Source organism: Zootoca vivipara, chromosome 7 (assembly GCF_965207765.1).
Source record: "Zootoca vivipara chromosome 7, rZooViv2.hap1.1, whole genome shotgun sequence".
Taxonomy (NCBI): domain Eukaryota; kingdom Metazoa; phylum Chordata; class Lepidosauria; order Squamata; family Lacertidae; genus Zootoca; species Zootoca vivipara.
This window is the reverse complement of record NC_142590.1, coordinates 45,658,671-45,721,715: the sequence shown is the minus strand read 5'-3', so window position 1 is coordinate 45,721,715 and position 63,045 is coordinate 45,658,671. Positions and strand designations below refer to the sequence as shown.

The 63,045-nt window shown below is 45.2% G+C and overlaps 1 protein-coding gene and 1 pseudogene across 2 annotated transcripts; both read left to right on the top strand.

The window, feature by feature from the left end:
* The first annotated feature begins 28,130 nt into the window (after positions 1 to 28,130).
* DMAP1 (DNA methyltransferase 1 associated protein 1) lies at positions 28,131 to 62,356 on the top strand. Of its 2 annotated transcripts, none has more exons than XM_035121852.3 (11): positions 28,131 to 28,267; positions 32,485 to 32,594; positions 33,574 to 33,665; positions 35,069 to 35,264; positions 36,868 to 37,026; positions 38,938 to 39,105; positions 40,508 to 40,693; positions 44,531 to 44,602; positions 56,245 to 56,317; positions 57,326 to 57,609; positions 62,011 to 62,356. In XM_035121852.3, exons 2-11 carry the CDS (start codon positions 32,493 to 32,495, stop codon positions 62,068 to 62,070), a joined length of 1,392 nt encoding a protein of 463 aa, XP_034977743.1. In that variant the 5' UTR covers positions 28,131 to 28,267; positions 32,485 to 32,492; the 3' UTR covers positions 62,071 to 62,356. The 2 variants fall into 2 exon arrangements, with proteins under 2 accessions (XP_034977743.1, XP_034977744.1); XM_035121853.3 differs by having other exon boundaries at positions 28,133 to 28,236.
* On the top strand, positions 45,250 to 46,421 carry LOC148685056 (uncharacterized; annotated as a pseudogene).
* Positions 62,357 to 63,045: the final 689 nt, after the last annotated feature.

Here is a 63,045-nt window from a genome sequence, read left to right as displayed (position 1 = left end):
ATGTTCATCCATTCCCCATCTATCCATGAAATCCACTTTTCATTTCTGTCTAATTGAAATCCTTTTCCTACCTCCCATCCCACTGAGCTTTGAAGGGAGTCATTAAGGAGGAGCTGGTTGATTAGTATGGTGTGTACAGGGAGCATATTCAGCTCACAAGAAACTGGGCTTTTATAACTAGTAATAACAGGCTGCTGGAGGGTGTTATTTTGGTCATCCCACCCATTTCCCTCTGTTTTCCAGAAAGGTGGCACATTCTGCTTCTCATTGGGCAACAGCCTTATTGCAGCCTTATTGCAGCTTCTGTACCTTCTGTAGTTTCTTTTGCATGCCATGCAGAGGGCAACAAGGAACAATGTAAGGTACATGCTCCAGAGGGAAGTAAGAGGCAGAAGGAGTCGTCAGCCTGGGAAGGTAGCCCATCTAGGAGAAGGAAGACGCCTTCTGCCTTGCGGAATATCTTTGGGAGAAGAAAAGGCTACGGAGTAAGCCTTTCACAAACCCGGAGTGGAGTCCCTAAGATGGTTCCAGCAACTCCTGCAGCCAGGTTGGTGGCAAACATATTGCTCTGCTTTCCTTTGGACCACACCAGTGAGGCCAAAGGGGGTGGGTCTTGTCATCTGGGCAGCGCAGCACCTCCATGCACTGCCCAGACTTGCGCCCCAGAGAGATAATTTTGGTGCTGCTATTGCAATGGTTTGACTTCACCCCCGGAAGCACACTCCATGGTCTCTCAAGACAGACAGATGCCAACTACTAATATAGTAAGTTAATTTAGTCATGACTGCGTTGTCCCATATTTTATTATACAGTACATTAACCGCTGGGGCTGCATCCATGCTCATGTATAAAATTCTAGAAGCTGCTAGCAGATAGGAAACAATTGTTTGTTTTGTTTTGTTAGCGCAGACTTGGTACTAACAGGCACTGACAGGAACTACACATGTACCTGAGTATTAGGCAAGGCTTTTGCCAACTGGATTATAAAGAAACTGTATTTGTTGCTGTAACCTGAGAATACTTCTCACAAACAAAGGTGACTACATCACTGCAGAGCACAAGTAGGAGCTTATGGTATATCACTGCTTCTCCATACCAAGAAAAGCAAGCAAAACCCCAAACCTCTGCACATAGAGAGATAGATGTCAGAGAGAAGTATTCCAGTCCAGCCTTGTCCCTGACATACCAGTTTTCTATAGGAATTTCTGTAGAAGAGCATTCCATCATGTCAGCCTCCCCCTGTGGTGATACAGCCAAGAAACTGCTGCTTATGACAACCATTTCCTTCTGTGATCCAACCCAGGAAGTGTGTGTTTCTTCCTCCTCAAACCTTCAGTTTATAGCATTCTTGGCCAGAGGTGGGAAGCCTGTGGCCTTTCAGATGTTGTTGAACTCCCAGCTCCCATCAGTTCTGTCTAGTATGGGTTGGGGATGATAGGAACTGTAGTCCAGCAACATCTGGCATGACAGAGAGCCAGTGTGGTGTAGTGGTTAAGAGCAGTCGACTCGTAATCAGGGGAAGCGGGTTTGTGTCTCCGCTCCTCCACATGCAGCTGCTGGGTGACCTTAGGCTAGTCACACTTCTTTGAAGTCTCTCAGCCCCACTCACCTCACAGAGTGTTTGTTGTTGGGGAGGAAGGGAAAGGTGAATGTTAGCCACTTTTGAGACTCCTTTGGGTAGTGATAAAGCAGGTTATCAAATCCAAGCTCTTCTTCCTCTTCTTCTTCCCCATCCCTGGATCTAGGCTTTGTATGACTAGGTCAAGAAAATGAAAATGTTGGAGTCAATTAATATATACCATGAACTTGGATGAATGGCAGATAAATTATAGGCACAAACACATCTCACTTATTAATTTATTTATAGTCAACTCCCGCCAGCACGCACAGTGCCTCGGAACACAACCCCCGTGCAAATAAGGAGTTGCCTGTATACCATTTATATCCTGTACTTCAACGTAACTTTGAAACAATAGTAACAAAAGAAATAAAAAGTACAATTTAGTACTAATAATAAAGCATGGGAAATAGTACAGCAAATTTAAATAACAAAATAAAGCAGCAAAAGCCTGTTCAAAACAGACAATAAAATTAAAGTGATCTAAAATACAATCTCTGTGGACAGATCGATTGACAGGGAAAAGTTGATCCCTCCAGTAGATTTTGGGGGCAAATTTCTGTCATGAAAATGGATTAATGGCTCACCTTTCTTTCGGTGGCAGGATGACCTGACAAGACCCCCATTAAATTTAGAGACACACCCACACTGCAAAGTCACATGTGGCAATATAACAGAACGCACTGGATTAGAGCAATGACTGAACCACTAAAAAGTGGCTTATAAACAGACAGAGAGAAAGCTGAGGTAGAGGGGTTAATGAGCCAGGAAAAAGTAGCCACAGGGCGAGACACTCAGTGGCATGTCCTGAAGGTCAGAGCAGAGGAGGAGGAAGAGAATATCTCTTTGCCCCACACCTCCCACCAAGTGAGTCACACATAGCTGTACGCATTAGGGCTTTGCTGATTATTTTGGCTTTTTTGGCCCAGAGCAAGAAGCTCTCGATTCAGATCAAGTATATCCAGCCGTCAAGCCCCACCATGGGACACCAAATTTTAAACATACTTCTCCTGCTATGGTTTGCCAAGGTGCCACATTGCAAGATTTGGCACTATGACCTATAGCTTACAAAGTGACAGTCCCCCACTCAGAGCAATGCAGGACAGGTGCAGAAGGGATCGAGAGAAGAATAATTGGCCTAGGTAGTTAAGCTAGTTTGAAAAAGGCAAGATGGCAACCCAGGTGGTAGGTTCTTTTGGCAAAGCCGCTAAACAGACAGGTGGGTGCAGTGGTAGATTGCTTTTGATCTTCTGGGGATAATTTGCTTTCCCCCAAAAGATCAATCTTCTGCCCTAATTACAATGTCTTATACTCATCCCTCCCCCAATGCACACACATAGTGCTCTGATCAAATTTTGAGTCCCTTGCAGATGCATTAAAGCAATAAGTCAGTGCTGGATTTAGGGTGGTGCTGGCAGTCCTGTCCCCCCCCCCCCGGGTGCCAAGCTGAGGGGGTGCATCATCACCATCACCCTATACTGTATTTATATGGGTACCTACTGAGGAGATCCATTAAAAAGCAACTGTACCAGAAAGGAATGATTGTGAAAATAAGAAATACTTAGGGAAGGGGTGCCAAATTTTGTCCTCACTTAGGGTGCCATATTACCAAAGTCCACAATGAACAGTTTCTTATCTCTACACTGTATTAAGATTCCATAAGAGCTGGAAATTCACAGGTCCTGAAAGGTAACAGAGCAAATTTAATTCACAAACTTATATGTGTGTCTCCTGCCTCTTACCTGCGGTATGTATAATCCACTCCATGTCTGAATGGCCGTTTTTCACATTCAACTGATTGGCATTTAAAGACTTAAGTTTACAATTAAGGTAAAGATTAAGGGACCCCTGACCATTAGGTCCAGTCACGGACGACTCTGGGGTTGCGGTGCTCATCTCGCTTTATTGGCTGAGGGAGCCGGCGTAGTACAGCTTCCGGGTCATGTGGCCAGCATGACTAAGCTGCTTCTGGCAAACTAGAGCAGCACACGGAAACGCTGTTTACCTTCCCGACGGAGTGGTACCTATTTATCTACTTGCACTTTGATGTGCTTTTGAACTGCTAGGTGGGCAGGAGCTGGGACTGAACAACGGGAATTCACCCCATTGCGGGGTTTTTTCTCATGTTTACAATTAGTATGTATTGATTAATATGAATATATTGATGGCTCTGCTTTTTTCTCCTGTACTGCTATCATATTTTTGGGTTATTAGGATTATTTTTATTAGTCTTTGATTGTCCTTTTTTCCCTTTTGGTTTTGTACTATACATTGTGAGCTGCCTTGAGGACTTCATATGGAATGGCAGGGTAGACCAGTTTTACAGCACCCAGTGCTCATTCACCAAGCAGTCTGAAATCCTCCAGCCCAGCCATCCAGCTGCTACCTAGGTGTAAAACGTACGACTTGTGCACCAGGCAGGCAGGCAGGGGCATCATAGGCTGAACAGGAACATGATGACAAGGAGAGGGGTGAGCTGGAGGGCAGCCTTCCTGTGCTTCTTCAGCCTCCAGCCAAAAATAAACCCCGCTTGCTCTCCCAGTCTCCCTGGGTGGTGTCTGTTTATTTTCTGTAAGTGATCCTACAAGGAACAGAACTGCTGCCAAGGCTTCGTGGTGGAAGAAGGGTAAGCTATACTGAGGTCATTGTCCGCACAATACGTTTTCCAACAATAGGAAAACGCTTTGTTCCAGAGAGAACAACGCCTGACCCAAGGTTAGGGCTGTCGAAACCATTGCAAAGCCAACATGATGTGGATATGTGCACATGCAATTTGCTGCTGTTGCTACAGAACGGCAGATTAACACCGTACATTTAAAGCACATCCAATGCACATTTAAAGTATGTGCCTTCCCCTAAATAACCCCGGGAACTCTAGTTTGTTAAGGGTGTTGAGAATAGGAGCTCTTTAAAGGGGAAGCTACAGTTCCCAGTATTCTTTAGGGGATGCCATGAGCTTTAAATGCATGGTGTGGATCTCTGTGTACAAACGTGATATTTATGCATGCATGCATGTATGTGAGCTCAGAAGACATTAGGTGGAGCATCTGGTAACTTCAGTTGGGCCCCATTACTTGACTGACCACTCAGCTAAATGCTTTTCTATGCAGTAGGGTAATAGCTATGGCTCAATTGTTTGTCTCAGTTGAGTTTGTCTCATTTTCCTACACAGTAGAGTAACAGCTTTGGCTCAATTCATTGGGAGTTTGTCAATGTGAAAAAATGTGCTTTTCTTTCTTTCAGCACCAAATCCCTTTAAAGTTCCTTGTAATACAGAAATTACAAGTAGAGGAATAAAAACCCAGTTAGTGGCAGGAAAATTTAAAAATACTGCTAGCTTTGCCAATATAAAAAGTAATAATGCATGTATTGCAGAAGATTTAAAGGGCTGAGCAGCTGGGCAAGGGAAGAGGCTGCCTCTGCCTGCTGTTGTATATGAAAATTGGCAAATTGAGGGATTCCAGAATAAGAAGCTAGTGTAACTCCATCCTGCTGTTGCTGGTCTAGTACTCCTCACCCCTCAGTTTGAGGCATGGAAGACTACAGAGTTGAATAAAGGTTTCCCCAGTCTCGGGATATATGGGTGAAAGACCAGTAAATGCTTTTTGGATAGGCTGTTTGTAAATATTGATTCTCACACGAAAACAGAAATAAGAACTAAAATAATTATTTTTTTTTGCATTTGCTCAGATAATAATTGTATATATTTTATTGTGCCGTGTTCAGTTACACACACACCCCTCGTCCTTTCCACCATCTCATCCTAGGACGCCACAGAAACTTGCTATAAAGGTGGAAAACAAGAGACGCACCTAGAATGGGGAATGCTGGGAAAGAGCACGGCAGCAGAGGATTGGTTCTTTTGTATTTTAATACCTACACTGTAATTGTGTTTAGATACTCTGGGTTTATAAAATAATTTCCATGGATTACCTACACAACAAGTAGGGTTATGTAAAGACGTTTTAAATGTGCCTGATATGATACCAAAACCAATGCTACAGTGAATTAATGTTTATGATGTAAATGTGTTAAGTGTACAGTATATGAGAAAAAACATCGCTGTCCCAAATCTGAAATGGAAAATATTAGAACAGGTAGCCTAAGGCAATAAGTGCTTCACCATAGTGACTAGAAAGGTATGGGTGACATCCATCTGTCTCAAGAGACAATGGAGTGGGCCTCTGGAGATGATGTCAAACCGCTGCATTAGCAGCACCCAAGTGGCCTCCTTTGGGCACAAGCCTGAGCAGTGTATATGGAGATCTTGGGCTGCTCAGATGACAAGACCACCCCCCCCCCCGGCCTTGCTGATGTGGATCAAAGGAAAGCAATACCTTTGGTACCAGCTTGGCTGTGGGAGTTGCTGGAAGGAGGCGTACAGGGCACCATTTAATCGCCTTAGGGACTCCATCCCTGATTTGTGTAGGGTTTACTCCTTAGCCTTTTATTCTCTGAAGATATCCTGCAAGGCAGCAGAGGTTTAGGATCAGAGTTTTCCTTCTCGTGGAATGGGCTACCTTCCTAGGTTGACGAGCCCCCTATTCCCCTTATTTCCATCTACAGCATGTGCAGAAATCACCACCTTGACCATTGGACCCATTATTGGCCTCGTCCATTCAATCCGCTGTAGCCTGCCTTTAAATGCAGGAGAAGTCCCTAACTCAATGAGGGTTTGAGACCCATCAGTTATCCTCACCTGCTTTAGCTGGCCAGTTGAAGCCATTTCTGGGGTGTGCCTGCTGTCACATACTGACAGCTTCCAGGAGCCACAGGTGAGAGCTGAGTGCAGGGTGGGAACCACAGGTGGACAAACTACCTCAGAAGGAGCATGACGTATCCCATACCAGATGTACTACCCATCCCTTAACACCCCATATTAAATTTAAGGAATGCAATTATGGGGGGAATGAAATAAATTTGTAGATAATTGTCAGGAAAGTGTTATATTTTATGTCTTACTCCAATAGAGGGGGAGAAGCTGGGGAAACTCAGGTGAGGAGGAAAAGCCAGGAGGGCTGCCAGTGAAGCCCTCATCCCACCTGTTGGGCTGCAATTGCCTCACTCTGCCTAATGATAGGGCTGGCCCTGCAGACAATTCAAAGACAGAACAAGCAACACATGCAGCATATTGGAGGGTTGATGTAGTTCCCCTTTATATTTATAGGGGCAGCCAGCAACATATGAATAATTCCATAATGGATATACTAGTTATATAAAACTATGTAATGACAATGCATTTCAGAAGGAAATAATCCCCATGCTGAATCAGACCAGTTTCACCAAACATTTTGCTTAGACCTATTGTGTAAAAATGCATAGGGTCTTTAAGACCCAGATACTTGTGACCGAGTATTATCCTGTAGAAATAACTTCCACAGGAAACTTGAAAGGGCATTTAGCAGCAAGTGGTGTATTTCAAAGTTAGGTATTTGTATTCTAAATGGATTTGGTAATTTATCTTAAAATCCCCTGTTACCAGTGAGCAAAAGTGTTCATAGGTCACTTCTTAAGATTTTCTTTAGCACATTTTCTGAAAAGGAAGAGCCTGCCTTCCTAGCCACCCCTCCCACTCCTCACCCCCATGTTGAAATGAAGCACTGTATTCTAGGCTCAGAAACAAAAAAAGTGAATAGGAACTACGTCAAGACTCAGTTGTTTTCAAAATTTTTGAGCCCATCCCATTTGTTGCAGATAATTTATAAAAAGGCTGTGCTAGCAGTAATAGGGTTTTTGTAACTTCAAGTGTCTGAAAGACCCAGCTGGTAAGGGTGGGGACTTGTGATATTTCCCAAAACATCAGCAATCCACCCCACTAAAAATTAAAAGCTATACAAGGCACAAAAAGTTGGAATCCATATGTAAGTTGTAGTTTGAAGGGAGCCTGTTTTGATGTAAAGATAACTGTCATGGTCTTTGTGGCCACATATGGACTTCATTTTAAACCATAGTTCAGCATTATGTGGTCTGGTTCACACATAATGCTAAGCCATAGTTTGTTTAAGCTGTAGTTTAACAAACAATAAATTTATTTTTTGAAGGTTAACTGCTTTTAAATCGTTTTAAATAGTACTGTTTTGTACTGACATGTTTTCTGTCCTGGGCACCTGTGGAAGAAGGGCAGGATATAAGTTTAATAAAATAATATAAATATAAATATATAATTAAAAAGTTAACAAACACAGACAATCAAACATACTATTGCTGTTACTTCAAAGTTCAGTTTGTTTTGTTTGCTCTTGCCTCATGTTTATTGTAGTTTGGTGAGCTTCTGGAGTGGGATGATCAAACAAACTATGGTTAAGATGGGGTGTTGGATTCATATGTAACATCAAGCCATAGTTAAAACAAACTTATATATGTAAGCCGTCAACCAGCCATAGCTTCAGATTGTGGTTTGTTGGCAGTTAACAAAACTACTTAAGCTGCTGGACAGGGTTCACACATAATGGTAAGTCACGGTTTAATAAGCCATGGTTTAATGTTTTGTGTGAACCAGAGTCTCCTCCCTTCTCCCTCAACACAGCTGCAAGGAGTTCTAAAACTTTTGCTTCCATTCTTGCTTAACCACAACTTGTCCTGTCATCTGAATTAACAAAGTGTGGTTAACCATAACTATGGTTTGTTTGAAAGAAGCTTCAAATCAAACATTGTTAACATTAATCAAAATGTGTTAATTCGGAGGACGGGACAAGCTGTGGTTATGTAAAAGTGGAAGTGGTGGCTTGCAAATTCTTCCTCATAGCCATGGCAGAGCAGGGCAGGGAGCATGTGAAATGGGGACTTCAGTACTGCAGCTCATTCTCATAATCCTAAAACTATGTTCATTTTTTTTTTTAAAAAATATATTTTTATTAATTTTCCAATTAAAACCAATTATATCACATTCATTATTTCAAATTATACACATATATATATCAATCAAACCGAATGTTATGCCAAATCATCTAGCGAATTTTTTATTTGGGTTCCCATGCTTCAAGAAATTGGGGATTCCTCGCAACCGTCCACTGCCGTCTTTTTTCTAAAGTTCAAATCGTCTCTCCAAGTTCATAATAATCCAGATCTTCCCCTTACAGTCACATAGATGTTTTCCACTTTCAACCGATTGTTTCCCAGCTGCTGAGATAAATATCAAACAAGGTTTCACAGATGTTCTTTCTCCTGTGTGGGTTAATCAGTCCAGCCTCCCCATAAATCTTCTTAGTCTGGAGCTCCCTGTTGCGTCGAAGCAGCGCCATCTTAAAAAGCTCAAATCACTTTCGTTTTCTCTCATAGCCATGTAGATTAACGATCTTTATAAAATTTACAGCTTTTCCAGGCAGAAGACCCAAACATCAAACCATAAACTCTTGGTAAATTAATGGATCTCCTTGCCCTATAGCTGAACTTAGCTTCAGGTCGCTGCTCCAATTCAAAGTGCGTCACAGCTCATAAATCCTCCAAACGCGTCCAGGACTCCTTCCGTCCGACTAGGGGGGGGGCTTTTCTCATCGGCAACTCTCATCTTTAAAAAATATGCTCAGTAACAACAGTTTATAAAGTTCAACTCACACAGTCTTTTGCTTCTCTTTCACTCCAAACAAGCCAGGACATCGCGTCTGGGAAGGTACGAAGTAATTCATATGAAGAAAAGAAAAAAAACTCACTTCCCTTATCGCTCCGTCCCCATCAATCCTTCTTCCAGATGAAATACAGCCTTTGACTCCTCTCCCTCAGCAGCATAAATTTCTCAGCAGTAAACAGCACTTCTTCCCCTCCTTCTGAAGTATGTCCATAGATTTAAGCCTAATTATCTTCTTTAACCATGGAAATCCCCGCCATGCAGATTAGCGTCCGGGAGTCCTGGCCCTCGTAAGTGCTTTTCAGCCCAAGCTCCCCCCACTCCATAAACAGTCGGAGTGGGTCTGGGGGCATCGCGGGCCAGCGGCCCCTCTCCGTAACCCCCGGAGAGGGTAGGGGGTTGCCATTTACTCCCCTAGCAACCGCCAAATTCCTTACGAAGGTCAGAGGGATGGAAAACAGGTCCGTCATTCCTGCCGGCGGAAACCGGAACCCCCCATAATCCTAAAACTATGTTCAAGGCACAGTGGCATAGCTAGTTGCTCAGGTGCCCGTGGTGTTGTGTGAGCCCTGCACCTGGGGTGGGCCACCCATGGTGGCAGGGCCAGGCGTCCACTGGGCAGGGCAAGCCGGGGCAGGGCACGCTATGCGGAGCCTCCAAGGAGTCTGTCCACCACCTCCCGTTCAGCTGTAGGGCAGCTGAGGGGGAGGCAGCGGGCAGACACAAGCCCTACCCTGGTGTTTTGGGCAGTGTGGAGCCTGCAGGCACCTGAGCCAGGAGAGACACATAGCTCGGGTGCGCTGCAGGCCCCGGTAAGTGATGCCACCCGCAGTGTGGTGCCCAGTGCGCCCTGCCCTCCCCCAGCTATGCCTCTGGTTCAGGGAAACCCAGAATGGGCACCCCAGAAGGTGGGAGACTCACATAACTCTCAATTGACTCACTTCCTCTTTACCTGGACTCAGCATCATAACTGCAACTCCACTGCAATAGTTTTCCCTCTTCCACACTCGTTCTTCACAAACATTCCTTCTCTCTCAAGCAAATATTATTTCTGGACAAATACAGTGTGAATCAGCCCCTTTTGTTTTGTAGGCCTAGCTTGTCAGGCTGCTGTTTAATGACCCTCGTGCTGTGTACTGTAGGCTGTTCATTAACCTCTAACCACAGATGGTGAGGAGCTGGCACTGAGCCACTGGGAACAGTTTGCCAGCGCTAACCAGGAGCGCTTTAGGTCATAGGGATGACTATGCCTACCACAGGGAATCAAGCAGATATGAGAATTCGGTGTGACCATTTAAGGAATGCCTACTCCTAATAGGGGCAGTGTCAGGGCCTAAGTGGACTTGTGCCTTTGCTTTTAAGGTGCAGGTTTTTAGAAATGCAAATAGCACCAGCTTAACAGAGTGGATAATTTTTTAATTGCAGCAGGCTTGAAGAGGCTATTTAACCCTGTTCCTCACTTGCTGCAGCCCTGAGAAAAATCCTCTCTCTGAAGCCAGTATTTGTACCAGGCCTCTCCATGCCTGCTGCAATCCCAGAAACTCCCCCAGGCTAATGCAATCTGTGTTCTAAAAATCTGCAATCCTGATAATCATCACACACACACACCCCACCATGATGCAATTTGCATTTTGTTGTTGTTGTTTAGTCGTTTAGTCGTGTCCGACTCTTCTTAAAATTTGCATTTTAAGAAACATTAAATGCCAATATGCTTTTAGTATTAACCACATCCAAACCATACCGGTACATTTAAAGCACATGACCTCCCTGCAAGAATTTTGGGAACTAGATTCCCTCTCATAGATCCACAGTTCCCATGATTCTTTGGAGAAAGTAATGTGCTTTAAATGTAAGCTGGATGCACTGGCGAACGGAGCTGCTTGGCCACCCGGGGCAGCAAACCCGAAGGCATCCCCCGGGGTGTCCATAGTGCGCATGTGTCGTGCGTCGTGATGCATGACACACAATGCATGTGTGCTACAGAGTGCTACGATGCAACGCCGTGGCAAACCCCACAAGCAAACCATGGAGTGAGGCAGCCTCGCTTCGCAGCTTGCTGGCAAACCGCCAAGCAGGTTTGCGAGCAAGCTGCGGAGCGAGGCTGCCTCGCTCTGCGGCTTGCTCGCGGGGTTTCTCGCACCGTCGCTTCGTAGCGCACATGTGCCGTGCGTCCCGTCGCACGACGCTCGGCACATGCACACTACGGAGCAACGCTGACTCCCCTCCCTGGCCCGCCCCTTGCTTCCACTCCAGCCAGAAAAAGGAAAGCGCGCGCCGAGCAGGTTTGCGAGCAAGCCGTCGGCGCGTGCTTTTTACCGGGCACCGGGGTTTGGCTTGGGCGTTGCGGGGGGTGCTGAGTGTCACCCTCCCCCAGAGTGGAACCCGGGGCGCCTCACCCCCTACGCCCCCCCTTGCTACGCCCCTGGCTGGCTGTGCTTTAAATGTATGGTGTAGATCTGCCAATCATACCTCGTTTGGCCCTTGGTGTCTTAATATTATGCGTGGGGATGGTAGAAGGAGATAGGATCTGCCCATGTGATGCCCACCTGGTGGAAACTCAAATGTAAAATGTATGATGATCTCCGCCAACAATTCCTAGACCAACTATCTATCCCAATATGGAAACCGGAGACAGAGGTTATACGCTTCCTATTACAGGGGAGAGATCAGGAGCTCACCAAGACAGTAGCTAAATTCCTCTATTTGATCTTTTGCCGCCAAAGTACATTACAGGACCCTGCCCTTGTTGGAGACCCACAGAGGTGAAATAGATTGCTGGCCCCTCTTCCCTTTGGCAAGTGACTGTACTGATGATATGGCGACGAGATCATACTGGCCTATTTACTTTGAATGTTTCTAAGTGATGTCAATAAAGGTTTTGATACTGATACATTCACATCACGTAAATGGATACCACACAAAACTGTTCCCTGCACATGCAGTGCTGGTGATGACAGGTGCAGCAGCCAAGGACCCAGGTGTGAAATGTTATTTCGATAGCCCTCTGAACTCTCCACCCAGGTAATGGAATCAAACAAATTGGTTATTAATTAGCAGAGGGGGTTAAATAATGACTGCTGCCATGAGTCACAAGAGAGTACACAGACACACAAGGAGTGTCGTTCAGTAAACACACTTGGGGAAACATAATGGTATACAGACACATATACTTGAGTCATAGCAGAATCCCAATCATTTCCCGGTGGTGCAATATATGTGGAACTGGGAAAGAGACAAGATACGTTCGTTCCTCACTACCACATGAGAGCATTATTTTGGTTTCTGAGCCTCTGGTGCTATTCATCTTAAAGCATTGTTTTGTTAATTACAAAAGCTGCCCCAACATTATAGGCATGTCCAACAAGTTTACCATTGTGCAGTACTTCCCAAATATTTGAATTTGGATCCTCCTATAGACATCATCTTCCCTCTGAGCCCTGCCCCCCACAACGTTTGGTAGGCAGCCATGTATTTAGTGTGTGATCACACAAAATCTTCACACACTAGTCACTGTTGCTGGGTGTAATAATCTGATGACTGGGGCGCTAAATCAGTATTTAGAAGACAGCTAAAACAGACTTCCTCTTTAAGCCAGGCTCTGAAGGAGACAGAAGCGGGGAGAAGGTGCTGTGGCCAAATATATTTGGCCTGACATTGTGCAACTTCCATGATAACAGCAATTTTATTGGCTGCAACCGTCAGGGCCATCTTAAGCATATCTGGCGCCCTGGTGCTGTGGTGCGAACTATCCCTCCGCCGTGCCCCCCCCCCGGTTTCCAAGCGTGCGCCCCTGGCGGCCCGGTGCCCTGGCGCATTGCGCCACCCAGCCTTGCCTTAGGGCCGGCCCTGGCAACCATAAAGCCCCACTGCTGAGAAAGGAGAGCTTTGCATGCTGCAGGATCTTCTGCCCCCCTTGAGCTTCAAACCCATCATTGAATGCATTCCTCGCAGTGTCCCATGCAACAGTCTGAGAATTATTTAAATGCTTTATATATGGGAGAGAAGCTTTATTTATTTATTTAAATTTATACACTGCTCGATTGTAAAAAAATAATAATCCACAAATTAGTTTACAAAAGATAAAATGGTAGAATTAAGAAAAATGTACACCCTTACTTTAAAACATACAAAAGTTAAAATACTAAACAGATTAAAATTATCTTAGACCAGGCATCCCGAGACTTCAGCCCTCCAAATGTTTTGGACTACAATTCTCATCATCCCTGACCACTGGTCCTGTTAGCTAGGGATCATGGGAGTTGTAGGCCAAAACATCTGGAGGGCCCCAGTTTGGGGATGTCTGCCTTAGACTTTAGTCTAATTCCAGACATAGGCAAGATCCCCTAAACCTAAAATGTCCCCTACAGATGCTTATGTAAGTTTAACTTATTAAGATGGTCCTATATAAGCATTCTTATTAAGAAGAAATCTTATTGAAGTTAAGGAGACTTAGTCCACAGTTTATACTCAGGACTGAGATGTAAAACTGCTATTATATGTTCCTACATTGCCTTGGAAAACACTTACTCTCCACTTTCCTCCACTGTGGGTTCTTATACAGTAGTGCTGTTGATACAGTACATCGCTTTTCTGCACACAGCTGGTGGAATTAAATGGGGTTCTATATGGCATCTAATAGAGTACTCTTTCCTTATAAAACCCAGCAATGTCTGCCCTAACGGGCAAGATCCTTCTAAACATGCACTTTGATATGTCCTACTACAGCAAAGTCTTACTTCTCCTTACTATTGCCTCTTTAATTAGTAGCTTCTCTGTTTTCTCTTTCTTTTAAAGTGGGTTCTGCCCCTTTAATTAGCTGTTTCCAGAGTAGAGTGGAGTAGCTTTAATCACTGGACATCTCTTTGCAGCCAAAGCAATTGCTTGCTTGCTTATTTATTTATTTATTTTATTAGGCACATTTTTGCAATTTCACTCTTAAAAATAAAGTGAATTAGAACAATTACGCATATTTGCAAACAGGAAACCAGTAATTAATACACACACTCCATGGAGCAGGAGCTAACTAATTACAGCCAATCCAGGGATTCCATGGGCACAGAAATGAAGGAACTACAGTACCACAATTACAGGGGCGCTAGCAGCTTTAAATGAAAGAGGCAAGGATGAAGCTAGCACAAATCATTTATGAAAAAAGGTGGGAAAACAAGAGAAAACATTAGAATGTGGTAGGCTGGCAGTGCTGTCTGGATTCTCTGTAAAAATGGTGAGTGAATGAATGCTGTATTATTATGGGAAACACAGCTAGTCTGGAAGCAATGGCTGCACACAGCTCGGTTCAAGACTGCTATTTCACTTTTCTGCAGAAAGCCCCCAAATTAGCAGGGCCCAAAGATACATCCCAAATACATTTTTAAGGTTAAATTGTGAAAAGGCAATGCATTTTATAAATATGTGTTGTGGTTATTGTCGGTATCATTTCGTATTGCCTAATAACAATAGGAATGCTATCAGAACGAAATAAACAGGCATTCATTTTAGAAGCAAATAAGCTTGTGCTTTTGACATGCATACCTAGTTCTTAGGATTGTTTAATTGTTCAGAACAATAGTCAAGCAGTTGTACAGAGGCAGAAAGTTGGCCAGAGATATGAGTGCTCCCGGGGCATAATCACTTGTGTGGTTGGGGGTGGGGGTTCCTCTCCTCCCTAAATGGTGCTCCTGTTTGGCTGGTTTGCTTGAGCGATTTGAAGCACATGTAGGCGAAGGATGCCGTTTCACTCACGGCAAGCCATTCCTAACTTATATTTGAGGTTGAAGAGGCTGGGTTTTGTTCATTCCAGCTGCAATGATTACCATATTATTCTTTGAACCTATCCCACTTACCTGGGAGGAAGTCTCAATGAACTCAATGAACTCAACGGGACTTGGTTACAGGTAGGTAGCCGTGTTGGTCTGGATCGAAGTAAAATAAAAAAATTCCTTCAGTAGCACCTTAAAGACCAACTAAGTTTTTATTTTGGTATGAGCTTTCGTGTGCATGCACACTTCTTCAGATACAGTGAAATGGAAGTTTCCAGGCACTTATGTAGAGAAGGGGCCCACATCCAAGAGGCCCACAGACAACTTTCCAATACTGCCTTTTACATGAAATTGGACTCAGACCCCACACAAGCATACAAAAAAGAACTGAACAAGATTATTAAGGAGCTACCCCTACACATCCAAGAACAGATCCTCACAAACACACCAGCGGAACCTCGGCCAGGAACTTTCTATCTTCTACCCAAAATACACAAACCAGGAAACCCAGGACGCCCCATCATCTCAGGTATTGGCACCATTACAGTGGGTGTTTCCGGCTATATGGACTCTGTTCTGAAACCATATGCTATCAGTGCTCCCAGCTACGTACGTGACACCACAGATTTTCTGAGGAAAATACAATATTTGAACAATCTTCCTAACAATACTATACTAGCCACTATGGATGTGGAATCTCTATATACCAACATCCCACACAATGATGGTTTACAAGCCATAAGGAACACCATTTCAGATAAAACCACAGCGGACTTTGCTACCAAACTCTGCCACTTTGTCCTTACCCACAACCACTTCAAATTTGGTGATGACCTGTTCCTCCAGATCAGCGGCACAGCCATGGGCACCCGCATGGCCCCACAGTATGCCAACATCTTCATGGCAGATTTAGAACAACGTTTCCTTAACTCCTACCCACTCAAACCTCTCCTGTACCTGCGATACATTGACGATATTTTTATTATCTGGACACATGGACAACAGACCCTGGAAACCTTCCACCAGACATTCAATGACTTTCACCCCACCATCAACCTAACAATGAACCAATCTATGCAAGAAATACATTTTTTGGACACTACTATAAAAATACAGGATGGACGTATAGACACCACCTTATACAGAAAACCAACTGACCGACAAACATATCTACATGCTTCTAGCTACCATCCCAAACATACCAAACAATCCATCGTATACAGCCAGGCCTTACGTTACAACCGCATCTGTTCCAACTCTACAGACAGAGAATCTCACCTAAGAGATCTACAGCAAACCTTTTTAGAACTAAAATATCCACCTGATGAAGTTAAACAACAGATCAACAGAGCCAGACAGATACCTAGAGAGAACCTGCTGCAAGACAGACCCAAAAAAGAAAATAACAGAACACCACTAGTCATCACATACAGCTCCCAAGCTAAAACAGTACAACGCATCATCAGAGATCTACAGCCTCTCCTGGACAATGACCGCTCCCTTTCTCAAGCTCTGGGAGGAAGACCTTTCATTGCCTACAGACAGCCACCCAATCTTAAACAACTCCTCACCCACAATAATACAACCACCAGACTTAACATGGACACTGGTACCAGAGCCTGCAATAAACCCAGATGCCAACTTTGCTGCCACATACACCCAGACAACACCATTACTGGCCCCAACAACATCCAACATACCATCTCAGGACTATTTAATTGCTCATCCTCTAACATTGTGTATGCCATCAAATGCCAACAGTGCCCTTCAGCTCTCTATATTGGACAAACAGGCCAAACCCTACGCCAAAGGATAAATGGACATAAATCTGACATCAGGAACCAGAAGACAGAAAAACCAGTAGGAGAACACTTCAATCTCCCAGGACATTCTATACAAGATCTCAAAGTAGCTGTCTTACTACAAAAGAATTTCAGAAATAGACTGGAAAGAGAAGTTGCTGAATTGCAACTTATCACCAAGCTCAAAACCATGGAGGGACCTGGTTTGAACAGAGATATCGGGTTCTTATCTCATTATACATGATAAGCGATCTTCAGCCATCTCAACCCTTGCTTTTTCATGCAAAACCATTTGCAGTCGTTTGCGGTCATCAACAGCTATCAGTCAGTCAATCACCCATTTCCACCACCCTTCTGAGTGATCCCCCCTCCCCATCCCCACCCCTCCCCACCCCTTCTCTACATAAGTGCCTGGAAACTTCCACTTCACTGTATCTGAAAAAGTGTGCATGCACACGAAAGCTCATACCAAAATAAAAACTTAGTTGGTCTTTAAGGTGCTACTGAAGGAATTTTTTTTTTCAACGGGACTTGATTCTGAGTAGGCATGTATAGGAAGTTCTTTTTAAAAACCCCAGCCCCAACACTTTCCCTTATTATTTTCCTCCTCAAGACACTCGTGTCCTTTTACCTTTTGCCATACATCACCCAGAGTCTGTGTGTGTTACTGTCTTCTGAATTGTCTTCAGTTAGTATGTCTTCTCTTTAAAGCAATTTCAAAACGCGCTGCAGGAGTAAAAAGTCAAATTTATACAACACATCCTCAACTCTCCCAGTGCATGTATTGCCCTATCCCAGCTGAAATGGCCTTAAGCCTTTCTATTTATGCTTGCTGAGAAAAAGCCCTGTTGGCAACAATTACACTGGAATAAGTTACACCAGTGTAAAGGACAAACAAACAAACAAACACCCAGGGTATGTCATGAGCAGAGAATTGGCATGTTGGGGCTGGAAGGGATAGTGGGGCAAGAAAGTGAGTGGGCAGAAGTCCCCCCCCCCAAGAGAAGTCCCCACCCCACCCCAAACACACACACTGAGGACACCTAGCCCAAGAGACCCCCAGAACTTGGAGCCAGCACTACAGCTGGCCATAATTTGAAATAAGCTGTTGAACTAGAATTTTATTCAGCAAGTCTGCGCTTGGGCTTTTATGATCGAGATGCAGCAGTAAGTCCCTGTTTGTCAGCGTTGCACTACTGATTCATATTTAGAGTATAATTAGTCTCTCTCTCATACACACCCCTACACGCACATAGTGTCTGGGACAGTTTTTGGCAAATGGACTCTGTTTTCCCTTCAAAAAGGCAAGTTCCCATTTAAAGAAGGAATGCTGAGTTCCTTTTTTCCTCTGATATTTAAGCAGGAATTAATGCTGAGAGGAGAGGCGGACCTGGAAAGGGTGATATTGTAGAGCAAATAGCTAGAATCAACATTTTGGCCCAATAAACAATAAGTCTAAGGCTGTGTACACACTATACCCAGTGCCGGATTTATGTATAGGCTAAGTAGGCTGAAGCCTAGGGCCTCTAAATCTAGGGGGCCTCGCCAGCTCTCCCGCTCCCCAGTGCTGCAGTCTCCCCTCTCCCAAAATTGTAAACCCAATACTTCATGCAAGGGCAGGGCAACTCAGGCCCAGCAACTATTAGACAGGGCTAGCCAGTGGAGCCCAATTTGAAGCAGTGGGGCGCAACTTGAATTTTTTTTTATTGGTAGGGCCCCTGAGACAATGAGCCCAGCCACCTTTTATTCACAGTCGCATAAGCACTACACTACAGCATGGCCATAAACTTATACGTTCAACCGCTGAAATATACACCCAATATGTAGCAATGGAGATTTATAATACAGTATGTGCTTTAAAAGAAAGTGCTTTTTTCTAAAATGTTTAGGGGTACTCTCATTTTCCTACTCATATTGAAATACCGCCCCTCAATGGGATTCACAAAATGTTTAGGGGTATGCGTACCCCTGCATACCCCCAGGAAGAAAAACAGTTTAAAGGTATAATGTGAACACAACCTAAAACACATTGAGAAGGTTTAGATCAGGCATCCCCAAACTTCGGCCCTCCAGATGTTTTGGACTACAATTCCCATCATCCCTGACCACTGGTCCTAGGGGTCATGGGAGTTGTAGGCCAAAACATCTGGAGGGCCACAGTTTGGGGGTGCCTGGTTTAGATGCTGAATTGGTATATGGAGCCCATGGGAGAAATGATGCTGGGTGACTTGAAGAAAGGGGCTAATCAAGAGGGGATAGCTGCCAACTTGTACTTCTATGGCTCAAAGTCACAGCCTCTCTGGAGGTCTATCTTAGCTGTGGGGGTTATTTGTAACATATCACTTTTATTGACCTAGGTAAAGGCAGCTCTGTTTCAAGAAGCAGGCAAGTGCACAGAGTGGACTTCACTTAGTGGTTGGCAGGAAGCTTCTAACTATCTTTGTTTATTGATGCACACAGTGTATTTATACTACAGACAGAGCCTGGGTTACTCCCAAATTGGAGAAGTTGTGTACAGGAGATGCACGGGGGGGGGCTTACCAAAGGGTATTGTGGAGGACAGAGAAAGGAGTTAAGGGTTGAAAACTAACAAAAACCACTGCGCAAAGGCAAAAAAGCTCCTGCATACACAGAAGTGACCCAGCTGGAGAGAGTGTCCCCTGGGAGCTTGCACTGAATTTGGATTGAAGATAAAAAGAGGCTTTCAAATAATCCAAAGTGTGACATTCTAAAATAGCTTCCCTAGCAAAGTTGTGAGAACAAAGGATCTAATTCATTTGAAAACTCAGCAGGGTGTATTTGAAAAATATTCTATGTGAAGTCTATCTGATGCTTCCACATTTTTTCCTGGTGCTTTCTTATTTGCTCCCTGAAGTTTCAAAATATACACCCCTGCCATACATGTCTGCAAATTGTAGAACTCACAACCAGTATAGCTGAATCACCCAGTTTATGAACACTCAGCTTTTGGATGTGGTTTGACACATCACAGAATTTCTCCAAGTGATGTTCAAAAATAAAAAGCTGCAGGAGTAAAATGTACTAATTTGGACTATTATTAACATTATTAAAGTTATTCATTTCATTTAGGAATTGCTTCCTATGAGGCATTATATTTTATCAATATAAAATAGAATAGCAGCCATATATAAAACAGTTAAAACAATTGTACATATAAAAACCATTTAAATAAAACAATTATAAATATACAAAACCAGTTTAAAACAACAAGAGAACATACATAAAATCATTTCAAATCCAAGACAGATACCCAGTGCTTTTTTTTCTTGGGGGGACGGGGTACGCAGGGGTACGCATACCACTAAACATTTTGTGAATCTTTGTACTTTTGTCCATTTATTGTATTTATTTTTTCACGATTTGAACTATAAAATGGTGATTTTATTGAGTCAAAATGAGAGTACCCCTAAACATTTTTGTCAAAAAAAGCACTTCAGATACCAATGGGGATGAATATTTTAGAAGGCTTGTTGAAGGAGGAATTTGAAGCTACATGTCACAGAAGCGCATCTCTCTGTGTTAAAAATAAAAGCACACAGAAGGACACTTCTCCCACCCCCTTCCCCACAGAGAGGGTAGCGTCAATATATTTTGTGGGCGTGGGTGTTGGCTGGATTACACCTAGCATTAGTAAAACATGGATAGCAGGTGGGGGGGGGGACCTCAGGCTTGGGGCTGAATGCAGGATTCTCCTCAAGCCAAAGCTCCTCCTCAGCCACACCCCCATTCTCCATTCTCCATGCCACACGCCTCACTGGTGCTGCTTTGCAGCCTCTTTGAGGGTTTGCCTGGCTGGAATGCGCCTTTGAAGTCTCTTCATGCTTCTTACCTGTCTGGATGGAGACAAGGTGTGTGTGTGTGTGTAAAAACAAGCCTAGCGTACAAAGCTAAAATTTACATTAATTGCCCTACCCACTTTGCCTCTGGCCTCTGTCACCATGTGGTCCCTGGAAGATTGCCCAGAAGGGAATGAGGCCCTCAGCTGAAAATGGTTTGCCACCCTGACGTAACACTAAGTATGCATTTTAAATTTGTTTTAATATATACAGTATACACTTGTGCTCCTTGGTTCAGGAGCACTCCAGAAACTTATTAGCATGACCAGAAAAGAAATGAAAGCATTGAGGCTGTAGTGGGTGTGGAAAGGAGAAGAGCAGAAAGTGATGATTGATCCTCCCACCCCAAAACATCAAAGCAAATTTTCTGTGACCCCCGAGTGGAGCAATTTGGAGCCCAAATTCCTCAACTTTTTGGATTATCTTTATCTTGGACAAAGTCAAATTTACAGGGGGAAGCATAGATTTTTGTGTTATTTGACTGCACAAATTAAGCAACCCCACGGTAAATTATGTGTGGACAAGCCCTTAGTCTCTCTGTGGAACATAATACTTACACATGCTACTGAGAGAGAAAGACAGGACAAATACATCCACTCTCCACCCCAACAATGAGATGTGATTGCATATGTCAATACATTCTGGCAAAAGTTACCTCTGCTCGGCAAAGGATGCATCCCACAGCTCAGCATGTGAGAATCTGTGTTCTGGCAGAGGGAATGTGATAGCCAGCAATGGTTCTTTCTTGTGGTGAGTGCTGCTCTCTTCTGGTGAGGGTGCATACATGCATTGTCTGTCTCTATTTGCATAAAATTGTCCAAGGATTTATTGTGATTTTTCTATCTCTGCAGCGTTTCTTTCTCCAGGCAGGAAGCAAAAGATTCTGCTGAAAGCTTACTGAGCATATAACCTGACACAGAATGTTCCCTAGATAGTGTGGTACCTGCAATGAGCATGTGGGTCTGTCTGTCTGTCTGTCTGTCTGTCTGTCTGTCTGTCTGTCTGTCTGTCCATCATGGGTACAGTGAAGAAGTATGAGCAAAGGGAAATAATTATTGTGCATCAGATTGTTTTTTCTCATATGCACAACCAAATACCATTTGTGGTAAGCAAATGCTAGTTTCAGTATTGATATTGATATATGGAACCAACATTGTTAGGGTAGCTGAAATATACTCGGAGTCAAGAGTGAATTTCATGCTCTTTATTCAGCTCATAGTCATCAAGGAGGAGAAGAGAAGACGAATGGCTCTTTTCCCAAAACCATCTGCTTATATACATTATTTACACAATGGGCCTTGCGTGATTGGCTACTTCAGGGCTACACCTGTGGGCCAATTATATTGTGGATTGACTTTTGCCTGCAGCCTGATTGGCTGCTCCTACAGGCCAATCAGGTAGCAGATTCACTTCTGCCAGCCGCCTGATTGGCTGCTCCAGCAGGCCAATCAGGTTGCGGATTCACTTCCACCTGGAGTTGGATTGGGTAGCTCCCGCTGATTCTGAATCCTATTGTTCTAGGATTCAGCTCAGTACATAACACCCCTCCCCTCTAAGTTCCAGTCCTGCCCGGGAAGTTGCATTCGTAGTCCCCAAGGTCTGCTGGCCGCCTCCGTGTGCGTTGTGGCCTGGGGTGTTCCTTGGTCAGGGGTTCTGGTTCTGGCTCGTGTTCCGAGGCTGCTGGCTGTGCCGGGGCTGTCTGGTCTGGTGCCACTGAACCACTAGGTTGTAGCTCTGGTTCCGGTGTCCTTCCAGCCTCGGGGCGCCCCTCTGTGCCTACTGCTTCTGCTTCCTCTGCCCACCCCTCTCGCTCTACAGGCCTCACTGCCCTGCTGTCCCCTTGGGACCCCTCTGTCCCGCTCTCCTCCCGGGTTCCTCCTGGGAATCGTCGCCGTATCTGGTCGCAGTGGCGGCGCCAACATTGCCCCCCTTCCGTTAGTACCTCGTACGACACGGGACCGGTCACCTTGGTGACTGTGGCGGGTACCCATGCTGGGCCTGCCCCAAAATTCTTTGCATACACTGGGTCCTGGGCCACAAATGTCCGGGGGTTCCTGCCTTTCCCCACCACTACCTCATCCTGAGCTCTGTCGGGGTGAAGTCGGTCCAGTCTAGTTGCAAGGCGCCGGCCCATTAGTAATTCAGCTGGGCTCCGGCCCGTCGTTGTGCTTGGGGTGCTGTGCTGTGCTGTGCTAGAAGAAATGCGGCAAGGCGGTATTCCCAGTCCCCTTGTGTCATGCGGCGGAGGCTGTCCTTGGTGGTCCGCACCATGCGCTCCGCTTGGCCATTGGTGGCAGGGTGGAATGGTGCTGAGCGGATGTGGCGGATGGCGTTCTGCGCTGTGAAGGTCTGGAACTCCTCTGACGTGAATGCGGTTCCATTGTCCGAGACGAGGGTGTCAGGGAGCCCGTGGGTCGCAAACAGCTTACGTAGTACCCGGATGGCTGCCGCCGTAGAAGTGGATGGTACCAGTGCGACCTCCAGCCATTTGGTGTAGGAATCCACCACTATGAAGAATGTTTTTCCCTGGAAGGGGCCAGCGAAGTCCACGTGCAAGCGTGACCATGGATGTCGGGCGGACTCCCAGGGCTGGACTGGGGCCCTTGGGGGATCCGGGCGGGATTCTTGGCAGGTCTGGCAGTGTTGGACCCAGGCCTCTATCTCTCTGTCAATCCCCGGCCACCACACATAACTCCTGGCAAGGGCCTTCATCCTCACTACCCCTGGGTGTGTCTCGTGTAGGGCTGTGAGGACCCTTTTGCGGAGGGGCTGGGGAACAACAACCCTGCTTCCCCATAACAGGCACCCCTTGTGGGCCGACAGTTCATGTTTGCGGTTTGTGTAGCCTGCGAATTCTGGCCCGGGGCTGCTGCTGGGCCATCCTCGCCACACCCAGTCCAGGACCCGGGAGATGACCCTATCTTTTGTGGAATGGTGCGCAACTTCTTGTGCCTGAATGGGTCGGTCGGGAAGCAGCTCCAGGGTCATAACCTCTTGCGCAGGCGCTGGGTCGGGGCCTGTTTCTGGTAGTGGTAGCCTGCTGAGGGCGTCTGCGTGGCCCATCGCCTTCCCAGGGCGGTGGATTAGTGCATACTGGTAGCCGGCAAGGAAAATTGACCACCTGAGGACACGTGGAGACAACACTTGGGGGGTCTGCTTCTCAGGGGCAAACAGGCCAAGCAACGGCTTGTGGTCAGTCACTATGGTAAAGGGCCGCCCGTACAAGAAATCATGGAATTTTTTTACGCCCTTCACGATTGCCAGACCCTCCTTGTCAATCTGTGAGTAGTTTCGTTCGGCTGCAGCAAGCGTCTGGGAGAAGTATGCCACCGGCACCTCTCTTCCATCCGGGAGTTGGTGTCCCAGGACAGCGCCGATGCCATAGGGAGAGGCGTCGCATGCCAGCACCACTGGCAGCCTCTCGTCGAAGTGTGCTAAGACCGAGTTCGAGACGAGCAAGTCCTTGACTGCCTGGAATGCGGCCCTTTGTCGCTGGCCCCACACCCAAGGGGCCCTTTTATCTAGGAGTCTGTGTAGGGGCTCCGCTACCGCTGCCTTATGGGGAAGGAAGGCATGGTAAAAGTTCAATAGTCCCAAGAATGACTGAAGTTCGGGCTTGCTCTTGGGCGCTGGGGCCTCACAAATGGCCCGTACCTTGTCACCGGTTGGATGGACCCCTTCTGCGTCCACCTTGAATCCCAGAAAGTCCACCTGCGGCACTCCCAGTAAACACTTTTCCCGCTTCACCTTGAGGCCCGCCGTCTGGAAACGGTGCAGGACGGAGCGGAGGCGGTCCTCAAATTCCTCTGGTGTGGGCCCGGCGATCAGTACATCATCGAAGAAGGGGGTGACACCAGGAATCCCTTTAAGGAGAGAGTCCATTAGATTCTGGAATATGCCTGGTGCCACGCTAACGCCAAATTGCAGCCGCTTTACTCTGAATGCCCCTCTGTGCGTCACAATCGTCTGAGCCTCTGCTGTGGCTTCGTCCACAGGCAACTGTTGATACGCTTGGGCCAAGTCCAGTTTGCCAAAGATTTTTGACCCAGCCAGGGTGGCGAGGACATGGCTGACCACTGGCACTGGGTATGCATGGGCCGTGAGAGCCTTGTTTATGGTGCATTTGTAGTCTGCACAGATGCGGACCGAACCGTTAGGCTTGACGGGTGTGACAATTGGAGTTTCCCAGGGGGCGTTGGGCACCGGCTCCAGCACTCCTTGCTCCACGAGCCGGTCCAATTCCTCGTCTATGCGGGGTTTCAGGGCGAACGGGACCCGGCGGGCCTTGTGCCTGATGGGTCGTACAGCGGGGTCTAGCTGTAGGGCAATGGGGGGTCCTGTATATCGTCCCAATGCCCCATCGAAAACCCCTGGAAACTCTTTGCATATGGCGTCCACGTCCACTTGTAAGCTAGTGCGGTTCACCCCGGTAACGGCTAGCCCCAGAGGTCCAAACCATGCCAGTCCCAGTAAGCTAACGTAGGGGCCCTTAACTACCAGCAAGTCCAATTGTTGCTTTCGCCCTCGATATTGCACCCTGAAGGTCCCCACCCCCATAGTAGGGACCTTACGTTTCTGGAAGTCCCGGAGGGTGAATGGGGCCGGCCTTAGTTTGGGACCCCCATTAGGGCACAGTTCCCTTAATGTTCGGGCCGAGATTATGGATAGAGTTGAACCCGTGTCCAGCTCCATGCGGCATGGGGCTCCCTCTATCTGTACCTCTATATAAATTTTCTCTGTGCTGGGATGGGGCAACTGGAATACCTGGTAGTCCGTGATCTCCGTCGAGTTGCCTTGGTGCATGGTGCCGTGTGACCTGGGGCTCCTGGGTCGGTCATCTGATGCTTGTCGACGGGTGAGTCGAGCCCGACACACCCGGGCGATGTGTCCCAATTTTCTGCACTGCCTGCACTCTGCGTTGCGGAAACGACAGGTCCTCCTCTCGTGGTTCTCCCCGCAGCTTGCACAGTTCCCTCCTTCTCGTCGAGGCTGCTGTGGTGTGTGTGCTGCTTGAGTGCGCCGCTGTACTCGGTGTACTTCCTCCCTGTCAGATTCGGATTCGTCGGTGAGGTCTTCGTGGTAGACCCTCGGTTGGGATGGCGGGGCCGGTCGTGCCTCTTGCGTTGACCTCTCGGCGGCTTCGGTTGCCAGGGCTTCCTCCAGAGCAATCTGGAACGTGAGGTCTTTTTTGGCGTAGAGGCGTCGTTGCAACATCTCGTCCCTCAGGCCACCGACGAGGCGGTCACGAAGCATGTTCTCCAATTCTGAGAAGTTGCATAACTGGGCGGCTTGGCGGAGGGAGGTCACAAACCCAGTTATGGTTTCCCCCGGGGCTTGCCGTTTTGCGTAGAAGGCATTTCGGCAAGCTACCACCGAGGGCTGTGGTGAGAAGTGCTCCTTCAGCCGTTCCATTATTGTTTTGTAAGAGACGGTAGCGACATCTCTAGGTGCAAGGAGAGCCCGGGCGATTTCAAACGTCTCCTCTCCACAGACGCTGAAGAATGTCGCCCTCTTCATGGCATCGTTGGTGACTTCTTTCGCTTGCAGGAGGAAGTTGAAACGGGCGGCGTACCCTTCCCAGTCTCCTGATGCTGGTTTGAATGGCGAGAAGCTGCTGTCGGTTGCCATTCTGGGTTCCTTGGGTCCTGGAGCTGAAGCCTGGATGCACGGTGCGATGCAGCGGTGCAGCAGGTGGCGGTGCTGCGGTGCAGTGCGTGGTGGCGGTCAGCTCAGCAGGATCCCACCTTCGTCGCCAGTGAAATATACTCGGAGTCAAGAGTGAATTTCATGCTCTTTATTCAGCTCATAGTCATCAAGGAGGAGAAGAGAAGACGAATGGCTCTTTTCCCAAAACCATCTGCTTATATACATTATTTACACAATGGGCCTTGCGTGATTGGCTACTTCAGGGCTACACCTGTGGGCCAATTATATTGTGGATTGACTTTTGCCTGCAGCCTGATTGGCTGCTCCTACAGGCCAATCAGGTAGCAGATTCACTTCTGCCAGCCGCCTGATTGGCTGCTCCAGCAGGCCAATCAGGTTGCGGATTCACTTCCACCTGGAGTTGGATTGGGTAGCTCCCGCTGATTCTGAATCCTATTGTTCTAGGATTCAGCTCAGTACATAACAGTAGCCATCATAGGAGCCAACTCCTAGGGCTGAGGTCTCTTCGTGCCTCCCTAAAATATTTGAGGGGCTCCCCCCCAAGTTGATGGGCATTGCCATTCAAATGGTGTGTGTGTGTCATGTCTTGTGATTGATTATGTGGGGCGGGGCTTACCTGGACCCCCCCCCCCTATTTTATTCAAGTTGGCACTCTTGGTGGCTGTGTGCCCTACTTTTCAGAGGATGCTCCTCTATTTCCCACCCTGCACTTTTAATTACACCTGGAAAAGAACTGGCAGTCAGTAAAGTTGGAATAAAATCAGAGTGACATGATACTCCATAAAACTGACTCTGGTAAAAAGCCTCATAACTTCAGTTTGAACCAGCTGCATTTTTGATGCTTTTTGAAAGCAGCCCTATATAGAACACATTGACATCTCAGTGTAACTAAGGTATGTGTTACGCTGACTAGTTTTGCTTTCTCCAGAAATCAGTGCAACTGGCATGATAACAGCAGGGGAAAAATAGTCCTGGCTACAATAGCCATTCAGTAACCTAAAGCACTGGATCCAGGAGTACCCAATTGCAGAAGTCGGCTGCAAATTACTGCATAGACTCTGTGAGGAGTCTGCCCTCCTCCCATAGCTGCCAAGTTTTCCCTTTTCTCACGAGGAAGCCTATTCAGCATAAGGGAATTTCCCTTTAAAAAAGGGAGAACTTGGCAGCTATGCCTCCTCCCCTCTCGCAGTTAACCACTGTTTCTTCAAATTATTGCACAGATTTTCCAGGGGGTCTGTCCTCCTCCCTTGGATTTTTTTCCTCCTTTGGTGGACTACAGCTCCCATCACATCCTTTGCCTTTAACACAGTAACTGGGGAATAAATTGTTTTGTCTGTTTAAATCAGACTGGATGTGTTTGATTTGTAGCTATTCTATGGAAATACCACTAAGATCACTTGTGGGAATAAATATTGTACAGTACTAAAATTCCTAACTTTTTTAAAAAAAGGAAAACCGTTATGACGATCATCCAGTTTAAGAATTCATGCAGTGTGCTTTAAGGAGATGACGGAAAACGTGCTGTAAGATGTTACAGGCGCAGTAGCATTCCCTGCTTTTACGTATAAAATGTAGCTTCAACATACATGCAGCCTTATTTTTTAGTAGCGATGCTCTGACATCGACTAAGGGGCGTTGCCTCTGTTTGCCACGCCCCTTGTATAGTGAAAATCGCATCATAATTTGACGCAAACAAAGCAATCGCCATCCGCATTCTACTTTAGTGATATTAGTTTTACGCCTGCTCTCCACCCTGTACTTTATCGTCAAAATTTTAGAAAGTTTTTTTCCACTTCAAGCGGGGAACCGGAACCAGCAACATAGAACTCTTAACGCTAGCCGAGCCACAATTGGTGTTGCACGTTCGGACCCAAGTGGGAAACGATTCTCGGATAAACGGGGGCCGGAAGTAGTATTGGGATTCCCGTATCGGCGCTGCACAACCGGTGTCCGCTGCTGCAGGTTTAGGGTTAGTACAGCGCGTGGAAGGAAAGTGTGAGGTACGGGGAAAGGGAAATGGGAATGTGCCTGGGGGATACGCTGAGAGTTGGGGCTGCGTAAGAAACCGTGAACAGCGGGAAACTTGAGGCGCACCGAGTTGATAACATGGTTTGGGGAGCCTGGGGCCATTTGAGCGGGCGGCAGCGTATGTGGAGGAGAGCTGGGGGTGTATCTTTCATTAGTATCCGGTGTCTTTTCCCTTGGGGCTCCGAAAGTCCAGAGCTACCATAGGGAAAAGTCCACGCCAAAGCATCATGAAAAACATATATTTGTCGAAATGTAACGCTATCTCAATACTGTTCCAGAAATATTGTTCCATTCATAATGCAACAATTCAGGCCGAAGATTGAACTCCCGAATTCCAACTAAGGCTGCCGTCCTAGCCCCACATGCCTGGGAGTAAGCTCCATTGAGCTCAGGAGGACTTCTGTCTGAGTAGACATAGTTAGGATTGCATGTGGCATTCTTATCAGGGAGTAGTGGGGCGATCTAAACTGCAGCCAGGCAGTAGTGGAAGAGGACAGATGGGCAGAGACTGTTGTTCACCGTGGCTTGGGCAGAAGGCAAGAGGGCAGGCAGAAACCTGCTCTGGGAACTGCTATAGCTTTCAGGTCCGATGCCATCAAGTGACTGCAGGAGTGGACAAAGCAGCAAATAAAGTCTGTTATTCTGTGGGATATCTTTAAGCCCTTTTTTAATAACAGGGATTAAGGTTTGTGCACGTATATTTCAGTGGCCCACTTTGCACATCTCATTATACCATAGTTTACAACAAGTAATGGTTTAATGTGAATGAGCTGCATCCTGGTGCAAATGGATCAAAAGTTCCCACAGCACTCCTACCTCATTCCTACCAGTGCTGTGCTGTGGATGTGGCTCTACGCAAAGCATGAGTGTACCCAAGATTTGTTGTAGTTACCCACTCATGTTTCATTTGTAGAGGAACAAGCCACGAGCCCAGGTTTGGATCACATAACTAGCCAGAGCCTCACTTGTTTTGTCTGCAGTGCAGCAGGAACAGAGTAGGAATGCTGTGATAATGTTTGAGTACTTGTCATGGATGTAGCCAGGATTTTTGTGGTGGGGGCAGGCCTCAGCTATGTATTTTTATTGATTTAGAGGGGGCAGCTGCCCCCTTGGTTACGCCCATGGCACTTGTTCACTTTAAACTATAGTTTGTTTTAAACTTTGGTTTTAATGTGACATGCAAACCAGGCCAGCATCCCCTTCCTAATGCTCGTCTACCTCCCTATTTTAGAATAGTTGTTTATATAAACAGAATTGTTTATGATTTCTTATTCAACTTCTTTTTCTATTTTATGCCGTGTCTGGGCCTGGATACCATTATATATTGGACAGTGGGTGCAAAGGAGCTCTTTTATTTAACTCTTGCTAATCAAGTTTGACACCAGGCATGTGTTTTGGTTTGGCTAGATCTGCACATAGATGTGACTATGTTTATTTTTTCCTCCTGCTTCAGAGATTCAGGTTTTCAAATAATTTGTCTGCTGTTTTTGACATAGACAGGAGGGAATGGCAAGAAGATTGATTTGTAGATAGACATATAGTGATAGAGATACCGTGTTTCCCCTTTTTTAAGACGTAGTCATAAAGTAAGCCATGGCAGGATTTTTAAAGATTTGCGAATATAAGACACACCCCGAAAATAAGACGTACCTCCATGCCGTGTGGAGCGAGACCGCCAAGCGCCCCAGCCAGCCAGTGGGACTCAGAACACCGGCTGCGGCAGCAGCAGGAGGCCTGCCAGCTCAGTGCCTGGAGCCGGCTGCAGCGGCAAGCGCGCAGAGCGCCCGAGCCAGCGGTCTTGCCTCCGCCTGGCCCGGCCGAGGCGGCCTGCCGCCCACCGCCCAGAACCGGCAGCTGCAACGTGGAGCATTCCGAGAGCTCCGCAGTGCCAAGCGCTTGGAGCGCCTTGCCGGGCTGGCCGGAACAGCTGAGCCAGCGGCCTCCACCTGGCCTGGCCGAGGAGGCCTGCCTCCCCACCGCCCGGAACTGGCGGCTGCAGTGTGGAGCGCGCAGAGCGCTCTGCAGCGCCGAGCGCTTGGAGCGCCCTGCCGGGCCGGGCGGAGTGCCTGAGCCAGCGGCCTCCGTCTGGCCCGGCCGAGGAGGCCTGCCTCCCTGCCGCCCGGAACTGGCAGCTGCAGCGTGGAATGCGCCGAGCGCTCCGCAGCGCCAAGCGCTTGGAGCACCCTGCCGGGCTGGGCGGACCACCTGAGCCAGAGGCCTCCGCCTGGCCCACCGAGGAGGCCTGCCTCCCCGCCGCCTGGAACCGACTGCTGGAGTGCGCCGAGCGCTCAGGAGCACCCCGCAGCGCCAGCTGCTGGAGCGCGCGGAGACGGCAGCTGCCGCCAGCGCCTCTCTCTAGGAGGCTACGCGAAAACCTGACGGGCTGCTCTCTGCCCCCAACCCCGGGACTTAATTTACTGGTATAAGGCTCTTGAGCAGGAGACGAAAGGGCCGACCAGGTGTAAATAGTGGATCTGCGACCGCCCAGAAGATCAGCTGGAACGGAAGGCTTGGCTTGAGGATCGCGCGGAGGCAGGAGACGCCTTGCGCAAAACGCTCCCAGGCCAGCTGCCTTAACCTGCACTAGAGCTCCTTGAGGTCTTTTGAAGAAACGACCTTTTTGGGAGGATACAAGCGAAAGACACATTTCTTGCCCATGTCCACTTTTTTTAAAAAATGAAATCTTTTAAATATATATATTAAAGATATATTTTTTCTAAAATAAGCCTGATTCTTTCATCTAGAAATCCTTTCGCCTGGAGCGGATGGGGGAAGGGAGGTGCAAGCCCCAGGCACAAAAAGATGGCTGTTGCTGTTGTTATTTCTTGGCCCTATAGGTACCCATAACCTACCCCCTGCCAGCTCCCCAAAAATCCTATGCCTACCCCCGCCCCACCCCCAGCACGCAAGAAATAGACCCAGGCACTGCCCACAGCAGGGCAAATGCTTTGCACCAGAAACGGCTCTCCAGTTCAAAAGCAATCCAAGGCTATAATCCGAGTCTCCACCCACCCACCCCCAGCTTTTGGGGAACAGCAGCAGCAGTCCTGCACCCCCCCTTCAATAAAAGGACTCTGCAATTACTGACATACTGTACTGTGTTTGCGTTTCACATTAAAATACCCACACACACGCAAAACTGGCTTGCCCACAGAGCCTGGCTGCGGGCACATCTGCCGCAACATCTGGAAGAGATGGGGCTGGTGGAAGAAACCTGGCACCCTCCTCCAGCCCTAAACAGAAATCCTTTGGAAGCTTTGGAGGGCAGCCAGGGAGACAGGCAAGGCAGGCAGCGCCGAGTGCTCACAGAGCCCAGTAGTGCTGCACGCAGCGCCCAGCAGCGCCCCGAGTCAGCGGCGTGGCCCGGCCGAGGAGACCATAAGGTAATAAAAAAGTACCGGTAATAAATAAATAAGACACCCACCGAAAATAAGCCACCCTGTGTATTTTGATGAAAAAAAAGTTATAAGACGGTGTCTTTAAAAAGGGGAAACACGGTAGCGAGGAGCAACCATAGTAGACACAGACACATAGCTGACACAAAACATCCATCCACTAGGGGAAAAATAATAATAGTAATAATAATAGTAATAATAATAATAATTCATTGCGGTCAAAGACCAGTTCCCTAGGAGGAAGTCTAGAAACCATGTTCTAGGATTCTAAATCTTTATCAGATGCTGCCTGTGCTTTTCACATAATGCCAAATATCAGGTTCTGCAGTTTGGTGGAAAACACATGGGTGCATGGAATAAACAAAGCTCTGGTCATTAGTCCTATGGGTATAGAAGTTTCAGGTGCCTGCAAAGACTGTTGCAGGTCCTTGTATTTTCTGTAAGTTAACTGCATGGAGAAGAGAAAATTAATTCCTAAGTAAGTAAATAAATATGTAAATATGTAAATAATAATAATAATAATAATAATTAGTATTATTTATACCCTGCCCATCTGGCTGGGTTTCCCCAGCCACTCTGGGCAGCTTCGAACAGAAGTATTAAAATACAATAATTTATTAAACATCAAAAGCTTACCTAAACAGGGCTGCCTTCAGATGTCCTCTAAATAACAAGCAGTCTGTTGTATGTAGAGGTGGTCAACAAATTTTGCAGCTAGTTTTGTGAAGGCTAGTCTGTATCCTTTTGGTATTCACTTCATTTTTAATTACAGTATACCTTGTTTTTTCTTTCAGGTGACAAAATGACTACGGGAGCTGATGTCCGGGATATATTGGAACTGGGGGGCACAGAATCTGAGAACATAGGAACTATTAATAAAAAAGATATCATCAATTCTGATAAGGTACAAAAGGAGTGAAGAAAAAGGGATAGGAGGAGGAGAAGCTTTGTGTTTGTAATTCTAAGCTACTGTATATACATGCAACATGATCTTTTTTGGGATTTTGCCAGCATGATTGCTGCATACAGTGATATTGTTTACCCTATTCTTGAACAAGTTGTGAGACGACATTCCTCTTAAAAAATAGAAATAAAAGAGCAGATTCTTTTTCTTTTTTGAAATATAATACGTTCTTCAGCATCCTCACTCTGTGCTGTTCCTATAGTTCTGCATTTGGGTGTCTAAAGAAATTAATAGATCTGTACCTGCTGGTGAAAGCACTGTGGTATTAAGCTGGGGTGCATAATTTGAATGTCCTTTTTGGACATAAGTAAAATAACAATCCCTTCTACTTTAGTTAATGGTATTTACATTTTGAATAATATTCTTTACACTAGGATTTGCAGGGTCTCAGGTCTCCTCTCAGGCTATATTCACTGCTTTTTGCTGCTTCCTGTTTATATTTGCAGCATTGTTTACATTGTTGAGTATAAAAGAGAATCACACCTGCAGCAGAATGACAGAAATGTGGAGAGATGGGAGAATTGGGGAAAGTTGGTTTGTCTGCAGAACTTTGGGAGGTCTGGTTGACACTGAGGTATTGTCTGTCATCAAATAGAAATTCTGCTACCCTCTTAATCTCCACCTCCAGAATGTTCCTGCATTTTGAGAACTATGAGTAAAATAGGAAGTGAAGACTTTCTATGGAAGCAAAATACAAACAACATTCTCTTGCTGCTCATATGTATTTGTACCGAGAGTTTAAGCTTGACTAAAGTTAGATCAATAAAGCTGGATTGTGATGTTTTGAGGCATTGCATAGGAGAGAATAGATGCAATCTATCAGATGTAAAAATCAGAATAAACAGAGACTGGTGTTTATTCTCTCACATAATATTGGTGTTAAGGTTGCACAGCCTTTGATAAAAACCTTATTTTTCAGAAAAAGTCCAAGAAGTCATCGGAAACCCTCACATTTAAGAGACCAGAAGGAATGCACCGGGAGGTCTATGCACTGCTGTACTCTGATAAAAAGTAAGTTTAGTTACCTGGATAGTTGGTGTTTTCCTTCAAGCAACCTCTCATCTCCTAGGTATTTGGCAGGTGAAAGCCTTGACAAGTCTGTTCTTGAAAATTTACTTTCTCCAGCTTTCAATGCAGTGTTTTTACCTTTAGCCCCTTCCTAGTATCTATAACTTGCTCTACTGGAAGTGCTGTTTCAGCATTTTTGATCTCCATGATCTAAATGTGTGAAGCACTTTTGATATGTAAAAATTTCAGATGTTGAGGGCATGGAACCCCCCCCCCCTTTAAAAAGAATGTTGGGAAATTCTGAACTATTTACTGTCTGAAAGAGCTATAGCTTTTGATTCTGAATTTTCATTTTGGGTTCATGAACCTTAGACAATGGAAAGTTCACATGAATTGTAACAAATTTCTCAACTCTCACATGCTGTTTTGTTCCTTGATTTTATCTGTATTTTCAAACTTTCATCTGTTTGTGGTAGTAGATGGAGGAGAATCAGAAGCAAGTAGGGGCAAGAGATGTCAGAGGCTGGATTGTAGGAAGGCTGTGCTATTATGCCTTGCCTAAATAATGTTTTAGGAGCACTATGCTTAGTGGATTCCTAGATTGAATGAAAGAAGCAGATTTTCTGTATCCTGTAATATTTGAAAGTCCATAACAGGAAACCATGGTTTTCCATTACGAGAATGTGCTGTGATTAGCCTTTAGCTTGTATTTATCTTCTAAAAGGTCTCTTCCTTGCTATGAGGAAAAGTGACACCTTAGAGGTGATTATAAGACCTACTTTTTAGTTGGCTTTCTCATCTTTTGTAGAGGAACTGAACAGATGGGAATAGATGGTCACTAGAGCTAACCTTGCTGCCTAGTGAGCCTTTAATGATCCCACCAGCTCCATCTTTTATAGCTTCAAGCATAGAGGCATCCTATTCCTGAAACATACTTGTTCTTGGGATCTGTCCTAGGAGATCTTTGGACATGCTCGTTTTTTTAAAGGTCTAACATTTGTCGTTGTTTTTTTTACCACTTCCTGCCAGTGAACATGAACAGCAACTTGAGGAAGTGGAAAACCAGGCTCTATGTCAGCAGCAGCTGCAAGCAGAGCTGCTACTAGCCAATGCACATCCAGGCTAAATAACGGGGGGGAGGGGGGGAGGGGACTGATTGTACACTCTGTATCTCACTGGCCTATGTTCACATAAGAGACTAATAAATTGTGACCCTCTTTGGTCTGTGGAGCTTTGGGTTGAGTCATGAGCATGTAAGATCAATCTACAGTACAGTATACAGAATTTTCCTAGCTTTACACTGATCTTTAAGCATTCCTCAGAGATCATAGAAGGGGATTCAATATGCAAAATGAGCCTCATGCAGACAGTAGGTTCCATTAATTTGTACCTTGTCTCTGTTTCAGGGATGCACCTCCCCTTCTTCCAAGTGACACAACGCAGGGCTACCGCACAGTCAAGGCAAAGCTGGGATCTAAGAAAGTGCGGCCTTGGAAGTGGATGCCTTTCACCAACCCTGCTAGGAAGGATGGGGCCATGTTTTACCACTGGAGGAGGGCAGCAGAAGAGGGCAAGGATTACCCTTTCGCCAGATTCAACAAAGTATGGAGGCTTGATCAGAGCTTGTATTAAGTACAGAGGCTTGAACAGGGCTTGTGAAATTGTGCCAAAGTATCTCAAAGGACATCTCCAAATACCCTCTTTCTTTCACTTGCTATCTCTAGGTTTAATTCCCATACCAACTTCAGAAGTGTAAGACTGATTCTGGTATCACAGGGCATTAAACCCCGCAGCACTCTTTAAATTCTTTAAATACAGTCGTACCTCTGCTTATGTATCCCTCTGGATACGTAAACTTTGGGATGCGAACGTGGCAAACCCGGAAGTCTTTTTCTGGGTTTCACCATGCGCATTTGCACAAAATGCTCTGCGCGCATGCACAAAAGCGTTCCTCCGGTTGCGAATTCATCAGGATGCAGCCGGACCTCCATAACAGATCCTGTTCGCAACCGGAGGTATCACTGTACTTGAGTCCTGTGGGGCATGTGCACTGCTACTTATCAGTGTCCACACTGAAAGACCTGATTTGAAAGGCATCTAAGTAACATTGGGTAGTGCCTCAAAGCCACAAGTTAAAGTTAGCATGAAAATGTCATGAAAAGTTAGCAACTTTTCACTTAGGAGCGTGCAGGTGTGAACACACACACCAACACACAAAATTATGTGAGGGCAGATTGGACCAGGTGCATTGCAAACTTTATTATACTGTAACATGAGAACCTGAACCTGAAATTCTTTCCAGTAGAGTTGGCACCCCCAGCATAGAGTTGAACATTTGTTGGATGCCTAAACAAGCTTTGCACTTCTGCTTTCTATACTTCTGATGTAGTGCCCCGAGTGGAGGTTGTGTAGGAGAGAGGCACATTCCTCAGATATGATTATCACCTGTACATCTCCCCCCCCTGTGTTATCGTGAAAGCAGAAAAAGTAGATTATCAACTGGGAACACATCTGTGACTATTAATAGCTGTTGTATGTAGTCCCTTTAGCCTAAGGAGATAGCATTGAGTAAAGGTGCAATTGCCCCCAAGATTGAGGGGGCCCGCCACGTGTGACATCACATGCGTAACGCATGTGCAATGTTGCATCGTCTGGAGGAGGCTGAGTGCTCTGAAGGAACCGGCCACTAAAGCTGCACCACATTGGGCTGTGTGCTCAGCCTCCTCTGCCCCTTAAACATTGGGGGCCCAGCACTGAGTAACAGATAAAGTTAATGGATGGAACTAGCGGCCTCCACTTTATCACTTGGGTGGCAGCAAAGATGGGATGTGGGAAATAAAGCTTACATTTTGAATATACTATATATTCCTGCATATAAGACTACTTTTTAACCCAGGAAAATCTTCTCAAAAGTCGGGGGTCGTCTTATACGCCGGGTTGTATTTCTTATACGGCGAGTATATCCCAAACTCTATATTTTAACTGGAAAAGTTGGGGGTCGTCTTATACGCCCAGTAGTTTTATACGCTGGAATATACGGTACTTGTGATTGGGGCATAGAAGAAGGCAACTGGATTTCTTTCCTGTGAAATCATGGGTTTGTTTTACTTCAGAGTAATCCTGCTAGATGAAACAATCCTGCATGTAGATGAGGGGGAGCCTGTTGTGCGAGCTGTCTCATTCAGTCTGTTATTTCCTTCTGCAGACAGTGCAAATCCCAATTTACTCAGAACAGGAGTATCAGATGTACCTTCATGATGATGCTTGGACCAAAGCTGAAACAGACCACCTCTTTGACTTATCCAGACGGTTTGATCTTCGCTTTGTGGTCATTCATGACCGTTATGACCACCAGCAGTTCAAAGTAGGTGCCTGTCATCTAATACCGTCTACAGTGAAGTTGCCATGGTGCAGTTTGTTGAATAAAACTTATTTCCAGTTTAAGGATCTGCAGACATGGACTATGCAATGTGCTGGTTAAAATAATACATGCCTGTTAAGGGTTCCTGAATTCTCTTCCTGAAGTTTTGTGTGAAACATTATAAACACCAGCTGCATTGGGTAAGAGACTTACAAAAGCAAGGGAAAACTGGGTTGTTAAGTGCTGAGAGTCATCTTAACAGTGTGCATTTGAAGGTGGGATGGCTAGGACAGAATAGGGATTCTGTTGGTGTACTACCCACCCTGTTACTCAGCTGTCTCATTTCCTGAGCTAGCAGGGGTAGTCTTGGTGTTGGAGTCCTCTCAGCTTGTTGTGCTGGAGAACTTCAACATTTGCGCTGATGTCTTGTCAGGACTGGCTCAGGTTTTCATGCCATGACAACCATGAGTCTGTCCTAAGTAACATCTGGTCCTACCCATGCTGCAGGGCACATTCTGGACTTGGTTTTCTGTGCTGGATTGGATTATGGTGATCTTAGTGTGGAGAAACTTTCTGTTAGTTCCACTATCATGGTCAGATCACTCCTTGGTGGAGCTTAGACTCGCTTAGTGGGTGTGTGGGTGTGATTAAGATGGTCCGCCCTAGGAGGCAAGGTATCTGGAGTGTGTGTTGGAATCTCAGATCATGAATGAGTTGGATTATCTAGATCTATTTCAATCTGGTTTCAGGCCTGGTTATGGGTGAGAGATGGCTTTGGTTGCCTTGGTGGATGACATGCCAGGAATTGGTTCTGCTGGACTTTTCAGCGGCTTTCAATACCAACCTGGGATGCCTTGTTGGAATGCAGCTTGGAGCCACTGTTTTACAATGGCTTTGTTTCTTCTTAGAGGGGTGAACCTAGAAGGTGTTGCTGGAGGACTCCTGTTTGATATATTGGCTCTTGACCTTTGGGGTCTCTCAAGGTTGTGTTTTGTCCCCCATGCTCTTTAACATTTACATGAAACTGCTGGGAGAGGTTGTCTGGAGTGTTGAAGTTCAGTGTCATCAGTATGCTGCTCTATTTCTCCTTTCCACCTAAATTCAAGGAAACTGTCTTGATTCTAAACCGGTGATGGACTGGACGAGGGTGAACAAATAGAAACTTAATCCACACAAAACAGAGGTGCTCCTGGTCAGTCAAAAGGCTGTGCTGGATGGAGTTGTACTCTCCCTGTAGACACATGTTTGCAGGTGGGTGTGCTCCTTTTTTCAGCCCTGGGCCCCCTGGTTGGGAGCCTCCCTTATTCCAGCAAAGGAACAATAAGGAAACCACATTAAGCTCCCAGTAGCTCCTTTGAATCCCCACCCTTACTTGCCCTACACCTGACGTCATGTGCAGGTCCAATGAGAAGAACTAAGTAGATTAAGCTAGAAAAATAATTTTAGGGTTTCTACTGCTGGGTAACTAATTAAGTAAGGTGAGATGGAGAGTCTTAGTAAAGATGTTGCCATGGAATCAGGGGACATGGAACAGAGGATTTTGGAGAATGGCTATATTTTTAATAAAATTGTATTGGTGAGGGAAGATCCCAGAATATGCAGTCCTGTCTTGATTTGTGATTATTGAATGAAGAGCAACAAAGCCTTGTATGTAGCATGGGACCACCGTCTTGTGTTGTGATACCTAGGCCCAGATGTTACTGTCCAGAGAGCCATAAGTTATTGGATGCGTTGCAGATACTGTACTGGAAATAAATAAAACTATTTCCTGTGATAGAGTTTACTCATTGGTGCTGATTACAATCAATTTCCTAACATTTCTCTGATGCTTTGTTCATGTTGCATAACTTTAAGCTATTTTTTTCATGGTGTTAGATTTCTTTAAGCTCAGTTGTATCCTTGTTCTCTCCTTAGAAGCGGTCAGTGGAAGATCTAAAGGAGCGCTACTATCACATCTGTGCCAAGCTGGCCAACATCCGTGCTACCCCAGGCACTGACTTGAAAATCCCTGTTTTTGATGCTGGCCATGAAAGACGCCGGAAAGAACAGCTAGAGAGGCTGTATAATCGGACACCAGAGCAGGTAATGTCAGGAAATGTTGCAAGGCAGCCTGGCCTCACATTATCTTACACTGGATCTGTAGCAATAGCTCATCATTCCTGGGTACTCCCCAATGCCCTTCAGAGCTGCTAATGTGACTCCTGTTGCAGGTAGCGTGTAGTAGGTGCACCTGCCATCCTTTAAGCGTGATTTATCAAGTAATGGGCATACACATATTAAGTAATCAATGTGAATAAGGGAATAAGTACTAGAAAACAAAATGTGTTAAAATACGTTTTATTTGAGTTTTTTCTGAGAAGGATAGAAGTGTAGTGCTGATTACGCTTGTCAGGTTCTATCTCTGGATTTCAGACCATGCATTTAGCATATTTTTCTTTTCACTAATGCAGTGGTGTCCACACTTTTTTCAAAGAGGGCCAGATTTGATGAAGTGAAGGGCTGTGAGGGCCGACCAAAGGGCTGACCAAAGTTGTTGGCCTTTTTTTAGGATTGAAATTGTTGAGCTTTTTTAGGGTTGGATTAGGCGGGCCAGATTAGGTCCCTGAAATGGACTTTGGACATGCCTGCACTACTGCATGGGTAATTGCATTACCTGGAGAAAAACGGTTGCTTTCATGAAACACCCTGGGCACGGCATCTTTTTGTAGCTTGTAGTTTGGTGGTGAAGGTGCTGGCAGCAACTGCCTGATCTGGTATTGGCTGAGAATGTTAATAAACATTCATATTTCTGAGGAAATGAAACAAAGTGAAAGGTAGGTTTGACTGTGTTAAACACACTCAGAAAGCTCTGTGAGCAGGCGTATCTGTGGGGGTATAGCTAGGGCAGCCTGTGTGCTGAAAATGGGGGAAGGGGCCAAGAAAGGAAAGGCAGGGACTTGTAAATTATGTGTGGTGGAAGAAAGCGAGACTGTGAAGAGCCCTTTTATAGGCAGGAGATAAGAGAGACAATGCAATAGTGACATTAACAATGTAGAATCTATATACTACAGTCTACTATATACCGTATATTCTGGCGTATAAGACGACTGGGCGTATAAGACGACCCCTAACTCTTCCAGTTAAAATATAGAGTTTGGGATATACTCGCCATATAAGAAATACGACCTGGTGTATAATATGACCCCCGACTTTTGAGAAGATTTTCCTGGGTTAAAAAGTAGTCTTATACGCAGGAATATACAGTACATTGTGAGAGCTTTGGAATCTGATTGGCTGTGGAATCTACTGTTTCAAGGCTTCATGAGCCTTTAAAAATTGCTTGGGTGAGAACATTGTTGCTGCTTTTGTCTCTCTAGTAGTACCGAATGTTACTTGGTTCCCAGAAGACCACAGGGCAGGTGAAACCCAGGCCAGAAACACATCTGTTGCCATTAAGTGTCCCCTTTGGGTTGCTTTTCCAGTCATGTTTCCTTTTCACCTGTAGGTGTCAGAGGAGGAATATCTAATCCAGGAGTTGCGGAAAATCGAAGCCAGGAAGAAAGAGAGGGAGAAGCGAACACAAGACTTGCAGAAACTCATCACCGCCGCTGACACCACCACTGAACAAAGACGTGCAGAGCGCAAGGCACCCAAGAAGAAGCTGCCACAGAAGAAAGAGACGGAGAAGCCTGTAAATATCTTGTGCCTGCCCTCTTTGTTAGGGCTCAACCTTGCCATTTGTCTGTCACGGCCTGGGGCAGGGAGTGAGGGGTGGTTTGCCGGTCCTCGCCATATAAGCATTGTTTCTGTGTTTTTATTTGTTTCTTTTTAGACCCTCATATCTCTTGGGGTGTGCAGAAAAGTTGGGTTTCAATCATATTGCAAGCTGCAGAGGGATTTCGGTTAAGCTGGAAGGACTTGAAAGTGCTGCACTAGGAAGGAGAGAAACTGGACTCATGCAAAGCCCTCTCAGAGAGCAAGCAGTTCAGTGGTTAGTGAATACACAGCAAGGAACTTGCTCTTCTTTGTGCCATGCAGCATAGCAACACGGGGGGAGATTAAGGAAATTTGAAAGAAGCATATTTTTCAGCTGGTTTCTTCTAAAAAATTACAATTACAGGATGAGGTAGTGGTCAAACTCCCTTCTCGGGTTTCCCAGAGCTTCTGGGTCTGGCATAATTGACAGGCTTGCAGAGGAATTGAAGCTCTTCTAATCTAGGCTTAAGCCAATATTTTTGAAATGTTAAAAGAGAATGATCTTTAGTTGATGTTCCTGCCCTCACCTAGAACAAGTGTTTTAATGCCTTCCTAAAACCTCAAGATGGTAGGTATAAGTGGATAACATAAGGACATTGACATTCATTTATTTATTAAGAAAAAATTATATACCACCCACACATAGAACACCAAGGTGGTGTACAAAAATACCAATGCAAATGCAGTGCCTCTTTGCCTCTACCTTTCCTATGTTCAGTTGTGAACTTCTTACTCATTCTATGAAATATTAGACCACAATATGATTTAAAGGTTGTGAGTGGTGGAACAACAGAATGTCTTAATAATATATGAAATATCTAGCACTGTGTTTTATTTAGAATACACTGTGGAATTACCGCATTGACACCATGCAGTTTCTGGGGAAAGGACTCTGCCTTTCAGATGGCTGTAAGGCGTGAGATGAGTAGGAAGAAGCCACTACACACTTAAAAAAGAAAAGAAAAAAAAGTGTGCACCACTTTGTGTCACTACAGGCTTACTGCTTGTTAGGACTGCTCGGCTGACTTGGGTTGGGCTGCCCTGAAGGTTTGTGGTTTCAGTTTCCCTTTGCCTCTTGTTCCATGCCATGCAGCATGTGGAATCAAATATAGCCACTCAAAATGCTTGAGGCGTGTTTGGCTGTCTCCCCCGGTATTGCCTGGGGCCCTTGTGCCTGCCTATAGGTAAGCACCTCAGGGCTCCTGAAGGCAGCTTCTGTTGTTGCACTAGTGCTGTTTCAACCATGACAGAGTCCATTAGGAGTCAATTACCAACTGTAGCAGGGAAACGTGTGTGGGGTTTTCTTGGGGAAAAAATGCATTTTAACTAAGAATTTGAATTGAGGGCTGTATCAGCATCATCTCAACAAAGGGAAGTCATTTACCAAAGAGTCAATTGAGGTTGAAGCATTTACAGCTCATGCTGGCGTGTGAGGGATAGCAACCTGTTTAATTGCTCTGATGTGAGGTGAAGACAGACTGTGCAGTGTGGGAGGGAGTTAGTGTGTCCCTCATTTTCATTAGGGATTAGGCAGATAATTGTCAAGGGGAGATGGTAGGGGCATGCCCAAAACTGCTCCTGGATTTTAACTCTTTGGTGAAGGGCCAAATGGTAAAGGGAATTTGTCATATTATCTTCCCTCCGGTGTCCTGAAGGGATAGAATAACTAATTTGTTGTAATCAACACAGTTTCCTGGGCTGTGAATGGGGGCTTTCCTTTGTTTGCAACGTGGAAAACCAAATTGCATAGCTTCAACAGGTTAGGTCTTGGCCAAACACAAGTAAGAAAGTTTACTGCTAAATGATGGGAGATAATTTCCTGCTCAGCGAATTATCTCAGTGATTATTGTACTAGTCATCAGTATTTCCTTGGGTTCACAGAATATATCAGTTGTCTCATGGATGATCCACGGTATTATCTCTTTACAATATTGAAATTTCTGGGTGGAAAGGCTTTTTTTTTTAAAAAAAGATGTTCAATAGAATGATGTTTTGGACTGGTGACAATTTTTCTTTTAAGAAGCGTATATGTATCCAAACATATATGTATCCAGCTCAGCCCCTGTCTTCTGTCTTCCAGTCAGCTTTAGCAGCTTCCTAGGATTACTATAGCTCCCTTTTAATTAAGTAAGAGGCAAAGATAGAGGGATCTGCAATAGAGCTTATTATGCTGGGTTTCTTTCTTCCTCTGCTGAGGATATGCACACACGCTTTTAAAATTATAGCTTAATTGTCCAAGAATTTATTGTATTGAAGCATTTGTGAATCTGCAGTGTTTAAACAGCGGATAAATTACATGCTTAGCTTGTAATGGGAAAATATTTGGCTAGAAGAGAAAGACATTATTCCTGGTGAAAAATGCAAGGCACTATGAGATGGGTATATTTCCCCACAGCATGAAGTTCATGCAGGGAACAAATGGCTAGAACAAGAAGAGTAAAGTTGTTTAGTACAAATGGTACAGAAGTTAAATAATTAACGGAAAGTGATACTAATCCTGGTTTATTGGCTGTATACATGGAACAGAAAACATGCAATGATCAGGTGGGGAGAGTTTAAAGATTCAGTGGACGTTTGGGTTGCGAACGTGATATGTGCGGGAGGCATGTTCGCAACCCGCAGCGCCGCATCTGCGCATGTGCTGATCGCAATTCAGTGGTTCTGTGCATGCGCAAAGCGTGATTTAGTACTTCTGCACATGCGCGGACGGCAAAACCCAGAAGTAACCCGTTCCAGTACTTCAGGGTTCGGCGTGGGATGCAACCTGAAAAGACGTAACTTGAAGCGGACGCAACATGAGATGTGACTGTATTCTTAAACAAATCTTAGATTCTCAGGATTTTGAGAAGTCATAACTTTGCATTTCAGAGTTGTACTCCAAAATATATCCACACTTGGGACCATGGGTTTTAAAACCTGCTTTGCGTCCAGGTTTGTAGTTATACTAGTGTGTTGTGAGTTCTACAGGTCAAGACTATAAGGTTGCATTCAGTGTAGTGTTAAGGTGAATGTTCTGTCAGTGCAAGGGTTTCAGGTAGCAATGTGCATTCTACTGTATGCAGCATAGTAAAAAGATTGAGGCTAAAATAATCCAGAATGGATCAAAGCAAACAGATTTTAAACCAGTGAGCAAATCAGTGTGGTGATTGACTAACTTTGTGTAAAATGATTCATAAAAGTAATTTTATCTATTGGAGTCTGTTTTCAGGAATTGGGCAAAACAAAGATGTAAAAGTTAAGCCAGATTTTGGAGACCTGGGAGACCTGAATAGCATTCTTACAGTCCTAGCTAGTGTGAGGCCCTGTAGATTTTAGCCTAGTAAAATCTTTGTGGTTCATCCAGAAGAGACTGCTGTTAGGGTAGTGCTGCTTTTAAGGACAGTGTCACATGTTATGTCAGTATAGTTTGGGCTATTTTTTTCCACCTAGCGCTATGAAACCCTTTCCATGTCCCACTGGTTGTTTTAGATGCAATTTTCCTGCATAATTTTCAGTACGTTCCTAGTACAGCTAGATTTGTACTAGCATAAATTGTTGATATCTTAATATATCAAAGCGACCTTTGGCAATTTAAAAGGTATTAAAATTAATGGGTGCAGTTCTCAAAATCCATGGTTTTCCCCAGTCTTCCTTAGCAGGGCCATGCAATTGTACTAAGGAGTTCTGTCCTTCTTAGTGCAGACATTGACAGCTGGCTCTCTGTCAGAGTGTGGTCTTTGTACATCCTTTTGCATTTCCTTTTCTCAACATATGCTGTCTCTTTCTCTTTTAGGCTGTCCCAGAGACTGCTGGCATCAAGTTTCCGGACTTCAAGTCTGCAGGTGTCACACTGCGGAGTCAGAGGGTAGGCTACTATGTTGGTCGTTGGAGCCCTGTGTGGATGCTTGATTGCTTTCATTTCCCTTTTATTCTCCCTTTAAAGCTGTTAAAGGTCCATTGGAGTCTGGGCTGTAATATCAATGTGGGTTCTGGCTGGTCTCAGAAATAATAGCTGTGTGTTTGCACTAGAGGCCCACTAGAGGTGCCAGTTGTGCATGGCTGAACTTGTTTCTTTGCTCCTTAAGCCTCAACTCTTCTGAATATGTCTCTGCGCTTTTATGCTTCCATCTGAGGTCATGTTATCATGCCTGATAATGGGGCCCCAGCAGAATATGTAGCCAGGAGAAGAGTCCTGGGAAAATCATTGGGAATGGATCACAAGCTAGCTTTGTCTTCTGTGAACAGCACTGTTCCCATGGGTAGTTTTAAAATAAAAATTAGACACCTGGATTTTGCAGCATTCTTCATGAGAAGAAGCAGTTGGGACATGTAACTAACTTTCTGCCTCTTTTGAAGTTAATTGGAGGGCATTTTTATAATACAATGTTAACTTGGCAAATAACTTTCTGTTTCCCCATTCTCTCTCCCCCCCCCCCATTTACATAATGGTTCTTTTTATAAAAGATAAACAAGGCAAAGGTGTAAGGTGCAGCTTAGGCCCACTCACTGCCCAGCCATCTCCCTGCCTGAGCTGACAAAGCTGGTTTCAGAGGCTGTGTTGAGGACTCCCAAACTGTTGGTTCTGGGGGACTTCAACATCCATGCTGAGGTAACTGACTCTGGGGTGACTCAGGGCTTCATGGGGCTGTCCCATCATGTCATTGGCCCAATGCTTGAAAGTGGGGGATATTGACACAAGTCCCTTGTCATGGTCAGATCACTTCCTGTTAAGATTTAGACTTTCAGAACCTTTTCCCCTCTTCAGAGGCAGGGGACCTATTAGGATGCTCCGCCCTCAGAGGCTGATGGATCCGATGGGTTTCCAGTCAGCGCTGGGCGATTTTCCAGCTGATATGACCGGTGCTGTTGTCAAAGCCTTGGCTGACCTCTGGAACATCTGAATGGCTCGGGCTATTGACATGATCGCACCTGCTTTGTGGAGCTTGCTTGGCTCCCTGTTATACTCCAGAGCTTAGGGTGAGGAAACAAGATGGGAGATAGCTTGAATGTGAATGGAGGAAAACTCCAGTTGAATGTAGCTGAACACAGGTGAGGGCTCATCATCGGGCATACACAGTGGCAGTGAAGGCAGCAAAGAAGGCATACTTTGCTTTCTCCATTGTATCCCTGTTGGGCTGTCAGGCAGAGCTTCTTGCAGTCTGGCCTGAAGGAGGTGATAGAACCAATGGTAGCTTACTGTGACTTGTTTGCAATGCATTTTGAGGACAAAATCACCTGCATCTGTTGGGATCTTGAGTCCACAAGTAAAATATATGAATTTCAAAGGGTATCCTGAGCACTGTCTAGACCTGTTGTATTGGATGAATTTCAGTTTGGAAGGCTTGATGTGGACAAGGTGCTTGGATTGGTCAGGGTGACCATTTGCGCTCTGGACTCTTGCTCCTCTTGGCTGATAAAAACTAACAAGGAGGAGACAGGTGATTACTGCTTCCTTGCGAGAGGAGGTGGTCCCTGCCTGCTTGAAGGAGGCAATGGTGAAATCATTCCTCAAGAAACCCTCCCTGGATTCGGAAAATCTTAAGTAACTACCAGCCAGTTGTCAAGCTCCCCTCCTTGGACAAGGTTCTTGAGCAAGTGGTTGCAGATCAGGTCCCTTCCTTGTTACTGAGCAAGCTAATCAATGATGGCAGTAGGAATACAGTAGGAAGAGCAAATGGGCTACAGTGCATATATGAGAAATCTGTTGCTGACAGTAGGTTAATTGGTGTAACTTTGGTACATGCCTTGGAATGCTGCTTGGAGCAGAAGCAAGGAGGTGAGTAGCTATGGCTTGGTTCAGCCTTAATAACAAACCATGGTTTGTTTGCTATGAGCATGAGCCTTGGGTTTACATGGTCTTCCCACCCCTTTGCAAGTGAAGAGAGGAGATTGAAAGCTTCTGTTCTAAACTGCAATTTCTTGTTTTGTCCAAACCTGAAGAAACTGTAGTTTCCCCCACTTCAAAGATCTTGAGATGCCTAAAATTTAAGTCCATAGTCATAAGGCAAGACTGGTTGTTGGTAAATCTAGCTCCATTACTGGGATATGTTGGCATTAAATATCACCATTGTTTTGGCTAGGGAATCACTGGGTGAAAAGATATTGGGTGATGAGAATTGGCCTTTGACCACTCATTTAACCTTGTCTGAGGTCCCAGTTCATGTATTAGGAGTGTAGCACGGCTGCCATTGCTTTGTAATTGGATCCTTTGCTTCGCTGGCAACATTCAAAGGGTAGAACAGCATAGAATGGGGGGATAACATGCTAAGTTAACATCAGTGCACTAGTGCCCAGCCATTCCTGCAGCCATGCTGTATCCACAATATCTTAATTGGGCCTCTTGTCTTCAAGGGTTAATAGTTTTCTCTACGCTGCTGGCACTCATGGAGTCTGGAGGCTTTACCAATATTTGTGTGACATTTCCAAAGCTTCTGCAAGTGATTGTGATTCTAAGTGTTGGCCTGGATTGGAAAAAGCTGGCTTTATTGGGCTGTTATTTCTGCCAGTATATTCTTTGGTGCCAGCACTCCCACCTCTGTTTTTGATTGACAAGGTTTGGAGATGGTGTGCAGTGTGACATACGCAAAGGTGAGCAGACATGGAAGCCCTGGGGAGCAATTGGGAGAGGATTTGTTAACTGCCTGGATTAAGTCCTCTTTCTAAACAGCTTGTTCAGATTTTCTTCTGCAGTTTGTTGCAATGGAGAAGCAAGCGGCAGCTTTGTATCTAAGATCAACATGATGTTTTCTGCATAATAGTGAGGGAAACGATTTGCTTGAATATCATAAAAAAAACCAGTGCTCCCCCAGTTCTGGCTTAATGAAGATCTTACAAATTAACAGATTTGTTTGGAAGTGCCCTAATAATGTCCTGTACTCTCTTTCCTACTCCTGATAATTTCCTTAATTCGATAATAGTCTTTTAAAGCTTGCAGAGTAACCAAGTGCTGGCAATCAGGATTTTAGAGAAATTTGAGGGGGGGGGGAGCAGTTGTCACTACACGTTCTGTACAGATCTTTTGCTTCTACAGTTAATTATCAGAAATTAACAGCTGAATTTGGTTTTCAAAAGACCAAACCTGATCATTGTAGTCCTTAAAGAATTGAACAAAAGCAATCTTCCCTTCCTCAATCTAGACAGTAGTCACTTTGAAAAAGGGGCAGTTTTGTATGATTCAAATATATTGTGTGCCAGTGAATTTGAAATGTGTGCAAAAATTTCATATCTCCCCTCACTTTTTTGGGGGGAGAAATTAATTTATTCTTGTAGACTTCCATGCTGCCAGCTTAGAATAGAATGAAGGCTTTAAATTTGTGTTCTCTCTGAATGTGGACTTTTAAAATATATATTTAACCTTAATATTCCCTCTGTGTTAATATACATTTTGTCAGGCAATTTTGTTGATACATTTTCTTGCTACCCTATCCTCCTCGCTAAAGAGAACATTGGCAAAGAATAGGTGTGTGTTTGGGTTCTGCTTTGGGGCTCTTGCCCTGAGTCTTTGGGATGAGGCAAGAGGTCTGGACTCTAGACTGCTAAGTCTTTGATAATGAGGCAAAAACAGTAGGATAAAAGAAAGTTCTTAGCAGCCTCAGAGCCAGGGAGCGCACTGGGAGATGCTGTGGCGCAATTGTTTAGTTCACAGCTGGGCACCTTCTACCAAGAAAGGCTTCCAGCCGGCAGTTTTACTTGTTACCTGCTAACTAGGATCTTGTAGACAAATTGGTGGTCAGACCAATTAAAAAGAAATAGGGGGAGAGGGAGCTTTCATTCCCATTGATTCACACATCCAACCTCACTGGCTTTTAAATATTTACTAGCCAACTGAGCACTTTTTTAGCACTGATTAATGAGGTACAATCTACTGTGGTGCTTGCTTTCTCGGAGCACGGGGATGGGGTGGGGGCTAGGATTGTACTACGCATTCAAGATAAACGAGTATTTTGGTCAAAGCTTGGCACGAGGGAGGGGGGCGGCTTAGGTATGTGTATATATTAAATGCATGTTCTCAATATTTGATTTGTTTCGCTTTGAAGCGGTTGTGTGCGCTGCCTGTTTACTCTTCACCAGAGGCCCTTGGCCATGCGCCTTCTCTCTGACATTAATGCAGAGCCAGACCTCATCAGTTGCTAACGGGGGAAACATCTGTCTTTCTTCGCTTGATCAATACTGTCCCTTCAGAGGCCGAGCCTTGAAAGCAGTTACATAAAATACCAGTAATATTTATTTGGATTTGATAAATTTAATTACTTGGAACAATTAATAATTTATCTCTTTAGTATTGACTGTGCTGCAAGGCATTTTGGTGAGATAAGCTGATGGTAATCAGCACCTTCTTATTAGCCGGAAATTGTATGTTGCCACGATGGGAAAAGACTTCCAATGGTTAGAAAGATGAAGTGTTCTTGTTGCTTTTACTGACACATTCATGTAGTAACAGCGTGCAGAGCTAGACTCCACTACACAAATGTGTGAGATAATAGCTTGGGACATGGAGCACGTGGCAAGATGGGCGGAAAGTGTGATTTGAATGTCATCTCTGTTTTACTAACAGATATTGAGCGCTGAAGCAATACAAGTCAGAAGTATTCTTCTAACCCTTCATCAGTATGTCCAGTACTGCGGTGGTTCTCAAATCTTTTACTTATGGGAGACTGGTTGTAAAAAATGTGGGGCTTGTGTAATACTGTCATGCCAATGGATAGGATTTCCTCTCCCCATCTGCTCCAAAGGGTCTCCCAGCTCTCTGGAGGAAATTTGGGGAGATTGCAGAAGGAGGAAAGGAAGGGTAAGCAGAAGTTTTTGTCGTGTAAGTGTGATGCCTCAAATGGCTGTCACCCTTGATTAATTGAAAGATGAGATTTCATAAGCTAAAGCTCCTGATCACAAATGTACCAAATGCGCAATGAAGGATGTACAAGTGTGCATGCACCCACTTACTCCCTGCATTTGGGGCCAAATTTAAAGTGCTGGCTTTTGCGATTGAAGTCCTAAGTCCAGCCTGAGCTTTATGATCAGTTATGGGCACCATATTTTCTGAACTGTAGATTAGAGGCTAATGGGTATCAAGAAAAGGGCCTTTTAAGTGGTGATCCCATAGTTATGGAATATGATCATGCCCCCCACCCATGAAGTGACTTTTACTTGCTTTCATAAAAGGATCCTTAAGATGTTCTTATTTTAATCAACTTTTAAAATTCTTTTTTAAAAATAGTTGTCTTTTACTTTAAATGACTTAATTATATGATTGAATGCATATGTTTTATTACTGGTTTTATATGCTGCCTTGGGAGGACAATTGTCCTGCCAGGTGGGATGTAAATCTTTAAATAAACAAATACCTGAATTACTAGTTTTGCTAATAATATTTGCATATATATGTTTATTAATTCTGCCTATAGTGGACTTCTGAGATTTAGCTATAGGCAGAAGGTTGGACATTGAAAGGCTTCTGGTCCTTTAAGAATATTGGGTTTGGGGCATGTACCCATGTAGTAAGGTGTTAAGTTTTGCTAGAGACCATTATTTGCCAGAATTACTTCTAGCCATGTGCCAGATTGCTTAACATGGCCTGGAAGTAATTTTTGCAAAGTAATCTTGGAGGAATTTGGTTCCCAATCAGAGTCAATCTTCCTGTGATTTGCGTATAGTAAAATGCAGCTGTGAGTGAAAGAATTTCCTTAAAAGTGAGCTGTCATTACAAAAATAACCTAGACTCTACATAAAGGAAAGAACAGCTGAAAAGCGTAAATACTTTGCATAGCTGTGAACAATCAAATACTAAAGGAAGAACTTTACTCAACCTGCAGCTGTGACTGAAAAATGCCAAGAGGATGTTGGGTCACATAAAGGAAGGGAAACCCATATGGAAAATATCCTAATGCTCCTGGACAATTTGATGGTTCCCTCTTATCTGGGTAATGCCTGCATCGCTGCTCGCTTTATCCTTCAAAGGAAATTACTCAGTTGGAGCTTGAGAAGGTGATTTCACAACCTCCTTGGGCAGCCTGTTCCATCGCTGTAGTGATCTGACAGGAAAACCTTTCCTAATGGATGACTTAAATCTAAATGCTTTTAATTGAAATCCTTTGGTCTGTGTCTTATTCCTAAAAGACAGGGTGAGGAAAAGTTATCTCCATCTTGGGAGTTGAGGATGGAGGTGGAAACCCACCAGGAATTCCTTTCTGTGCAACCCTCACTGAAATGAGATGAAGTTGCACAGACGTACAGTATTTGTGTGTAATGCCCATTGATTCCAGAGCCGCTGGCTCAGAACCCAAAGTGGATCATGCTCTGCATGTGAATCTTTAGATATGGTTACAGTAAATCTAGGACAGCATAAAAATGGCTGATGGTATGCATTTAGTAGATTATTGTTTTACAATAAAGCTTGAAGAGTGGCAGACGAAAATCTGCCCTTTGATCAGGTTTAAATACAACAGAGGATGAGCTCACTTCTCTAGGGTGAGCATAGTGTGGAATTTAAAGCCAGTTTGGACACTTCTGTGAGTGAAAAAGAAAGCAATTCAGGGCTTGAGCAATTAACAGGAAATAAAAAACTCTAGTTCCAGGGAAGTTGCTAGTACCTGATTGGAAGCTGTAGAAAAAAGAAGACAGATTTTCTGATACTTGTTGCTGCAAGAGTCTGGCACTTTTGTTTGAATGCTTTGCAATTGGACCATGGACTTCTGTTGAGCCCAAATGTGGTGGCACTCTCCTTGCAGAGTTTTATGAGACCTAAATGTATCTCAATCAGTGTATCTAAAATTCGGAGCAGGCTTAAGGAAAATGGTAATGGTTTAAATAATATGCTCATAATAGCCCTTACACACATGCTTACACATATTCTTACAGTGTCTGGTAGGATCCTCAATCATTGTGGCATAGAATCATTTCATTGTAGCATAGTTTCACTTGGCCCCAGGCCTGAGGTTCCCCACCCACAGCTATGTTAGGCACCTACACTGTGGCCATGTGAATAGCAAGTGGGGTGTACCTGTTTACTCAAACTTTTTAGTTTTTAAACAACTGACTGTTTTAGCTCTTCTATTTTTTAGTTGTCTTTGTTGGTGTAAGAACATATGCTTTGTTTTACTGCTTTTTTTTAAATAAGAGGGCTTGGAAGTGTGCCAGGTGTGAATATTCTTGCCTGTATTGATTCATTGTCTTACTCTGGCAACTAGGAGGTTGTTTACTAGTCTGCTCCCTGCCAGTCTCATTGGTGGTTCAGGGAGAAAGTCCCACCTACTTGCCCCTCTGCAAACTTGCTCTCTTCTTCCAGTCACGTGGCCTTGATTCATATATTGGAGTGTTGCCCTTTTATTTATTTTTCTCTTTCTGCACAGTTCATGCATTTACTGGTTGTTTATAGCAAGGACAAAGGCTCAGAGTCCCTAAATCAAAAGTGATGCTGGCATAATTATAAGCACAAGCTGGCGTTGCAAAGAGGGCTGCAGGGAGAGGTTGTCAGAAGACGGGAGAATCCAAGATATATTAACCTCAAAAATTCCAGCTAATCACTTCTTCAATGTGAGCAATCCATTTTTTGAGATATTATTATTTGGGGACTTTAGTTAATAATAAATAATTTTAATAGATTGTTACAAAGAGGGAGGGCCTGACACTACATGCTTTTCAAGAATCCTTCCATTGCACTTGCTTAACAATGAACTTTATCCGGTGTTGCAGAGGGGTGCTAAGGGAAGTACTTTGTTGCCTAGTGGAAAACAGCAGGTTGTGATCGGCCACCTTTAATCTAATGTTGCTCCTGAAGGCTTTCAATCTGCCATAAGTCCCAACATGCAGTGTTGCCCTTTTGAGCTGAGATGTGTTGCAAGATACAGAATGGTCGTTTCAGATATGTAGCCTGCAGATTCCATCTAGGTGGCTAATGGCCACCAACATTTTTTTCAGAAGCATCTTTGTCAAACTGATTCAGCCCTATAGTTCTGTGCCTCATCCCAATGTTTTGCTTCCAGCACTATCCAGTCAAAGAGCAATGCTAAACAGCTGGATTATTGCATTAATCTGCCCCCATTAAAGATCCATGCAAGACTTGTCTGGGAAGGAAATGGAGAAGTGTGCGTAGGAACAAAACTGCACATGCTACTACTATCAACTTCATACTTGGGTTTACATCAGCCTTCAGTACATGTACCAACATGTGACTATTGACATCCCCAGTTTTGCTCATAAATTGATACAAGCATCCTTTTGAAGCAGAAAGGGTTAATTGACAGAGTTAGGAATGAATCTGTATCTCTTCTTATCCAGTGTAGCGGGATCTCTGCTGAAGGGCTGATGCGGAATGTGGACACTTAATGCACATTATTAGGGCAATAACTTGGGACTCCTGGATTAGGGGAACTTTAGTGAGCTCTGTCACAGGCACTGTCGTGTCAGAAAGGCACTTCTATTGGAGGCGTTGGGTTACCCAGATCTCTTTGTGGGCAAATAGTGCTGAATCTCACTCCTGAACCTAGATAGGTCTCTGAAGCAAGCAGAAAAGCGCATAGAACATCAACAGTTTTAGTCACAGGTCCTGCTTGAGGGAACACCACACATAGCCAGGGGAATAGGTCCCTGTGGTAGCCAAAACCAGCACCGTTTATCAGAGTCCTGCATTTTGTAGCCTTAGAGTTCTGTCAGACTTGATTGCACCAAAAATCTGCAGGATTTGAGAATGCCTGCTCTTTTTAGCTGCCTGTGCTTTTGGCTGCCGAGGTGAGTGGAGCATTGGGCCTTCCCCTGCCGTTGAGACAGCCAGGCTAACGGAGCCTACCTAACAGATTATCAGCGCCCTGTGAGTAATAGACTCCTCATTTAGTTTTAATACATTTTGCATAGAGAGCAATCAACCTTCATCAGTCTTAAAGATGAATTGGCTTAGCCAGCTAAATTTTAAAGATATTAGTTCGACAGCAGCCGCATAAATCATAACGTTTTCTTAATGACGGTAAAATTAAAATATACTCTTGCTTGAAGAAGCCAATGGAGCTTTCATGTTCACAGGCCAAATCCTCCCCCAAAATTAAAGGAAAGCTTAATTGATGTTCTCTAAAGCAGAGTAAACTCAAAACAGTCCCGCTTTTCCTGAGTTGGCCTCGTATTTCTTCTGCGGTCTATTGGTACATCTAAATCCATCCAGACTGCTTCTGTCCCTTCCTATTCTTGAAGCTGCCAATATATCAGACCAAAACATAGCAAGGCAATAATCCTGGTTGTTTAAAGACTCTGGGTCTAGCTGTCAGCCCTTCCTTGCTTGTCATTGATGGAGCTCTGATTGACACATGAAGGAGATCCTCCTTATTTCCTCCTACTAGTATATAGAAGACAGCATATCTGGAGCTGTGATTAGCAGGGAGGAGTGAGCTAGAAACCTAACAAAGCTCTTTCAGATAGGAAAGGTGCTTATTCTGAACGGAAAGCATCACATGGCTTCCCCCCAGATCCCAGCCATACAAGTGTTGTTCTACTGCAGGCATCCCCAAACTGCGGCCCTCCAGATGTTTTGGCCTACAACTCCCATGATCCCTAGCTAGCAGGACCAGTGGTCGGGGAAGATGGGAATTGTAGTCCAAAACATCTGGAGGGCCGAAGTTTGGGAATGCCTGTTCTACTGGCTTGAAAACCTATATAGTGAGGTGGGGTAGATTATCTAAAGATACATGAAGAGCCTCAAAACAGGATGTGATGAAATAGTGTTGCCTTATGAGGAGATGCTGTTCTCTTAAGCAGGGTACCATATGTTAAGAATCTAATCTTTCATGTTTTATTGTTGACACCTTCAGAATCCCATTAGACATCTCATTCTGGCTACTTCCACATACTCTAAAGCAGGGTTTCCCAAACTTGGGTCTCCAGCTGTTGTTGGACTACAACTCTCATCATCCCTAGCTTGCAGCACCAGTGGTGATGTGAATTGTAGTCCAAAAGCAGCTTGAGGCCCAAGTTTGGGAAACCCTGCTCTAAGGAAACCTCTGCCTGCCCTTTGCAGATTTGGGAATTCCTCACAACCCCTGTTTCTGGCCTGAAGTTCTGAGAACCTACTGCAAAGGGATGGGCATTATGGGGAGTAGTAATGAGTAAGAGAAGGCAAAAATTATTGCTGCCTCATGAGAATTCTGAGAGTGCCTACCTGAAACCAGGCCTCTGATTGGCTTACCTTGGCAGCCAGTAGAAATCGGTTTCCCTCTCACACTGCAGTTGCAGGTGAGGCTGATTTATGTAAGTATCTGTGCTGCGTCTTTCCTGATTTTAGGTTGATTGTTTTTACAAGATGGTTGTAACCATGCTGTGATTGTCCATGAGGTTGGCAGCCGCACACATATTTGTCATTGCAGAGAGATGCTTTACATGACATAATCCTCCTGCGAGTTGGTAATGTGAATCTGCTCTAAATTATTTTAACTGGTCAGAGGCTGGAAGCAACTGGGGAGTTTTTCCAGTTACCTGCTCCCAGTATCTTCTTGACTTGGAAGTGGCCCTTTGAAAGAGGCTGATACCTATATTTCTTATTGAAAAATGAAGGTGCACCGATCTGATACTGGAAACTGAGCAATGGTGCAGGGATCAACTTTCTGCTTGTGTAAGAAAAGGGCAAGAGGCAGAAAGAGAAAGAGGCAGGTATCTAAAGTCGATGCCCTTCCTGGTAGTCCTTGTTATACTTGGGTTTTTGTAAGCCCAAAGGGTGTGATTGAAGGCCATTAGCTTGGCTAGTTTCCCCTGTGTGCTCAAGTCCCCTTTTCCCACTTGAAATTGTGCTTGAGTTCTTTGTACTTTTCCTTAGCACTTGTTCTGAGTTGCTCCTGCCCGTAGTGTTGTAGTGAGGGTGGTTTTGGTTTTTTTTAGCTAAGCGTGATCTCATGCCCAGCTTGGGTTCCCTGCCCCTGCCTAATACTTCCCTGCTCCCCATACCCCCCTCAGCTCCACTGTGAATGTATGTTCACACTTCTGCCAATTGAGTTAGTGTGTGTGCTCTTTGTGCCTCTTTGCGTCTTTTGTTAGAAAACTGGCTCTGTAAATGAATCCCACGGCTCTGGGCTCGGCAGGTAAAGGGAGAAGGAAGTCTGTTAGTGCACGAGTCTAATCAGGCTGGCAAGAGCAAGTAAAGTAGGGCAGCATCGCACATTAGCTGCTGTGTAATTGAGCTCTTTGATGGGCAGGGCACTGCGGGAGAGGGTTCGAAGCGGAGCAGAACTTTTGTTGTTAATTCAGTTGCACATGGAAGCTGTAAAGCTGTGCATCTCCGCATCTTGGCACCGGGAGGAACTGAAAAGCCCTTGCGACCAGGCTTTTCAGTCCCTGCCCTTGGCCCTCGTCTGCAAACTTTCAGGCCTTCTTTCTGCCTCCCTCTCCCAGCACTTGATTTCCCTTTTCTCTCTTTCTTTCTTTGGCTTGCTTTTCCCCCCGTGCACTATAAAAAGCAAAGCTCCCTTGCCGTTTGAACTAGGCGGCTGTGAGTGAGGGCTAGCTCAGAGCTGTGTGGCTGTTACCTTTGTATTCCAGATGAAACTGCCGAGCTCCGTGGGACAGAAGAAGATTAAAGCCTTGGAGCAGATGCTGATGGAACTCGGAGTAGGTGAGTAAAGAGGGCAGGTAGAGAGAGAGAGAGACCCATGGAGCAAAGCCTTTGTAGTCGCGAGGGGCTATTTTTTCCCCCAAGTAATACAGCCAGTTCCTTGAATAACACTATGTGAATGGGTTTGAAAATAAGATCTTATGTGTTTTGTTAAAAAAAGAAGAAGAAGCAGAGGGGTAAAAGCCAGAAGATGATGCACAAGAATATCCCCCCTCAAAAAATTCCTCCCAGTCGAAAAGTATTTGAACAGAGTCTTTTGTCTCTTTCTCTCTTGTTTGGGTTCTTTAAGCCATCGAGAGTGACAGCCCAGTATTAAGGAGGCAAATCTCTTCGTGCAGGGAGAGGTACTGTGAAAGGGGTTAGTGGCCATTGTCTGTGAGACTCTGCCTGGCTTTTGTGCTTCCTTGTTGCTCCTCTTCTGGATGGGTCCCACGCGACCTGTGTGGGGATATACCTGGCCTGCCCTTTGGCTAAGGGGAAAAATACAACACCCCCCCCCTCTAGCCTCTCCTGGATAGGGGAGGCAGTGGACTCCCTGGATTCAGCAAGTACAATAATGCTTGGCTCCGGTGGCTTGCTCAGGTTGTGTACTAATGGGGTTGCCCAACTGATGCCTTCCCTTCTAGACCAATGTTTCCCAACCTTGGGTCTTCAGCTGTTTTTGGACTACAACGCCCACCATCCCTAGCTAGCAAGACCAGTGGTCAGGGACGATGGGAACTGTAGTCCGAAAACAGCTGGAGACCCAAGGTTGCAAAATACTGATCTAGACTGTCCTTACATCTCTGGCTTGGCACAGCAGTGAAAGCTTGGCTGGCAGTGGGGTCCAATGCAGGCAAAACTTCCCAGTTGTGCTACATCTGGGGCAATAAAGGACTTGACTCTTTAATGCTTTCTGCTTTAGAAGGTTTGGACTGAACAAAGACCTGCAGAGGAGCATTGGAGCAGTCTGCAGCTGGTAAGGGACAGAGTTCCCTTGTTTAACTTTCTTCCTTTTGCCTCCTGCAGACCTGAGTCCGATGCCCACAGAGGAGATTGTCCAGATGTTCAACGAGTTGCGCAGTGATCTTGTGCTTCTGTATGAGCTCAAGCAAGCGTTCGCAAACTGTGAATATGAGCTGCAGATGTTGCGGCACCGCTATGAGGCATTGGCCAAAGCGGGTAGCACAGGGCCCAGCACAGATGGTGGCTCACATGCTGATGGACAGTCAGGCTTGTGCACTGAAGAGAGCAAGGGTGACGCAAAGGAGCAGATCATTGATGTGGTGGGGGCTCCCCTCACACCCAATTCGGTGAGTATATATGGATGTTGGCATGCCCTTGCACCTCTTTAGGCCTGCTTGAAACAATATCACTGCAAACCAATACCTTTTAAGGTCACTGGGGAATCAAAGAATTGTAGAGTTGGAAGGTACACCAAGGGTCATCTAGTCCAACCCCCTGCACTGAAGGAATCTGAACTAAAGCATGCATAGCAGATGGCCATCCAATCTCTGCTTTAAAACCCTGGAGAGTCCACCACATCTAACCCTTCAGAGCAGGAGAAAACAAGCTTGCTCCTTCTTCCATGTGACAGCCCTTCAAATTTTTGAAGATGACTATCATATCTCCTCTCAATAAGGGAGAGTCTCTGTCTTTCCACTCCATGGTTTTATGTGCAAGGAAGTTTTTTCCAGTGGAGTAAATGGGATTAATCCAATGACTCGTGTTTAACATGGATATGATCAGGTCATTAGTCAGCTGACCACCAAACCCTTCTTGCTTCCTTGCATAATGGCTGTCCCAGTATGTTGGCACAGCAGTGTGTCAGGATGTTTTTTTAAAAAATGGCTTTCCTTTTTTTGATATTCAAGAAACTTTCTCTGTAAGCTCTAAAGGTGACATGGAGTTTTGAGTAACCGCTCATTCTTAGAGGCTTCTCCTACTGAATGGGCTTGACCATACTATTGAGCCCCACATCGCTGTGTCATAAATTCTCACCTGCTTTGGGGGTGGGGTGGGGGGGTTCAGCAAGCCTCAGCAGCAGGCCAGTTCAGAATGCTTTTCTTCCTCTAGAGCAGGCATCCCCAGACTGCGGCCCTCCAGCTGTTTTGGCCTACAACTCCCATGATCCCTAGCTAACAGGACCAGTGGACGGGGAAGATGGGAATTGTAGTCCAAAACATCTGGAGGGCTGAAATTTGGGGATGCCTGCTCTAGAGAGTTTTCACTGATTTGTGTCTGTTTGCAAAACATTGCACTTAAATGTTTCCCCAGTGCTGTTCTTTTCCAACTCCATGCTTGGAATAGGAACAAAAAGAATGAACGCAGCACCAGGAGGGTTAATGTGACCTGGGCTCTGACATATTTGAAAGAAATATAATCAAGTTAATTCACTGCAAGGCAAATTTGGTACCTAAAGGGCCCCCCTGTTAAATACAGCTCTGACCTTTACCGGCTGGTTACACAAAGACGACACAATTAGATTAGTCCAAGACAAAAGGTCAAGCGCATTCACACTGTGACCACTTTATGCTGTCTTTGGAGGGGAAAGAAATTCCACCCAGCAGGAGGGGGGCATCCCAGGGAGGTTCACTGTTGCTGCCAAGATGGAGGGGAGGGGCATAAGTATGTGGGGGAGTGGTGTCATTGGGGTGTGTGTGGAATGACACTGCTGCCAATCAGAGAAGCTGCCCCACTTTCGATGGAGTGTGTGTCTCTCTCCCTGCCTTTCAGGGAGCTGATCCTGCTGCTGGAGTTATTTGGGCATAGAACCATTCTGCTCCATGACTTAAGTATCCAGAGTATTTTCCCTACTGCCTGTCTCTATGTATATGACACCACCTGAGTGAACAAGTGGACATTGGCTTAAACAGATGGTCAGTGGGCGATAATTTTCTGCAATTCTCAAACTTGGGAGCCATTGTTGTTTTGTGGCTAGATTATTGGGGTTGAACATGGGAAGCCTGGGTTCAAATCCCTATTTGGCTATGAAGCTCACCGAGTGACCTGGGCAAGGTAGCATCTCTCAGGCTGGTCTACCACATAGAATTGTTGCTAGGTTAAATGGTCATTCTGAGCTCCTGTGTGGAAAAGTGTAACAAATAAAACACTCACTAAATGCTTGCAGCCCCAGTAGCGTGGTCTTTCCCCAATCCATGCTATTCATAAAAGACAAGACCACAGAACACACAGATTGAAGTCTATTGGGACTTTACCCTGGCAGCCAGGGTGATTCTGTAGACTAGAGAACACATAAAATATCATGCCAGTCTCCAACAGCTCTTGTTAAGTTCATGGATGCCTGGCATTGAGCTACTATGTATGTGGAGAAACACATCTTGGCTTCATGTTTCACCATGTTCTCTGCATATTAAAAAGTGCCTTGTTTGGTATTTTCCAAAAGTTCTAGCTTCCAGTTTTCTGCTGCCTCTCCTGATAGCACCGCCTTCCCAGTAATGAATTTGGAATCTTCCCCACTGTATCCTGTATTAGCAACTAACCCACCCACCACATGCTCTCTCATCCCAAATAATATATACAGGCATTTGAACCACCTGTGAATGGCAACCAAATTGCTGGTCATTGGTGTGGACCTGAAAGACTACACAGGAACCTTAGAGGAGCAATTGTTCCTTCCCCAAAGCTTCTTCAATATTTCAATTGGGGTGCTAGCTCTGTTACAATGGAAAGTGGACTATTTTTTGTAATTCTGTAGGAGAGATGGTCTAGCATTCAAGCATGTGACACCACTAGGCTTTTAGTGCTACATTTCCCTCTCATCGCAGGCTGGAAAAAAATAGAAGAGAATATCCACCTTCCTAGGCTCAGCTTTTGGCCACCTTACTGCCAGCCCAGTGCACCCCAGCCTTGGTTAGTCTGCTGTGGGCATGTCATGATGCCCACTGCTGGCAGCCCACAGTGAAGGGAGCCTTCTCCCCACCCCCACCCCAGAGCATTGCTCTGCTGACCCAGGAGGGACGCTACTCTGGGCCTTTGCAGGGTGAAAGGTGAGTATAACTTGGGAACAAATTAGTTCCAAGCAGAAGTGCAGCCAGTTACTCCAGATTAGAGCCTTTGATTTGTGCGACTCAGACTCCACTCGCCCATCCATAATGAGTTGACTCTCCTCAGAATTCCTCACATCAGCGCACTTTGTTCCTGGGCTCACAAGTCAGCCCATTAATGGGGAAAGGAAAGGACCTTGCCTCTAAGAAGTCTCGGGTTCAGAGTCAGAATCATTTGACTTTTAAGCTGCCTTTATCTGAACTCCTGCCGGCTCCTTGTTTTCTGAGCCTGCTTGAAAGTGAGAAGTTACATTGTTAACATCAAACATCCTTCCTTCCAGATGGAGTTAGAAAGCTCGCTTGAGCGTCTATATAAATGTGTATCTGTATCACGATACGTGTGTGTTTTATAATATATATTTTCTCATTTTAAAATCATTCCTTTCCATTAACAGGGAGCCAGGTTCCCAGGCTCTTGTAAATTACAATGTAGAACATTTTTCCTAACCAGACACTTTCCGTTTTTGCCCACGGCGACGGGCAGAGCCAAGCTAGGGAAGGTGATTAATATGAATTTGTGACATATTTGAAAGATGGCTCTTTTGCCATATAAAGATTATCAAACACATGCGCTCATCCCCATTAATTCGGCAGCCTCCCTGGGAAGCTCTCAGGCCCCCACTCCTTTGTTTCCAGGTTGGGCTGGCTGCTTTAAATGTACCTTTGCTCCTAATTTCCCAAAATTCTAGGTATTGTTTTTCACAGGGTGCCAGTTAACGAAGTGGTGCGCATTCCCCACTAATCAAAGCCACTGAAGGCAGTTCTGCTGGATCAACCGGGGCTTCCTATTTTAGGCATGCATTTTCTGCCACGGAGATAGTTGCATCCCCAAGAAGTGGGGGGGGGGGCTTCATTATTAATGCAGGCTCTCAATCATTTATGCCTGGAACATTTAAAACAAGGAAAGGTGGTGGATGGCAGCCTGTGGTTCCCAAGAGGCCTCATTTTAATTTCTTTCCTCCATTCACTGTGGACTTGGAAAAGGAGAGGGTGGTGGCTTTTTGTTTGCTTGCTTGTTTGTTTGTTTAAATGCCTTTCACTTCCTGCATTGGCCTTAAGCTGCCAATGTTACTTGATAATTTCTGTGGATCATTTCCCCTTTTTCTGCATTGCACTCTCTTCCCCAGATGATCTGGTGGGGAAACTTCAGGTACATTTAGTACAATTTGCAGACATCCCAACTCTTTGCTAAGTTTTCACTGTGTGCCCTTGGGAGGGGCCTGTGACTGATTTAGGGGTCATGCATCAGCCAGTGGAATCTGCTAATCCCGTTAAATGCTAATTCACAAGCTTCAGGCAGGCTTGTGGTTACCTCTACTCCTTCCCTTTATGTGTCAAACCCAGAAATACTGGCTCAGGAAAGGTCTGCCCCATACCAGGGGGTTTGTATCCTTAGTTTTGTCACTAGAGTCATTTATAAGACCATTTTACGGTGAAAAAACAAGCTTAATGAGGTTCCTCCAGGGCTTTTAAGTAACAGGCCTGGTCCAGAGTCTGCTTGGGTGTTGTGTGGTGGTTTTCTTCCTGAATTCCCTGTCTGGGCACACCCGATACCTTCCAGGAAAGGGTTTGTGTTGCATCTAGCACTGACCCGGATGGTCTGACCTCTTGTTAACACCTGTTTTTCATTTCTGCTTCTTGGAACAGAGAAAGCGCAGGGAATCTGCTTCCAGTTCATCATCTGTCAAAAAAGTGAAGAAGCCATGAATTGCCTGAAGTTCCAGATCCTGGATGTCGGAGGATCAAGACACTGACTGCAGGGGCAAGATGGCTGCATTTGCCAGTATGTGTACTTTATGCTATGGGATTCCTGCAGTGACATTGCCCTCTCTTGTTCCAGAAAAGGGTGTTGCTGCCCCAGGTAAATGGGTTGGACTTCCTTGCATTAACAGCCTCATACTGGTTGTTGCTGTGGTGATTGTGTTGTCTTTCCTATGTCTGATTTTTGTAAACTTCCTTGTAAATACAGAATCCATTACCTCTTGTTCCATAATCTGACTCTTCCAGCACTTGTGGTGGGTGGGCAGAAGGGCAGCACCTGTATGGTGGTAGGAGCTGCTTTTGTCTAGATCAGGGGTCAGCAAACTTTTCCAGCAGGGGGCCGGTCCACTGTCCCTCAGACCTTGTGGGGGGCCGGACTATATTTTGAAAAAATATATGAATGAATTCCTATGCCCCACAAATAACCCAGAGATGCATTTTAAATAAAAGGACACATTCTACTCATGTAAAAACATGCTGATTCCCAGACCATCTGCGGGCCGGATTTGGAAGGTGATTGGGCCGCATCCAGCCCCCGGGCCTTAGTTTGGGATCCCCTGGTCTAGATAGATCTTGAGCTGGAGTAGGCAGGTGCTGGATCATCAGCTAGATCTTACGGATTAGAATAGTTTTTATGACGGATGTGAGGCAAGAGGAGACAAATGCCCGCCTAAGACTCCCTGGTATAGTGCTACACATGATTAACTATCTCACAACTGCAAGGCAGACTCGGAGTAGCAGAGACTGCAATGCAGAGCTACATGGACAAATTATTTTATTGAAAACTTATCTTTGCAAGAAAAGACAGACATATCTCAGGCTTCTTTGAACACTGAAGGTCTTCCACCTATTGCAGTGCCACCATTGAAGCATAGTCTTTTTTATGGTCCTAGTTGGGCACTAATTCTCACACCACTATCC

Excerpts from the sequence above, each read along its gene's own strand:
- DMAP1 (XM_035121852.3), top strand. The coding sequence starts at position 32,493 with ATGACTACGGGAGCTGATGTCCGGGATATATTGGAACTGGGGGGCACA. Across the intron at positions 35,265-36,867 it reads CTTTCGCCAGATTCAACAAA|ACAGTGCAAATCCCAATTTA; the intron begins GTATGGAGGCTT and ends TTCCTTCTGCAG. Across the intron at positions 39,106-40,507 it reads ATAATCGGACACCAGAGCAG|GTGTCAGAGGAGGAATATCT; the intron begins GTAATGTCAGGA and ends TTTCACCTGTAG.